General features: G+C 34.7%; 4 protein-coding genes across 5 annotated transcripts in view; 2 read left to right on the top strand and 2 right to left on the bottom strand.

Moving 5' to 3' along the window:
* Positions 1 to 4,128: 4,128 nt before the first annotated feature.
* Positions 4,129 to 5,327, top strand: LOC129749878 (uncharacterized). Its single transcript, XM_055744984.1, has 3 exons — positions 4,129 to 4,339; positions 4,404 to 4,731; positions 4,797 to 5,327. The coding sequence occupies exons 1-3, from the start codon at positions 4,149 to 4,151 to the stop codon at positions 5,223 to 5,225; spliced, it is 948 nt and encodes a 315-aa protein (XP_055600959.1). The 5' UTR covers positions 4,129 to 4,148; the 3' UTR covers positions 5,226 to 5,327.
* A 13,512-nt stretch (positions 5,328 to 18,839) lies between these two features.
* On the top strand, positions 18,840 to 27,461 carry LOC129749879 (protein YIPF6-like). Its single transcript, XM_055744985.1, has 5 exons — positions 18,840 to 19,010; positions 19,073 to 19,207; positions 19,275 to 19,519; positions 19,588 to 19,745; positions 27,022 to 27,461. Exons 1-5 carry the CDS (start codon positions 18,984 to 18,986, stop codon positions 27,138 to 27,140), a joined length of 684 nt encoding a protein of 227 aa, XP_055600960.1. The 5' UTR covers positions 18,840 to 18,983; the 3' UTR covers positions 27,141 to 27,461.
* An 87-nt stretch (positions 27,462 to 27,548) lies between these two features.
* Positions 27,549 to 58,111, bottom strand: LOC129749877 (uncharacterized). Its single transcript, XM_055744983.1, has 5 exons — positions 57,271 to 58,111; positions 40,515 to 41,942; positions 28,428 to 28,755; positions 28,068 to 28,361; positions 27,549 to 28,002 (listed from the first exon to the last, which is right to left on the bottom strand). Exons 1-5 carry the CDS (start codon positions 57,441 to 57,443, stop codon positions 27,736 to 27,738), a joined length of 2,490 nt encoding a protein of 829 aa, XP_055600958.1. The 5' UTR covers positions 57,444 to 58,111; the 3' UTR covers positions 27,549 to 27,735.
* Positions 58,112 to 71,840: 13,729 nt separating this feature from the next.
* Positions 71,841 to 72,089, bottom strand: part of LOC129747651 (dual specificity protein phosphatase 3) — a 24,932-nt gene continuing 24,683 nt past the window's right edge. For both annotated transcript variants that reach the window (XM_055741952.1, XM_055741953.1), the window contains exon 5: positions 71,841 to 72,089. This exon is cut by the window's right edge and continues 1,855 nt beyond it. The gene's annotated coding sequence lies outside the window, so the exon portion shown is untranslated.

The following is a 72,089-nucleotide window of genomic DNA, read 5'->3' as shown; positions in this document are numbered from 1 at the left end:
ATGACAAAAATGACAAAAATGACAAAAATGACAAAAATGACAAAAATGACAAAAATGACAAAAATGACAAAAATGACAAAAATGACAAAAATGACAAAAATGACAAAAATGACAAAAATGACAAAAATGACAAAAATGACAAAAATGACAAAAATGACAAAAATGACAAAAATGACAAAAATGACAAAAATGACAAAAATGACAAAAATGACAAAAATGACAAAAATGACAAAAATGACAAAAATGACAAAAATGACAAAAATGACAAAAATGACAAAAATGACAAAAATGACAAAAGACAAAATGACAAAAATGACAAAAATGACAAAAATGACAAAAATGACAAAAATGACAAAAATGACAAAAATGACAAAAATGACAAAAATGACAAAAATGACAAAAATGACAAAAATGACAAAAATGACAAAAATGACAAAAATGACAAAAATGACAAAAATGACAAAAATGACAAAAATGACAAAAATGACAAAAATGACAAAAATGACAAAAATGACAAAAATGACAAAAATGACAAAAATGACAAAAATGACAAAACTGACAAAAATGACAAAAATGACAAAAATGACAAAAATGACAAAAATGACAAAAATGTCAAAAATGTCAAAAATGTCAAAATTGTCAAAAATGTCTAAAATGACAAAAATGTCAAAAATGTCAAAAATGTCAAAAATGTCAAAAATGTCAAAAATGTCAAAAATGTCAAAAATGTCAAAAATGTCAAAAATGTCAAAAATGTCAAAAATGTCAAAAATGTCAAAAATATCAAAAATGTCAAAAATGTCAAAAATGTCAAAAATGACAAGAATGACAAAAATGTCAAAAATGTTAAAAATGTAAAAAATGTTAAAAATGTCAAAAATATCAAAAATGTCAAAAATGTCAAAAATGTCAAAAATGTCAAAAATGTCAAAAATGTCAAAAATGTCAAAAATGTCAAAAATGTCAAAAATGTCAAAAATGTCAAAAATGTCAAAAATGTAAAAAATGTCAAAAATGTCAAAAATGTCAAAAATGTCAAAAATGTCAAAAATGTCAAAAATGTAAAAAATGTCAAAAATGGCAAAAATGTCAAAAATGTCAAAAATGTCAAAAATGTCAAAAATGTCAAAAATGTCAAAAATGTCAAAAATGTCAAAAATGTCAAAAATGTCAAAAATGTCAAAAATGTCAAAAATTTCAAAAAGTCAAAAATATCAAAAATGTCAAAAATGTCAAAAATGTCAAAAATGTCAAAAATGTCAAAAATGTCAAAAATGTCAAAAATGTCAAAAATGTCAAAAATGTCAAAAATGTCAAAAATGTCAAAAATGTCAAAAATGTCAAAAATGTCAAAAATGTCAAAAATGTCAAAAATGTCAAAAATGTCAAAAATGTCAAAAATGTCAAAAATGTCAAAAATGTCAAAAATGTCAAAAATGTCAAAAATGTCAAAAATGTCAAAAATGTCAAAAATGTCAAAAATGTCAAAAATGTCAAAAATGTCAAAAATGTCAAAAATGTCAAAAATGTCAAAAATGTCAAAAATGTCAAAAATGTCAAAATGTCAAAATGTCAAAAATGTCAAAAATGTCAAAAATGTCAAAAATGTCAAAAATGTCAAAAATGTCAAAAATGTCAAAAATGTCAAAAATGTCAAAAATGTCAAAAATGTCAAAAATGTCAAAAATGTCAAAAATGTCAAAAATGTCAAAAATGTCAAAAATGTCAAAAATGTCAAAAATTTCAAAAATGTCAAAAATGTCAAAAATGACAAAAATGTCAAAAATGTCAAAAATGTCAAAAATGTAAAAAATGTCAAAAATGTCAAAAATGTCAAAAATGTAAAAAATGTCAATAATGTCAAAAATGTCAAAAATGTCAAAAATGTCAAAAATGTCAAAAATGTCAAAAATGTCAAAAATGTCAAAAATGTCAAAAATGTCAAAAATGTCAAAAATGTCAAAAATGTCAAAAATGTCAAAAATGTCAAAAATGTCAAAAATGTCAAAAATGTCAAAAATGTCAAAAATGTCAAAAATGTCAAAAATGTCAAAAATGTCAAAAATGTCAAAAATGTCAAAAATGTCAAAAATGTCAAAAATGTCAAAAATGTCAAAAATGTCAAAAATGTCAAAAATGTCAAAAATGTCAAAAATGTCAAAAATGTCAAAAATGTCAAAAATGTCAAAAATGTCAAAAATGTCAAAAATGTCAAAAATGTCAAAAATGTCAAAAATGTCAAAAATGTCAAAAATGTCAAAAATGTCAAAAATGTCGAAAATGTCAAAAATGTCAAAAATTTCAAAAATTTCAAAAATGACAAAAATGACAAAAATGACAAAAATGACAAAAATGACAAAAATGACAAAAATGACAAAAATGACAAAAATGACAAAAATGACAAAAATGACAAAAATGACAAAAATGACAAAAATGACGAAAATGTCAAAAATGTCAATAATGTCAGAAATGTTAAAAATGTCACAAATGTCAGAAATGTCAAAAATGTCAAAAATGTCAAAAATGTCAAAAATGTCAAAAATGTCAAAAATGTCAAAAATGTCAAAAATGTCAAAAATGTTACAAATGTCAAAAATGTCAAAAATGTCAAGGTCAAAAATGTCAAAAATGTCAAAAAAGTCAAAAAAGGCAAAAATGTCAAAAATGTCAAAAATTTCAAAAATGCCAAAAATGTCAAAAATGTCAGAAGTGTCAAAAATGTCAAAAATGTCAAAAATGTCAAAAATGTCAAAAATGTCAAAAATGTCAGAAATGTCAGAAATGTCAGAAATGTCAAAAATGTCAAAAATGTCAAAAATGTCAAAAAATGTCAAAAATGTCAAAAATGTCAAAAATGTCAAAAATGTCAAAAATGTCAAAAATGTCAAAAATGTCAAAAATGTCAAAAATGTCAAAAATGTCAAAAATGTCAAAAATGTCAAAAATGTCAAAAATGTTTAAAATGTCCAAAATGTCAAAAATATCAAAAATGTCAAAAATATCAAAAATGTCGAAAATGTCAAAAATGTAAAAAATGTAAAAAATGTAAAAAATGTAAAAAATGTAAAAAATGTAAAAAATGTAAAAAATGTAAAAAATGTAAAAAATGTAAAAATGTAAAAAATGTAAAAAATGTAAAAAATTTAAAAAATGTTAAAAATTTAAAAAATGTAAAAAATGTAAAAAATGTAAAAAATGTAAAAAATGTAAAAAATGTAAAAAATGTAAAAAATGTAAAAAATGTAAAAAATGTAAAAAATGTAAAAAATGTAAAAAATGTAAAAAATGTAAAAAATGTAAAAAATGTAAAAAATGTAAAAAATGTAAAAAATGTCAAAAATGTCAAAAATATCAAAAATGTCAAAAATGTCAAAAATGACAAAAGGGAAAAAAATATCAAAAATGTAAAAAATGTCAAAAATGTCAAAAATGTCCAAAATGTCAAAAATGTCAAAAATGTCAAAAATGTCAGAAATGTCAGAAATGTCAAAAATTTCAATAATGTTACAAATGTCACATATGACACAAATGACAAAAAATGACAAAAAATGACAAAAAATGACAAAAAATGACAAAAAATGACAAAAAGGACAAAAATGACAAAAATGACAAAAATGACAAAAATGACAAAAATGGCAAAAATGACAAAAATGACAAAAAAATCACATAAATCACAAAAATGACAAAAATGACCTAAACGGTCAAAACATCCAAAATATCCAAAATGGCCTAAACTACCAATATGACAAATCTCCAAAGAAATTTTTTTCTGTAAGACAACTTCACTTTAATAAGTAAGAACATGTAAAAAATTAAAACAAACTCAAATTACAACGGAGCGTTTTAAAAAATGAAGTCAAGGTCATGAACGTTTTTGATAATCCAAACCTTAGTACCTGCAAGCAATAATTGATAACTGAAAACTCCTCTCATGCCTCCTAATTTTAATTGGCCAGTTCTACCATAAACATTGGCCGAAATCAAAACAATCAAAAGGCAGAGACTTATTTACTAAACTAATAGTAAGACTCTGCTGAAAGAAACGGCAGCGCAAGCGAGATATTGTCCGGCTTTGCAAGCTGAGATTGTGTTCACTAAATGTTCAAACAAAATAAAGTCTTCAATAGAAAAAAAACGCTCGCTCTAGGATGTTGTTTACACTTTTCAGCCACCTAATGATGGCGGTCGCAGTGTCGCCTTTAACGTCTGAAAAATCTCAATCCTTTGCTCATCAGCAGCTTAGACTGTTATTAGACAACAGCAACGCTCTAAGTCACTTGAAAGTCGGCAACGCAAGTGATAAGATGTCGCTAGAGGATTTCGAACAGTACCTTGGAAGGTAGGGAATTTTGTGAGTTGTTGAAGTGAAATCTAACTAAACCTCCTTGAAATGTGTTTTACAGTTACATTGGGAGTGAAGATCGAGTAGCAATTTTGCTCGATTTCGATGGCACCTTGGCTGAGCTGACATCGCATCCGGATCTCAGTGCAATGACACCGGAAATGAGACTAGTTTTGGCTAATTTGGCTGCCAGTAAGAAGGTATTTTTGTCGATCATCTCGGGCCGACATGTAGATGGATTGAAGGCAAAAGTTGGAATCGATAACATCATCTACTCAGGAAACCACGGCCTCGAAGTGCTCTATCAGAACGGATCCAGACACAATCAGGGAATTTCCAAAGAACTGGCAGACAATTTCAGCAAAATGGTCAATCAGCTGACAACCGAGGTAGGAAACGATCGAATAAAAATATAAACATTTATAAGCATTTCATGTACTCTCTCACAATGCAGCTCGCTCACGACGGTGCCTGGGTGGAAAATAAAAATGTTTCTCTTACGTTCCATCATCGAGCGGTCGATCCTAGCTTGGTTCCTGAACTGGATGCCCGGGCCAAGCAAATCATCGAATCCTACGGGTATCGAGCGAATTCAGCCCACGCGGCCGTTGAAGCAAAACCTCCCATCGACTGGAATAAAGGATTTGCTGCAGAGTACATTCTGAGAACAAGCTTCGATCCCGATTGGAAAAATCGAAAGGTGATCTTTGCCGGGGACGATACAACGGATGAGGACGCGATGAAAGCCATCAAAGGATACGGACGCTCTTTCCGGATAACCAAGGATCCCAATCTAAAAACTTACGCAGATTACAAAATTCCATCGGTGACATCAATCTATCATATGCTGAAATGGATTGAAAATAAACTGCTAAAGTCGTGAGTAGACTCGGTCTTATCAAGAATAGTTTAAGTTTTTCTAGGGCATGATGTCATTAGAAATTTCAAAATACGACAATAAAGATAAGGTTTCCATATTTTATAACGAAGAAGTATACAAGTCATTAGCAACATTTGTTTCCCTATTGGTTATTATTAAAAGGCAATTGAAGGATACCAAACAGAAAAGTAATAATCAATAAACATGGTTTGATCTATTATAAAACTGCAATGAGGGATCTTAGTCTTGAATCTTGAATCTGAATCTTGAATCTGAATCTTGAATCTGAATCTTGAATCTGAATCTTGAATCTGAATCTTGAATCTGAATCTTGAATCTGAATCTTGAATCTGAATCTTGAATCTGAATCTTGAATCTGAATCTTGAATCTGAATCTTGAATCTGAATCTTGAATCTGAATCTTGAATCTGAATCTTGAATCTGAATCTTGAATCTGAATCTTGAATCTGAATCTTGAATCTGAATCTTGAATCTGAATCTTGAATCTGAATCTTGAATCTGAATCTTGAATCTGAATCTTGAATCTGAATCTTGAATCTGAATCTTGAATCTGAATCTTGAATCTGAATCTTGAATCTGAACCTTGTCAGAAATTTAAGTTGAAAAGGTATGATTCGAATAATTTGTTAATGTTTGTTTCATTGTTTGTAATCATAGTGTTGATATTTGTCAAATGAAAGCTTAAACTGAGAAAAATAAACACGTTTTGCGTCACGTGAATAATACGTAGAATCGAGAAAAAAAACGCTTACAAACTTTCCTCCTGTATGATGTCTCTCCACATTCAGTGCGTCATTCCGTTCTGAAGCGTAGACGTTGCGGATGAAGAATCCAATCCTGTAGCATTGGCGACACCACCTGAATCGTCGAGTTTCACCAACCGGATACAACAGGTAACCATCCGAAAGAGCAGTCAAGTGTGGATAGGAAAATTTCCCATCCGCAAAACTTCTATCGGGTCAAATTTATCAGTCTCTTGCTAGAGGAAAGCATCGGAGACAACCTTTTCAAAAAGGACAAAATAATTGAGATTATTTAGAGTTTTTATTAACTAATCTTAAGTTCAACTCAAAACGAAAGTCCTTTGGCTTTCATATATTCTACTGGGATGATAAGTTTAATTTAATTGATTAAATTGATTAATTATTGCTATTTCAAACCGGAAGTATATCGCATGGTTCTGATTCCATTTTGATAACGCCTATCAGTCTCTTGCGCTTCTGTGTGCGCTACCTTAACTACCAGCAGCAGCCGCCCGTATGACGCGATTCTTCACTGAGCATTATGTAAATTGATATCAGAAACAAATGACTTCTCCAGCTGCTCGCGCCGGTATTCGCACGTTTTAGTTAAGTTTTAGTTTGGTTAGCTCAAAGAAGGCAAGCACATGGCTGGTGCAGTAAATCAGGCGCAACGGATATTGCACACCTTGGCGGGCAACAGGTCCGAATTGAGATGTCGAAGGCTTCGATGAAATGTTCAAAGAAAATCATGAAACGATTCAAAATTGTGCTGATTGACAAACATAAGGTAATCTACCAGAGAAAGCAAGTAAACAATCCCCCTTGATTTGACCCTTGCAATGACAAAGTACGCATAGGAACGACCCAGGCAGTTCCTAAACTCTCCCACCATCCCCCCGATAAAAATAGCCCTGCCAGCTGCTGGGGTTTTCATAAATTATGCGGGCACTCGAAAATATATCGTCATATTTGGGTGCGGAAAAATTGCTGCTATTTATCACGGAATCGTCCAATTCAGGCCAGGCATCAACCATCGTCTTCGTTCCGAAATGTCGAGTTGGGCCACCAGCAACAGCCTAATCCGATAGATAGTTGATGATTAGTTCATCGTATCGGTTTGACCTTCGGTGGAGGCGTTGCCAAAAGTTGAACCTTATAATCAACGGTTATTTTATGTTATTGCTACCAAATAAAGCTTAGTACATTTAGAAAAGGGACAGTTACGAATGCGTGTATCTCAAAAACCATTCGTGAATTCGGAATATTTTCTGTGATGGAAATAAACTTAATCTAATAATTATTCATGAAAAAATTTAAAAAAAATATTTTATCGTTTTTTTGTAAGAAATATTTCTTCTTCATTCTTTGCCGGCGCACACTTTTGTCAGTCATGATATTGATCAGTTTTTCCCACCTTATGCTTCGTCAAATTTGTGTTTTGGGTGTCACTAAAAAACATTTTTACTGCACAAACGCGTGTACTTTCAAAACCCTTTGTTCGTTCGATAAACTTTCTATTATCGTATTGAAGGTGATAATATGATATTATTATTGGCTATAAATATGATAGATTCAACTGTAGTGGTATAATTGATTCAGCCGTAAATATGATAGATTCTACAAATGTATGATTGATTCTAGGTATTGAACTATAGATATAGTAAATTAAACTATATTGTTATGACTGATTGTGTGATACTTGAACCCAGTGATTTTTAAGTTCTTCTCCGCTTTGCAGCGAAATTAATCCGAGGCGGGCCGCATCGGATTTATTTCGCAGCGAAGCGGAAAATGAACGGTAGTGATTTTTTTTCTTACTACGAATACTATAGTGTTTTTTCGCGTTCATCAGTAAAAAAAAAATCGTGAGTGTGAGAACAGTTCGTGTTCCCTCAGCCGGCAGTTCCTGACGTCGCGCTCTCCGGCAGTTCCTGACGTCGCGCTCTCCGGCGATGGGGTTACATTTTCCTCTACCAGTTCCTGGAAGCGGTCGTGTAGTAGGCCGACAGTTCCTGGAATTGGAAAAGGCACACCTACTCTGGCTGTCCGCGAAATCGATGTTCCTTTACGTGATCCTGCCAGGATCCCACAGGAAACTACCCAAGCAACCGAAAGGCACATATTTACTTGAATACAGGCATTGGAAGTTTTATTTCGGCTGACAAAGAGAATAAACTGCCTTATTCCCTTTAGTAAACTTTATGTACTCATTAATGAACTTGAAAGTTGCAAAAGTGATTAATATGTACGTTGTATGTGACTTGTTTTACCCAATTCCCATGAGTGAACTATATGTACTCATTAACGAACATGAAAGTTGCAAAAGTGATCTTTACGTACGTTATACGGGACTTAAGTCACATAAAGGGCACAAAAGTACTCAATACGGGATTTAGTAAGTCACATAAAATGCACAAAAGTGCTCAAAACGGGATTTGGTAAGTCACAAAAAGTGCATTGATGTGCTTTCAAAATCAAATCATCACTTCAAGTTTTAGTTTCAGTTAGAACAACATCTAGGCGTGGTCTAGTGGTAGCGTGTTCGATTCTCACCACGAAGGTCTGGGTTCGATCCCCCAGCCGGGCAAGTTTTTTTTTTCAACAAGTAATTTTGTAATTGAGTGACCATTCTGGTGGGATAGATGTAGAAAATGTAGAAAAGAAGCAATTGAGCAATTTGTCGAGTTTGGAATCCGGCGCGTGGCATCATGGCGGCACCAGTACAGAACACAGTAAATCAATAAGATCTTAAATTTTGAGCTGCATAGAACGTACTTCATATCAATGATGGGGCTGAGTAAGCGTTTTTGTACATGTTTTATGTGACTTTTGGTTGCTTGGGTAGTATTTGTAAGTCAGTAAGGTCGGTAAAGAGAATGATAGATTGTGTCATGATATTGAATGAATTTTCCCCCCACAAGGTCAATTTTCTTAGGGAGCAGAAGCTCCGACTTCTAAGGACGTCTTCCAGGATCGATTAGTTAAGCAGCACAATTTCCTGAGCAACCATGCAACCAAGATGAAAAAAGAACAACTGCAGAGGAACCAGAACGTGGATACCGGAATTTCCGGTCAACTATTCCAGCATCGTGGTGGCTGAAACGAACTAGATGCAAATTACAGAAATAATAAATTAAAAGAAAATAAAACGTAGCCTTAATATTATTCTGAAGAAAAACATCATCAAATATGATAACTTCCAATATTAACGGAATGGAACGGCTAGTAGGCGGCAAGTAGGATTCCCACTAATCTTTCTAGTGGTCCTACTATTCTTTTCCTTCAAAGGGTATCTCCCCTACCATGAAATAATTGACCCATCATTCACAGCAATTTTTTTTCCTGGAAACAAGAAAAATTTTGCTGGTTTTTATCCCGCTGTCTGATTTGTCTAGCAATTTGAATTGCTGGAAAACAGCAAACATTAATGGTGATTTCCAGCACTTCAGATAGCTGGAAGCCAGCTATTTCTTGTATGTATTGATGTTCAGGAACATATTTTTTAACTCAATATTCTTACATCGGCTCTGGGGTGGCAGCTTTGTACCAAAGTTTTGATTATCCGCCCCCTGATAAATAGTTTTGAGCCAACCAGCATCTTTCATAAAATATATACCTATCCAATAAAAATTCATCCTTGACTTGATATCTGGTTGCTTTGCTAGAATATGAACGAAAACAAACATAATTGTATTGTTCTAGGCAAAATTCGTAAAATAGCATCTCATATTGCCTTAGTGTGCAAACAAAACAAACGGCCTCCAATTTGACAAATTGATTGATTTCCAAGCAAACGAGAACAACTGCTTTAAAGTTCAGCAATTTAAAACCCGATTGCTGATTTTTCAGTAGAAATGACAACAACACTATCGAATGCTGAATAATTCAGCAATAAGAAAACCGGTCGCTGGTTCCAGCAAAAATTTGGATCGCTGAACGTTTCCAGTAATGTAGGGGGAAGTGTTCCTAAATGCGCATGTTGGGTAATATGCGCTTACAGCCGATTGACGATATGGCTGGAGATTCATCATATCTAATCAGTGCAGTTTGAGGGTAATACGCTTTTAACACATGGCATGAAAAAATTTAATTGTTATATAAAGTCGAAAAAATTTAAAAATTCAGACAAGATTTTTGTCAGTTTTGTTATAATATATTGAACTTTAATTATCGTGCCTACAGATTCTGTGAACAAAAAAAATTTTTTTTTCAGGTTGAATTCTGTTGGCTTCTTAATATTTATTGTCAGTTTTTATGTTAAATATTTGATTAATTTTATGAATGTTGTTTTTGTTTTTCTGGGATTTTAACACTCTCGTGTTATTCATCCCCTTAATTAATTTTATGAAGGATTAACCACCGTAATTTATACTTGTAGATTTAATTTATCGGCCTAGCGGTGAAAAGTGATGTCCTTTTTAGTAGGGACATCTAAAGATTATGAAGTGTTTTTATATAGGGGGATAGAAGGTTAGATTAAATGAAAGATGTTGAAAATGAACGGGTAGAATTTATTTAGAAGCATATCATCAGACATCGATAGATGCGTTTCTGAGTTAAAGGGAGTATATCTGAGGGATCACATATCATCTTTTCGTTCGTCCGCACTGCAAGTTTTCCCTTGTGGGGCGGACCACGCTTGGCCTACTAATGTGTGGTGGTAGATGCAACTCTATCTGTATCTACCGCTTCATAGTAGTAGGCCCGTGAGGAACAAAAATTTGATATGTGATGATATGCTTCTAAATAAATTCTGTTTGGTTTCGATTGTTTTGGTTACCCTGAAACGAGCGTCACAAAAGTTTGTGCATAACCCCTTGTACCGTTACCATTGTGAATGATTCTGAATGTTGCCAATTTGTTTGTTTTAGCCGTTAATTTATTGTACTTTGCGCGGGAAAAGTTATAATGTTTTATGACGATGAAATAAAAACCCTCTTTAGTTCGTACTTTTATCGAGGAAAGTTGTTTCTTTTGCCGTAATAAAAATGGTCTGACACAACAAATTCTACCCGCTCATTTTCAACATCTTTCATTTCATCTTACCTTCTATCCACCTATATAAAAACACTTCATAATCTTTAGATGTCCCTACTAAAAAGGACATCACTTTCCACCGCTAGGCCGATAAATTACATCTACAAATATAAATTACGGTGATTAATCCTTCATAAAACGTTCCCAGTAATGTTTTGGCTGGAAAATGAATGAAAATCTGGGTACATATGTTTAAGTTAATGGTGAATAATTTTCTCACCAATTTTGTTATACATTTGTAATTCATGCAAATTTTTAACAATAAAGAAAAACTGATAAATAACTGTGGTAGTGTAGTGTTGGGATTGAAAGAATTTCTGAAATCTGAACTTAAAAAAAAGATTTTATAATATATGAGTTCTGATGGTAGATCGCTCATTGCACAAATTGGAATTTATTTCCTTACCGTGTACTGCCTTAGGTAATGTTTATTAGTTTTTCGTGTAGTGTAAGTGTATTGATGTTCAATAACTCGAAAATTTGTATTGGTGTTCGTATAAACGATTGATATACTTCCACGCATATAGCGAAACATATAGAGATTTGAATTAAGCTTCATAGATGTAGGAGTTAGTCTATAAACTAGTTTCAGAGAAGACAGTTGTGTCCGAGATTAAAGCCTGGGTAAACGAAGGGAAAGGAACCTACTCCAGGTACCACAATAACCTAATCCTTATTTAATCGCAACGTGAACTGCTACCATCAATGTGTATCTCGCATATCATGATCTATCATAGATAAAGCTCATTCCTGCGGACCTCTCGATTCCTCATCAATTGTGATACAACGCGATAATGATTTGTATACGAAAGTTTACTATCGGCATTACTTGTTGTTTTGCACAATGCCGGTCTCTACGTTCGTTATTGTACACAAAACGTGAAATATCGATTGTCCGCTTCAATAGAAAACCGTTTGGAAACAAATTACCCCCGTCCGTCGTCCATCGTTAGTTGTACATTCCTGGTGGCGATAGGAACACTTACCTGGATGTTTCGATTTTTATTTGCCGCCTCATTCCAACAGGGTTTATACACTAGGACTCAACACAAGGATATGGGATTGAAAAAAATGTTGCTTAATTCAAATAAACAAACCGAAGATACCTCGACTTAAACGTCAGGAAGGTGTCGTTCTATTCTTCCTACCTCAAGGTAGCAATTAAAAAAGTATTCAAATAAACTGAATTGCTAATGTACTTACGAATCAGTTTTTATACATTTCTTGATTAGATCGTTTTCTCATGTCAGCATCTAAAAAATGAACTTACCACATGTGCTGTGCCAAACAAGCGCACTAATTCTTCAACCATCGAAGGGTCTCGATTTGAAAAAAACAAACAATTGACCAATCGCATCGACCAATAGGACCCAGGCTGCTCCTTGTAACCGTGTAATGCTCGCGGAAATGCGCATGGACTTGTCTCAGGTTCAAGTACACCAACGAATGTGATAGACGGCGTAATTCTTCTCTAGTTGTCACTTGACTAATGACTCCAGATGTAGCATTCACTTCATAAGATAAATTTTGTTTGTCGATTGCGAAATTGAGGAATTAGGTAACATTTTTTCAAAATTTTTTGAATAAACAAAAGATTTATAAAAATCTGAGATAAAAACAGTGTTTACGCCTTATCGAAAGAAATTAAATTAATTTCAATTTCAATTTTTATTTCTTTTATTTATTTTGGAAATTCTGGCACTTTTTAAATTTTGTAACTCTTGTCATTCTTGTCATTTTTGTCATTTTCATCATTTTCGTCATTTTTGTCATTTTCGCAATTTTTGTCATATTCGTTATTTTCGTCATTTTTGTCATTTTTGTCATTTTTGTCATTTTTGTCATTTTTGTCATTTTTGTCATTTTTGTCATTTTTGTCATTTTTGTCATTTTTGTCATTTTTGTCATTTTTGTCATTTTTGTCATTTTTGTCATTTTTGTCATTTTTGTCATTTTTGTCATTTTTGTCATTTTTGTCATTTTTGTCATTTTTGTCATTTTTGTCATTTTTGTCATTTTTGTCATTTTTGTCATTTTTGTCATTTTTGTCATTTTTGTCATTTTTGTCATTTTTGTCATTTTTGTCATTTTTGTCATTTTTGTCATTTTTGTCATTATGTCATTTTTGTCATTTTGGCAATTTTTGTCATTTTTGTCATTTTTGTCATTTTTGTAATTTTTGTAATTTTTGTCATTTTTGTCATTTTTGTCATTTTTGTCATTTTTGTCATTTTTGTCATTTTTGTCATTTTTGTCATTTTTGTCATTTTTGTCATTTTTGTCATTTTTGTCATTTTTGTCATTTTTGTCATTTTTGTCATTTTTGTCATTTTTGTCATTTTTGTCATTTTTGTCATTTTTGTCATTTTTGTCATTTTTGTCATTTTTGTCATTTTTGTCATTTTTGTCATTTTTGTCATTTTTGTCATTTTTGTCATTTTTGTCATTTTTGTCATTTTTGTCATTTTTGTCATTTTTGTCATTTTTGTCATTTTTGTCATTTTTGTCATTTTTGTCATTTTTGTCATTTTTGTCATTTTTGTCATTTTTGTCATTTTTGTCATTTTTGTCATTTTTGTCATTTTTGTCATTTTTGTCATTTTTGTCATTTTTGTCATTTTTGTCATTTTTGTCATTTTTGTCATTTTTGTCATTTTTGTCATTTTTGTCATTTTTGTCATTTTTGTCATTTTTGTCATTTTTGTCATTTTTGTCATTTTTGTCATTTTTGTCATTTTTGTCATTTTTGTCATTTTTGTCATTTTTGTCATTTTTGTCATTTTTGTCATTTTTGTCATTTTTGTCATTTTTGTCATTTTTGTCATTTTTGTCATTTTTGTCATTTTTGTCATTTTTGTCATTTTTGTCATTTTTGTCATTTTTGTCATTTTTGTCATTTTTGTCATTTTTGTCATTTTTGTCATTTTTGTCATTTTTGTCATTTTTGTCATTTTTGTCATTTTTGTCATTTTTGTCATTTTTGTCATTTTTGTCATTTTTGTCATTTTTGTCATTTTTGTCATTTTTGTCATTTTTGTCATTTTTGTCATTTTTGTCATTTTTGTCATTTTTGTCATTTTTGTCATTTTTGTCATTTTTGTCATTTTTGTCATTTTTGTCATTTTTGTCATTTTTGTCATTTTTGTCATTTTTGTCATTTTTGTCATTTTTGTCATTTTTGTCATTTTTGTCATTTTTGTCATTTTTGTCATTTTTGTCATTTTTGTCATTTTTGTCATTTTTGTCATTTTTGTCATTTTTGTCATTTTTGTCATTTTTGTCATTTTTGTCATTTTTGTCATTTTTGTCATTTTGTCATTTTTGTCATTTTTGTCATTTATGTCATTTTTGTGATTTTTGTGATTTTTGTGATTTTTGTCATTTTTGTGATTTTTGTCATTTTTGTCATTTTTGTCATTTTTGTCATTTTTGTCATTTTTGTCATTTTTGTCATTTTTGTCATTTTTGTCATTTTTGTCATTTTTGTCATTTTTGTCATTTTTGTCATTTTTGTCATTTTTGTCATTTTTGTCATTTTTGTCATTTTTGTCATTTTTGTCATTTTTGTCATTTTTGTCATTTTTGTCATTTTTGTCATTTTTGTCATTTTTGTCATTTTTGTCATTTTTGTCATTTTTGTCATTTTTGTCATTTTTGTCATTTTTGTCATTTTTGTCATTTTTATCATTTTTATCATTTTTTGTCATTTTTGTCATTTTTGTCATTTTTGTCATTTTTGTCATTTTTGTCATTTTTGTCATTTTTGTCATTTTTGTCATTTTTGTCATTTTTGTCATTTTGTCATTTTTGTCATTTTTGTCATTTTTGTCATTTTTGTCATTTTTGTCATTTTTGTCATTTTTGTCATTTTTGTCATTTTTGTCATTTTTGTCATTTTGTCATTTTTGTCATTTTTGTCATTTATGTCATTTTTTGTGATTTTTGTGATTTTTGTGATTTTTGTCATTTTTGTCATTTTTGTCATTTTTGTCATTTTTGTCATTTTTGTCATTTTTGTCATTTTTGTCATTTTTGTCATTTTTGTCATTTTTGTCATTTTTGTCATTTTTGTCATTTTTGTCATTTTTGTCATTTTTGTCATTTTTGTCATTTTTGTCATTTTTGTCATTTTTGTCATTTTTGTCATTTTTGTCATTTTTGTCATTTTTGTCTTTTTTGTCATTTTTGTCATTTTTGTCATTTTTGTCATTTTTGTCATTTTTGTCATTTTTGTCATTTTTGTCATTTTTGTCATTTTTGTCATTTTTGTCATTTTTGTCATTTTTGTCATTTTTGTCATTTTTGTCATTTTTGTCATTTTTGTCATTTTTGTCATTTTTGTCATTTTTGTCATTTTTGTCATTTTTGTCATTTTTGTCATTTTTGTCATTTTTGTCATTTTTGTCATTTTTGTCATTTTTGTCATTTTTGTCATTTTTGTCATTTTTGTCATTTTTGTCATTTTTGTCATTTTTGTCATTTTTGTCATTTTTGTCATTTTTGTCATTTTTGTCATTTTTGTCATTTTTGTCATTTTTGTCATTTTTGTCATTTTTGTCATTTTTGTCATTTTTGTCATTTTTGTCATTTTTGTCATTTTTGTCATTTTTGTCATTTTTGTCATTTTTGTCATTTTTGTCATTTTTGTCATTTTTGTCATTTTTGTCATTTTTGTCATTTTTGTCATTTTTGTCATTTTTGTCATTTTTGTCATTTTTGTCATTTTTGTCATTTTTGTCATTTTTGTCATTTTTGTCATTTTTGTCATTTTTGTCATTTTTGTCATTTTTGTCATTTTTGTCAGTTTTGTCAGTTTTGTCAGTTTTGTCATTTTTGTCATTTTTGTCATTTTTGTCATTTTTATCATTTTTATCATTTTTGTCATTTTTGTCATTTTTGTCATTTTTGTCATTTTTGTCATTTTTGTCATTTTTGTCATTTTTGTCATTTTTGTCATTTTTGTCATTTTTGTCATTTTTGTCATTTTTGTCATTTTTGTCATTTTTGTCATTTTTGTCATTTTTGTCATTTTTGTCATTTTTGTCATTTTTGTCATTTTTGTCATTTTTGTCATTTTTGTCATTTTTGTCATTTTTGTCATTTTTGTCATTTTTGTCATTTTTGTCATTTTTGTCATTTTTGTCATTTTTGTCATTTTTGTCATTTTTGTCATTTTTGTCATTTTTGTCATTTTTGTCATTTTTGTCATTTTTGTCATTTTTGTCATTTTTGTCATTTTGTCATTTTTGTCATTTTTGTCATTTTTGTCATTTTTGTCATTTTTGTCATTTTTGTCATTTTTGTCATTTTTGTCATTTTTGTCATTTTTGTCATTTTTGTCATTTTTGTCATTTTTGTCATTTTTGTCATTTTTGTCATTTTTGTCATTTTTGTCATTTTTGTCATTTTGTCATTTTTGTCATTTTTGTCATTTTTGTCATTTTTGTCATTTTTGTCATTTTTGTCATTTTTGTCATTTTTGTCATTTTTGTCATTTTTGTCATTTTTGTCATTTTTGTCATTTTTGTCATTTTGTCATTTTTGTCATTTTTGTCATTTTTGTCATTTTTGTCATTTTTGTCATTTTTGTCATTTTTGTCATTTTTGTCATTTTTGTCATTTTTGTCATTTTTGTCATTTTTGTCATTTTTGTCATTTTTGTCATTTTTGTCATTTTTGTCATTTTTGTCATTTTTGTCATTTTTGTCATTTTTGTCATTTTTGTCATTTTTGTCATTTTTGTCATTTTTGTCATTTTTGTCATTTTTGTCATTTTTGTCATTTTTGTCATTTTTGTCATTTTTGTCATTTTTGTCATTTTTGTCAATTTTGTCAATTTTGTCATTTTTGTCATTTTTGTCATTTTTGTCATTTTTGTCATTTTTGTCATTTTTGTCATTTTTGTCATTTTTGTCATTTTTGTCATTTTTGTCATTTTTGTCATTTTTGTCATTTTTGTCATTTTTGTCATTTTTGTCATTTTTGTCATTTTTGTCATTTTTGTCATTTTTGTCATTTTTGTCATTTTTGTCATTTTTGTCTTTTTTGTCATTTTTGTCATTTTTGTCATTTTTGTCATTTTTGTCATTTTTGTCATTTTTGTCATTTTTGTCATTTTTGTCATTTTTGTCATTTTTGTCTTTTTTGTCATTTTTGTCATTTTTGTCATTTTTGTCATTTTTGTCATTTTTGTCATTTTTGTCATTTTTGTCATTTTTGTCATTTTTGTCATTTTTGTCATTTTTGTCATTTTTGTCATTTTTGTCATTTTTGTCATTTTTGTCATTTTTGTCATTTTTATCATTTTTGTCATTTTTGTCATTTTTGTCATTTTTGTCATTTTTGTCATTTTTGTCATTTTTGTCATTTTTGTCATTTTTGTCATTTTTGTCATTTTTGTCATTTTTGTCATTTTTGTCATTTTTGTCTTTTTTGTCATTTTTGTCATTTTTGTCATTTTTGTCATTTTTGTCATTTTTGTCATTTTTGTCATTTTTGTCATTTTTGTCATTTTTATCATTTTTGTCATTTTTGTCATTTTTGTCATTTTTGTCATTTTTGTCATTTTTGTCATTTTTGTCATTTTTGTCATTTTTGTCATTTTTGTCATTTTTGTCATTTTTGTCATTTTTGTCATTTTTGTCATTTTTGTCATTTTTGTCATTTTTGTCATTTTTGTCATTTTTGTCATTTTTGTCATTTTTGTCATTTTTGTCATTTTTGTCATTTTTGTCATTTTTGTCATTTTTGTCATTTTTGTCATTTTTGTCATTTTTGTCATTTTTGTCATTTTTGTCATTTTTGTCATTTTTGTCATTTTTGTCATTTTAGTCATTTTTGTCATTTTTGTCATTTTTGTCATTTTTGTCTGTCATTTTTGTCATTTTTGTCATTTTTGTCATTTTTGTCATTTTTGTCATTTTTGTCATTTTTGTCATTTTTGTCATTTTTGTCATTTTTGTCATTTTTGTCATTTTTGTCTTTTTTGTCATTTTTGTCATTTTTGTCATTTTTGTCAGTTTTGTCATTTTTGTCATTTTTGTCATTTTTGTCATTTTTATCATTTTTGTCATTTTTGTCATTTTTGTCATTTTTGTCATTTTTGTCATTTTTGTCATTTTTGTCATTTTTGTCATTTTTGTCATTTTTGTCATTTTTGTCATTTTTGTCATTTTTGTCATTTTTGTCATTTTTGTCATTTTTGTCATTTTTGTCATTTTTGTCATTTTTGTCATTTTTGTCATTTTTGTCATTTTTGTCATTTTTGTCATTTTTGTCATTTTTGTCATTTTTGTCATTTTTGTCATTTTTGTCATTTTTGTCATTTTTGTCATTTTTGTCATTTTTGTCATTTTTGTCATTTTTGTCATTTTTGTCATTTTTGTCATTTTTGTCATTTTTGTCATATTTGTCATTTTTGTCATTTTTGTCATTTTTGTCATTTTTGTTATTGTTATCAGTTTTAATGTTTTGTATTGTTAGTATTTTTTGTATTTGTTATCATTCTTGTCGTTTTTGTCATTTTGGTTTTTTTTTTAAATTTTTGTATTGTTTGCATTTTTTGTAATTGTTATCATTTTTGTTATTTTGTTATGGTTATTGCCAATTTAGTTAATTTTGTCAAATATTGTATAAGATTTTTCTATTGAAATGCTACCTTTTTATCTTATATATCTTATTTTCTAGAAATTTTTTAAACTACTTGTCTGGTCGCTCTATACATTATTTCATTCACCCGTTTCGATAGAATTAATCTTCATCGGCTAAAATGGATGAATATGATGAACGGAATGAACTTATCATTCGATCGATGTTCATCTGACTGTTGATGTGTCAAACATAAATAAAGGCCTCTACTGTAAAGAACAAAATTTTGGTTGGCAAATTTCCGAGGAAAACTAATGGAAAATTTGTTGAATTGATAGCAAAACTCCTGTTTTAGAGTGATTACCTGCTAAACATGTCTTCTAGCGACGCAAAACTGGAGGTAAGCTTTGAAAAATATCTAGGATGTTCGTGTTTGTTGATGTTTTAATTTGCCCTATTCAGCTTTACGATGACTACGCTTCGGCAACCGAATCGATGGAAGGACAAATGGCAGTCCCGTCGGCTGCCAACCGGAATACCACTGACCCTGGGGCGCCCAACTTCAGCACCCTGGACGAACCTATCAAGGACACATTTGTAATATGCAGATGACATTTTAGGTTGAGTTTTGCGAACAATAACAATCTGCTTTCAAATCTTCCAGCTCCGGGATGTCAAAGCAGTTGGAGTAAAGTTCTACCACGTAATGATACCGAAGGAGAAAAATACTCTACTTCGAGATTGGGACCTCTGGGGTCCGTTGATTCTGTGCACATTCATGGGAACCATCATACAGGGTACGGCCAACGATAAGGGCGACGGAGGGCCGGAGTTCGCCCAGTTTTTCGTGATCGTTTGGTTCGGTGCCATGATCGTAACCTTGAACTCGAAGCTTCTGGGAGGGAATATGTAAGTTTTTTTTTTTAAATATCTTTGCAAAGATTGAACCGCTAATTTAAACTCTTATTTATCTGTAGATCGTTCTTTCAGTCGGTCTGCGTGCTTGGCTATTGCCTCACACCCTGCGCCGTAGCTCTGATGGTGTGTAGGATAATTCTGGTGGCCGAACAAACGGCTTTCCTGTTTTTCCTGCGGCTGCTCGTTGCTGCTACCGGATTCGGTTGGGCTACCTATGGTAAGTCTTCGTTGCTATACAAATTAATCAAGCTGATAAATTGAGATCATAAGAAGTCAGAAAATGATCTGGATTTTAATTTTTTTTTGTCGGAGTTCAACTAGGATGCGTCGATCTAGACCAACTTCGAATTTTGAAAGAAGTGATATAATCTGCTAGAATTTTCAAAATCCAATTAGGTATGAATATCGATATTCGCTAGTCATAGGCTACCTAGCTACGTTTTGTCGAATGATTTTTTATTATCATTTTATTCTTTAGGATGGGAAAAGATTGTCCTCTTTTCCATTTTCAAGGATCTCCGTAAAAACAGTCCGAGTGAATTTTGTCCTATATTTTGGGTCTATCATGCTAGCAGCCATCCTGCCGAAATCTATTTTTTTATATATATTGGATTTTAATTATTCATTAGTATTTTGTATTGTCAATACTGAATCAGAATTCTAATTATTTATTCTTGCTTCCTGAAAAAAATCTTCGATTTCATCCTTTGATACTGAATTTTTGTTGAACTTTTGGTACTCAAATAATATTATGTATATGTATTTAAGCTCTATAATCTGATAGATTGTTACTGATTCTGATCAATTAATCATTCTCTAAAATTTCTTATTCTATTTGGAACTCGGTTTGGAATTCCGGTTCTTTTTTTATACATTTTTTATTTTGGTTGACATTTTTAACTCTTTATTTTTTATTCTTTATAACATGTTTTGATTTTCATATTTTTGTTCATTTCTTAGTTTTGAAATTATTTAATTTTTATTTGTTTATTGTTTTATATAAATCTTTACTACAGCAAATTTAGAACTTTTATCTAATATTTTTTTTTTTTTATTTCATATTTGAGGGATAACTTTTTATACACTGAACTGATTATAGGTTATTCATAAATTCTCAAATTCAAGTGTCATTTTTGGTGTGGATAACAGCACAAGGCAACAAAATTTATATTTTTCCCAAGTGCTAAAAAATTAAGAGCTGATTTTGACTGATTTGGGAGCCTTGAATACAATTACGCAATTATGTGATTTTGTTTTCAACATTTTCTTGAATCATTCATTAAAACATCGGCACAAAAATGCTGTTTTCTATTATTATTATTATTAAGATTAAAGACATTTTACCATTAATATGGCTTTCATGTCTAAACAGTTTAAGTTTACAATTCATAGCTTATCCGTAAGTTTACATAATTTAATGAATTTTATAACATTATCTTCTTTGTCTGACCTACTCAAAAGAATGTCAAAAATAGAACCTGCTTCCATTCCACATGCAAGGCGGGCCTCGTCATATCCTCGACAATCAACCAGTATGTGTTGAACCGTTAATCGAACTCCGCAAAAGGTGCAATTTGGTGGTGTTGATCGTTCCATTAAGAAGCTGTGGGTCAACCTTGTATGACCAATTCGTAGTCGTGTTAATAATCGTTGTTCGGATGCACATTTTCTGTCAGTATGAGCATAGACGTCTGGTTTCACACGTCGCAAAAGGTTGTTTGATTGATTCCACTTTGCTTGCCATGCTTCTTTTATCCAGGTTTTTATCGAACGGATAGCGTCTGCTGCTGGAACAGGTATAGTTACTGGGGTTTTTTTCCTTCCTTCGTTTGCCCAGTAGTCAGCTTTCTCGTTTCCTGGAATGCTACAGTGACCGGGAACCCAAGCAACAGTCGCGTTGTTTTCGACCAAGGCCTTTTCTGCATCTAATATCCAAGGGTGTCTTGTGTGTCCTTTCGTCAGGGCGTCGATACAACTTGCCGAGTCCGTAAAAATAATAGTGCGTGGTTGAGAATTCTCAGCTGCAATTTTAAGAGCATACGCCTCTGCAGAAAAGATACTGCATGATTTTGGAAGCGAGCAACATAGTTCTACCTCCCAGCCAACAACAGCTGATCCGATGTCGTCACCAAGTTTGGATCCATCAGTGTACTTATGGTGGTAATTTCTATATTTCGTTTCTATCATTTCGTTGAAATACGTAACCACTTGAAGGCTTGGATTACCTGCTTTAACTTTCCGTCGCATATAGTTGTCTATGCAAGGCGCTTTCAGGTACCATTGGCGGTCAGATAGCCTTAATGGTGTGCATATATTAGGAATGGTTAAATTCGTTAGGCTTTTCAGTAGTTCATTTGAGCGTTTGATTAATAAACAATCGTTACTTCTCACCCCTTTTTCCAGCATCCGGACTGTCGTTACAGAAAGGCGCTCTATCATTTTATGTCTAAAGGTAAGCCGACCTGCCTCTGCCATGATTGAGTCAACAGGGCTTGTGCGGAAAGCACCGGAGGCTAGACGAATCATCTGGTTATACACCGGGCTCAAGATCCTCTCCATGTCATCAAGGCGCAAACTTGTTAAAACTATTCCGAAAAACAATTTGGAAACAACGATAGATTCCCCGACATTGATAAGCGTATTACGGTTGCTTCTTTTTAGACGACTACCTAGTATTTTTAGGACGTTGAGTCTTTTAATACAGCTCTCTTTTACAGCAGAGAAGTGTTGCAAAAAATTCATGTTCTGATCAAAAATAATTCCCAATAATTTCATTTTACGAACACGTGGAATGGTGATGCCATTTATTTTAATAGCGCGGCCGCGTTTACGGTGAGGAATATCGCATAAGTGCATTAAATTGCATTTTTTTGGAGCTATACAGAAACCAACATTTGAAGCCCAGCCATTCACTGCTTTGACGGCATTTCTTAGTTGTCTTCGTACTTCACCAGAGTTTTTTCCCTTTGCCACGAGAAGCACATCGTCTGCGTACAAAAGTATTTGTACATTTGTTGGGATAACTGAAAAGATAGGTTGCATTGCAATTAGAAACAAGCTTACCGATAAGATTGAGCCTTGTGGGACACCATTTTGGGCCGTTCTTAAGTTTGAGGTTGTACCGTTAGAAGCAACACGAAATGTTCGGTCGCTCATGAAACTTGTTAACATATTTAGCATCCGCCCAGAAATCTTCCATTTTTTCAGTGTTCTAATAATCGTGTGTCTACAGGTAGTGTCATAAGCTTTTGAAATGTCAAGAGCTATCATTTCAACGTGTTCATCTGGTTCGTGCGAAACTAAAGGTTCGAGTTGTGAAAGGTAAGTGTCTATCCCACTGTCAGTTCTGAAAGCATGTTGTTTCCTATCTAGGCGGTTGCATTTTTCAAGTTCTGCTACTAGACGGCGATTTATCAGCCGTTCGAAAAGTTTACCTAAGCAGCTAAGAAGCGTGATAGGGCGATATCCTTCTGGTTTGCTGAGTATTCCATCAGCTTTAGGGATGGGGATGACTATACCTTCTTTCCATTCAGATGGGAATACACCACTTTGCCAAACTTCATTGAACATGTTTAGCAAGCAACATTTCGAAGATGCTGGTAAATGTTGCAATAACGGGTACCCTATGTTGTCAGGTCCTGTTGACTTCCCACATCTGCGTTTTAGTGCGAATAGAAGCTCGTCAGTTGTGAAATCTATGTTATATCGTGACGAAGAGTTGATTGAAATGTTCTGATTATTCATGTTTGCTGTTTTATTCCTTTTTCTGATAAATGAGTCTGAATAATTTGAATCAGAGAACCTTCTTTCATACTCGTCTGCTAGGGCGTTTGTTACAAGTGAACCATCGTTGGATGGACCATTGGGTAAATGTAAAACAATTGTTTTAGCTGATTTTTTCCCTTGTAGTCGGTTTATGCTGTTCCAAATGTTTGCCATTGGTGTATCAGGGTTAATATCTTGAACAAACTGTTCCCAACTTTTTTGTTTTGCCTCAAAAATTGCTTTCCGACTAGCTGACCGAGCCTGTTGAAATGATTTTAAAGCAAATTTTTTTCTAGGATCGTTTTCGTCTAGCTTCCGCAGAGCTCTCAGTAATTTCCTTCTGAGTTTGATGGCCCGAGCAACGGTTTGATTCCACCAAGGCACGCTTTTTTTACTAACTAAACCACTGGTTCTAGGGACACTTGTTGAGGCTACTTCGATTAATTTTTCGGAGAATTCGGAGACGCTGAGAGGGTAGTCTGGATTGAGATTTTCGCTAGCAAGCTGCTCAAATTTAACCCAATCGGCCCGGTCGTAAATCCATCGTCTGTTACATTTTATAATATTAGAAGAACCAATCAAATCCACAAAAGTAGGAAAATGATCACTGTTAGCCAGGTCTGTATGAACATTCCATACGAATTTTGATGATATAGATGCGGAGCAAAGGGTTACATCTAATGCTTGAGATTTTCCAGTGGCAGGATCAATCCGGGTGTGAGAGCCGCTGTTCAATACAATCATATTATTGTTAACAGCAAGTTGAAGTATTGCATTTCCGCGCCTGCGACCATGGTTTGATGATCTTGGAATCACACTGCCCCAAGCTGTGTGATAGGCATTGAGGTCGCCGAGAAGGATCACAGGTGTAGGTAATTCATCCAGAAGTTCTTCAAGACTATCTACAGCATTATCAAAAGTTGGTGGGAGGTAAACGGACACCGCCGTCAATTCGAATGGTGTGTAGATTCGAATAGCTACAGCTTGAATGTCAGTTTGTAAGTGCAGTCTTTCGAAAGGTACACCCTCTTTTACTGCCAAACCCACTCCTTGCCTGCCATGGGTAGAGCATGGTCCAAGTAGCAAATTGTAGTTGTTTCCAATAATATTCGGGGCCGTAGAATCTTCGAACAGATTTGTTTCTTGTAGGCAAACTAGGGATGGTTGAAATTCGGCCAATAGGATTTGAAGTTCGGTGCGGTGTGTACGAAGACCGCTTATATTCCACTGCATGGCAAAGGTGCTAGATGATGTCTGTGGTACTGGCGTTCCATAATCTGTTAAATTGGAAGAAGAAACAGCGAGCGGAAACACAGGAGATATACTTGAGGTACTTGCCTGAGAGTGGTTCAGGCTCCCTATGTCAACATCTGCCAAGAAAGCCGAAGCCTCACTCGACAGTGCTGACAAAGGGACAGACCTGATGGCTGGAACTCTGCTACTTTTTAAAATCGGGATATCATTTCGGTGATGGTTTCGTGATTCGGTTCCGTTTTTCGATGTGGTTACTCTGGTAGTGGAAGTCCTACACGTTTGTTTGGAAGATTGGGAAGCATACAAGTTCACAGCAAAATTGTTTGATATACTTGCCTGGGGTTGAGTCAGGCTCCCAGTGTCAGCAGCTGCCCGAAGCTCATCGGTTCTAACCGGGACATTTCGTGGCAGGGCTGACACAGGGAAGGGCCTGGTTGCTGGAACTCTGCAATCGCTTATATTATCATTGTTTTCTTGCCATTCGGCTCCGGAGTGTGTTAGCGTATCCAAGAATATTTGTCCTGTTTCGTTGCGTTGGTCGTTATTCATTTTTTTCTTAAGTTCGTTATTATCCATTGTATAATCGATAGAATGTCCAGGGCCATTGCAGATGTCGATACCGGATAGGAGGATATGAAACTAGCTTATGTCAAAATCATCATCGTCTAGGTCAGTGTTACTTTCCCTAAGGACTTTGGTGGTTTGATTCTGTCTTTTGACGTTAGCTTGAGATGTTGGGGAGGTATACATAGTACGCTTCCTACTTGTACTTCGGTGCATTCCTGTACGAGATTGTTTGGGAGATGACTGGTGAGATGTTGCGCCTTGATCGGATGTTCTCCTGGACTGATTTTTTCCGGAGTCTACGCGTGATAACCTTGGTTTTGGGGTAACGAAGTGGTCAAGATTTATCACAGATGATTCCTGTGTAAGAGGTATGCTTTCATGGTGTTTTTTCAAAGATTCGAGTTCCTTTTTCATCGACAGGTAGTCTGCCATCTGTTCTCGTATCTTTTTGAGCTCGTCACGTAGGAGCTGGATTTCTCGGTCTTTATCCAAACTTTGGTCCAAACGTTGCTGTAGTTTACTGGCGTATGTTGGTTTTGCAGTGGCTTTTTCAACTTCTGATTTCGCTTCGTTATATGAGAGTCCTCTATCTACTCTGAGCCGGATCACCGCTTCTTCCTTGCGGAAAACTGGACAGACCTTACTGACCGGCGAATGGGCGCCAGAGCAGTGATTGCAGAAAGATGGATTTGGACAATTCTGATGTTCAACTATTTGGTGTTTCTGAGAGCAGTTCATACATACCGCCGAAATGGTGCAACGCTTGCTAGAGTGTCCATAAGCTGCGCAGTTGCGGCATATCAAAACGCTGGGATAATATGGCCGAACATTTACTCTTAACATGCCAAATCGTATGTGTTCCGGACGTTCGGTTCCACGAAAAGTGAGGATGAGCAGAGGGGTGTTCGTAGATTTACCATCGGCTAATTTCTTAGTGATCCTCCGGACAGTAGTGACACCTTCAGGTTTGAGTTCTTCAAGTAGGTCTGATTCTGCGAGATCAACTGTATCGTAATCAAAGACAACTCCTTGCACGAAATTCAAAGTTGGGTGATCTAGTACTTCTACCTCTGTTTTGCATTCATCAGTTAGATGGGTCATCTTTAGCAACTCTCGATAGGCTAGTGGAGATTGGGTTCGTAACACGTATCGAGAACCTCGAGCTTCTCTATTTGCGGATACCAACATTCTGTTGTTGTAACCAATTGCAGCCTCGATGGAGCGAGCGATCAGGAAAGGATTTGCAGGGAGGTCAGGTTGATCATTTTCTTTATCCGGTATTGGCTTAGCACGTAATAGAAGGACTCTCGTGATCCCATCACTTTTAGCATTTGTCATGAAAGGTGGTAGTCTACTTCCTGAGGCATATGGCGCATCGCCAGGCGATTTACTCGCCATGGCGGGGTTATAGTCAGTGGACCTAGTCCACTCTATTCGATACACAAGACCGACCGATGAAAAACGCTATATATCTCCTCGAACAAATGAGGTCTTCAGATCACTTTCTATGCAAAGCAAACAATAGCTTGACCTTGTAGGTTGAAACAAAGGAAACGAACGCACTTCAAGATAAACACGTCTATCTAGCTTGACGGAAACTATAAGACTGCTGTTTTCTATGTAATTAAAGATTACGGTTATTTTCGGAATTTTCAAGTTCGGAATTTACCAAATATTATAAAGGAAGAATGTAATTTTGCCATTTCGATGATTTTTTATGTGAATTTAATTTCTAAATTTTCCGTTACTAATGAGTTTTCTTTTTGAAGATATTATTTACGGAAATAATTAGGTACTCCATGCCGGCTTATTATCATTACTTCCTTTGTAACAAAGTAATGAATGTTTTTGATTTTTTAATTATCAATCATTGAATTGAACCACTCTGGAATTGTTTCCCATTGCAGCATCCATCATTTTCCTCGGCGACAGTCAGCCCTCGAACCGGAAAGCGTTGGCCGTTTATCCGATATTTTTGTTCTACTTCATAATATCCTGGCTCGTGGTGTCGCACAGTAATGTGTAAGTGAACCAAAGTTCGAAGAACAAAACATCATCGGCAGGTTGTCTGCAGATTAGGATCACATTTTTTTTTTGAAAGAAAATCAAAGATCGCGAAATCCGTTTTAAGTAAATTATCTCTTCGACTAGGTACGTGAATGATGTGACTGTGACTGTGTATATAATTAGGTATAGTAAAATGAATGAACTGGTAATTTTCCTATTTGTTTGTGACTTTTGATTGCTAGAATAGCATCAGAAAAAACGATAGTCATATTCCATTTTTATTGTCGGGTAAGCTCTGATATAAAAAATAAAGCGCTGCGCAACTTTTGTTTGCTTGTAATATTTATCGTTTTTTGTTATTTGGATGACAGCCGGGACTTTCTGTTCGATTCAATTACATTTGGTAACACTTATGATAAACTTTATTCATAAATTTTTTAAAATATCAACTATAATCGCTCACTAAATGTAACATTTAGAAACACTATAACACCATCAGCAAAATCAGATTTCACTAGCATGGAAGGGTATTGCATTTAAAATAGGACATTGCACAAACATCACTACTGACAATAACAAACACAGACTCAGTTGCACGTTTCCTGCACCAAATGTTAATCTCGCTCGTCGGAACTGTTGGCAGCACTGTTGGCGGGACTTGTATTCGGTACCAAATCGAATGCCAGCTGCATCTTGACGCCGTCCTTCTTGCGGTTCTTGTAGGTCAGGCTGTTGGAGCGAGGCTTGCGGCGCATAAAGTGGCGTTCGACCCACTTCAGCATGGTCAGCACCGAATCCGTTGATGGGAGACGTCGCTCGGCCGATGTTCGTACGATTTGCGAGCTGGTAACCCGGAACGTCGCTGCCATTCCCTTGAGGGCCTAGAGATTGGAATTTTTGCTGTTAAGTAACAATCTTAAAGAAGAAAGAATCCTCTTGATATTACCATCATTGCGTCCTCATCAGTAACGTCGTCACCAGCGTAGATGATCTTGATACGTTCGCTCCAATCAACGCCGAAAGCTGTACGCAGGATGTAGATCGAGGCCCGACCTTTGTTCCACTGAACCGGGGGCTTTGCTTCAACGGCACAGTGAGCTTCGGCCGTCCGGAAACCATGGTGATTGATCAGATGTCGTGCCTTCTCCACCAGCTCACCTCGCATCTCGGTCGGTGTTTCCCGGTAGTGGAACGTTAGCAACGCTCCCTTATTCTCAACCCATGCGCCATCGTGACAAACCTTTTTCAACAAATATATTTATACTTTGGAAATCATTATGCCTTTAAAAATAAAACATCAACTAACCTCTTCCTGGAGCGCCTTCAACAGCTCGGTTACTTTGCCCTCGTATTCCATCGGCATGGGATGGATAAATTTGCTACCGTCAGGGTGCAGAATTTCCAGCCCGTGATTGCCGGCGTAGGTTATCCCTTCGATTCCGACCATCTTCTTGACGTTTTCCACGTTGCGACCCGAAATCACGGCAATGTACACGTCCGAGTGATTGGACAGCCGCTGCAGCACGTTTTTCGTTTCCGGTGGCAGTGTTGCCAGGTCCGGATGAGGCGCAATCGGGGCCAGGGTACCATCGTAGTCCAGCAGCAGGGCCAGTTTGTGGTTGTAGCCGACGTAGCTATTTATTGGAAAGTTGTTAATAAGAGGTTTTTAATCGAGTTTTAACTTTAAAATTAAGTCTTAATCTAAAAGCATTTGGTTTCTTCAATGACTAGATACAGCGAGCGGCAGAAAACTAGAAAAAAAAAAATTGATTTACAGTGTTTTACCATCTATGGACCCTTCGGTTTTAACATCAGATGGAAACATTGTTCCCGTAGCTTTTCAGTTTTGATGTGATGTGTTTTTGTAGAAACTTATAGGGTAAATGATCTTGAGCGGAACCAATTGGCTCAATTCGACGCAACTCGGAACAGTTGATCAAGCGTTATGGCTTTGGGTTATATCCCAACAAATATTTTTTCAGTTCAGCGGATAGATCTTGGTTTCTGCTTTCTAATGATGATTTTTAGAATATTTTAGAGTGAATCCTTATAACTCTAGAGCTGTTTTACTGAAGTAAGAATTCTGATCTTGAGCGGAACCACGCTGATCTTGAGCGGAACCAAAATATGATCTTGAGCGGAACCATTTTCTTCTGTCAACATCTTTAATAGCTCTTATTCCTAATACTTGTGTAACTGTGAAAACTTCAATTAAATTTCATCTTTGAAGATTTTAAAGTTCAAAAATTAATCTTTTTACGTGAAAAAAAGAAACTTAGCGTTTCAAAGGTGTTCTCAAAATATCCGTTCAATTTATTTCTTGCTTGAAAAAAGTCCAATTTTCCCTTTGATGCACTGTATCCTATTTTGAAAGAATCGTTTCTCTAAACTCAAATTTTAGTTTTTTTAATCACAAAAATTGAATTCGTTAGTAAATTTGATTGATTTTTTGAATGTGCGTGTTTTGGATCATACTGCCCCGAACAACTTTTGAAGGTAACGACAAAATTAGTAATAAAAAAGAAGATACTTTAACTTACAGATTTGGCAAAAAAACGGTACATTGCTCTAAATCAATGTTTTTGAGAAAAAACTCTTATTTTTTTTAATCCTTATTCTCTTAATTCCTTTAACTTTATTGGAAATTCATGATAATTTGTGTCGTTTTTATATTTTAGTTGGGAAAAATCAGTTTACGTTGAAAATCTTTTCATACTTTTTTAATTCAAAGTAAGAAACTTTAATTTTTTATTGACCAAAACAAAATTATGATTATGGAAATCCATTCGCAATTAAAAAATTCTGTGAAATCTGTAAATATTTCAAAATATCGTGTTCTGTGACACAGATTCTGTGATAAAAATTTCCTCAAAATTTTGTGAAATAACAGATTTCACTGTTATTTCGGCAACCTTGCTGTAAGCAACTTATTCATAGAATAAAGTTTAAAATAAATTCCAGTTTCTCATGAATCACGTTGACATTTATTTATATTCAAAATTTATTGAAACATTAATTATTTATCTCAATTGATAAAACAATTATTTCTTAAACCAATTTCCAGTTCGAGCTCAAGTGTAAAGTCAAACACAAGGAAATCGGAAAGGTTTTCAATACCAGGCCACCAATTGAATCGTGAAGTATTATAAAATAGCTAACCCGGTGTGCTTTGCTACACTTTGTAAAACTAAAATGATGTGTGTAAAAAAACAATTTGAATTTTTTTTATTAGATAGTATATCGTTTTCAATTGGAATGTGAACATCTGAAACAATCTCTTTAAAAGAAAGCTACTTCATAAAGTACGAATAAGAATGGCAATGAAGATTGATTCTTATTCTGAAATAATGATTTAACTTTATTGGCTTCATTAGTTCTCGAATTATGCCAAAAATTATTTATAAAAGCCTTTCTCCTCCTTCTCGTCGTCCCTCTGAAAGAAAGATTCAAAAACACATTTCTTGAACCCCAAAAAATTTAACTTTTTGTGTGCCTAGTTTGGTACGCTGTGACGCCAATTAATTAGTTTTTGTTCTATTCGAACTGAATTTTACATTTTAATAGAATAAGAAATATACAAATGTGCTGCATACATTCAGGGGTATAAACTGCGTGTGAGACATTAGGCATAAGGCAGCGCACCTAGCGGTTTATTTCGGAAGCTAGTAGTTCCGCTCAAGATCGAAGATGGTTCCACTCAAGATCATATTTTACTTTTAAAAACTACGCTATTAATTGATATTCTGATGGAAAACTTGCTACAAAAACCCGAATAATGCTTTTTTATGAGTTTTTCTACCATTTTAATCATTGAGAATTAGTTTACAACGGACAAGGATGACATAAATTGACGTTCAAAGTCAGCGTAGATTGATGAAAATTGCAGCAGAAATGCGTATGTTTTTAAATCTTCTAATAACATTATTTGAGTTAATAAATTTTAGCAAAAATGTCAATGCTTGTATGAAAAGATCTTGAAAAAGTGTTTTTTCAACAGTTTGGTAAGATTCATAAACAATCATTGCCTAGAACTTAGAAAAAGTAAATGGTTCCGCTCAAGATCAGATTTTGACTAGTTCCGCTCAAGATCATTTACCCTACCGTATTTGTTTTCACCACCCGAAAGTGTTGCACCATCCATGCTGAAAACGAGCATGAATCGAGTGTTGCACCCACCTTTGTTGGTGTACGTGAAATCGGCAGTGTCAACAGAAAACATCAAGCTGTCAAAAATCCATTACAGCTGGTATTTGTTTTCGTTTGACTTCGAAAATTGAAATGAAATTTACTTTAGTTGATCATTATCTTTAAATAATATGAAAATTTTAGCATGAATTTATTATGTTGAATTGTGAATTCAGATTTATTTTGCTTGGTAGATTCGCCTGTGGCTCTGATGATAACTGCAATATCGGCTGATTCTGGGTGGTCTATGTTTACTGCTGCTAGACTGCACACTGAACAAAATCGGGCTATAAAATTTATTGGATTGATACAATAGCTTTAATTGTAGCAAGAATGATACAACATATTGGAAAATCCAATAAACTTAATAATAAAATCCGATAGATTGTACAGTGATTTTTTGGCTATAATGTATCTGGTAAGCACTATCAAAATATTAAATAAATTTTATACGTTTATTCTGCAATACAGCCCCAAATGAAATATATCTGAAAATATAATAAATTTCATAAATATGATTTGGTATAGTTTTAATATTATTGATGTGTTCACAGTATTAATTTTAATGGGTCGAAATCTCGGAGGTGAACTTTGTTTTCACTTTTCCTGCAGCTGTTCGAGGAAAAAATGTATGGATGAGAATCTGCTAAGTAGTGCCAAGGATGCTGTCAACGGTAGCGATAAAGGTAGGTGAACGACTTTTTGTATGGCGAGAAATTTGAATCCATTTTTCTACATTCTCGCGCACAGATCCGGAGGAAGAATCCGTCAAGCAGTTTGCGGAGGCATTCCAGAATTCCATCCATTGAAGCAGCAGTGAAAATCGGGCAGGTTTGAATCGACCGGAAAGGTAGCAGCAGCGAAAAAAAAAATATTGCGGTTACTGGGAAAATTTCTAATCGCGCGACGGTAGCCTTCCGTGCGGTAGGCTAGCCGGAGCAGTAAACACAGTTAAAAAAATCACTCTTACTCACTAATTTCATTGAAAAGTTAAGAAGTAAATTCTTGAATCAATCTTCAAATCATTATTTTGCAAGAGAGGACAAAACATGAAGTCATCGGAATGAAACATTATTATTCTCAGTATTCATGGAGATTGAATTAATTACGAGCGTTAAATTCCCAGACAAAACAAAAAACAATCTACATTATTGAAACACATTTTTCCATAGCCTGAGAATTAACGAATTTGGCATGACGAAGATTTTTGATGCGATAAATGCGTCTTTGATACTTTATATGCAAGGAATATTTAAAAAAGGTAGTGCCAAAGCAGCCCTCCTCTAGTATTGGTACAGGCTGAGACGTCACAATCACGCAAAATTTGTTAATTTACTAAGAAACTTATCTTTTTCGTTGATAATTCGAAGAATCTGCTGAAAACTTTCCACTTTGATAACATGTTATTGTAGAAGGATTCTTGCTCTTCAAGATCGGTACAAAAAAAGTTGCATTTTTCGAAAAAAAATTCTATAAATAGACCATCGAAGTTAGAAAAAATGGTGCATTTTCTCCATTGAAATTTGCAAAACTTTAAAATTATTTCAAAGTCTTATATGAAAATGTTCAAATCAGAACAGTTTAAGCTCCTCATTGCATTAGAGTGACCAAAACACATATTTTTATACAAAACAACAATCAGTTATTGGCATTTCAGTGAACTGATTCAACAATCGTTTATTGATGTTAATTGTTTCATATAAGAATTGAACATGGTAAACCAGTTGAATTAAAATCATGACAATCAGTTGAACACCCAATATCTACTAGCTTGACCTTTTAAAACCTGATTTTTTCTTCATTTTTGCACGTTTTATCTTAAAGGCGACGTTGCATTCATTAATAAAATAAGAAAAAAAAACATAATGCAATCTTAAACGGACCAAAACACTTCATAACATAGTGAAATAGAGGCCTTTCAACATAATCGAAATGAAATTGTAATTCATTTTCGTTCTAAAATGTGTTTTCTTTGAAATTCCTACCATTCTCATATAAATTTTCGATACAATCGTTTTTGTGACGTCACAAAAAAATCCAATATGGCTCTCGGCACTACCTTATTTAAATAATCCTTGCTTTATATGCTGGTCGAATTCAATTATATTGTCGTAAAATGTAACAAATCGTATATGAGAAGTTAAAAAAGGAGTTGTGTACGGTGAATAATATATTATAGGAAATAATACCATTCGCATCGCAAAAAATTGGACTGCGCACTCATAACTGCAAAATTTGTGCAATCTGTCGAATCAGTATAAAATTTGACGGTTTTCTACACGCTAACCGCTTTTCAGTTTAACTTTATACGGATAACTCCGACTGCAAAACATAGCACGAAATCCAACATTCAATGAATGATCGCTACCGTGTCGTCGAACTCTAAACTTATTTAAACAACTACAGGTTTTCATTTTTTTTTCGTGAATTTGTCCGCTGATTGACCCCATCGCAAACAGGTTTTTTTTTATTATTCATTTTTCCATGATTTTGACCACTGATTGACCAAGCTCAAGGCAAACACAATTTTTTGTTTTATAATCAATAGATAATCCGATAATAATATTTGGTATACATGTTTGTTTGACTACTTTTCATTAAAACATCTTTCAATGTTTTCCGTTTGTTCATCCGATTTAATTTCAGTCGATAAATAATCCATATGTAGAACAATGCTCGTTTTTTTCTTGAATACTGTAATTTTTTTTACAGTGGTACCCTACGGGAGCCCAAATCAGCTATCGCAGAAATAGAAAAAAAGAGTGGATCAGCAATACTTTTTTGGGCTTCGAATTTCCATGTTCCTTAAAATTCTGCTCAACCGGCAGCCGCAGTTTGAACCAGAGCGTTGCAACGGCCGTGTGGTCACTTCTATGGCCAAAACCGATCAGTTCAATTGCAAAAAATTCCTATCATATCATCCGGAAGGTGCTAATGGAACCGGGAAGGCAAGACACGAAGAATGAAATAAAATTTTGAAAGAAATGGAACTGTGCAGCGACCAACAGAAAACATCCGGGCATAGGGTTCCATTCCCACGCCAATATTAGGACCAAACAATATTGTTCCGGAAGAATCATATCTTAAAGGTATATTTGGATTAGTATATTATGTTGTTGTTGTTGTTGGGTTTTAATTTTATTGGATTGAGTGTCAAAGTCATATCGCCAAATTGGCATATTATACATAAACTAATAGACTATTTCATTTTTTTTTATTTCAGGTGTAACATTTTGTCGGTGGCTCCTGATTTTGGAACAGACTGAAATATGATAAAATGCAACAAAAAATAGGTCGATATTTCCTTACCAATAGCACGGAAGACAGATGGACGGGTATAAAAGAGATATGGTGATACCCAATTTTTTGCAAAAATCCACCAGCTGCAATAAACTGCGACATATTTTTTTAAAACCATTCACTTACGGGGAATGCCATTTAAAAGATGTATAATGCTGTGCTTAAGAAAACTAAAAATACCCCGTACCCTATAGAGTCGCATAGTTGAACTTTGTCTGTGGTTAAACGGATTTACGAAAAAACGTATTTATTAGCAATTAACTCATGTACATTAAGTTAACTGTCGTATTATTATAACTAATATCAGGTCATGATGGCGAAGAAAACAAAAACGCCAACTTTAGCAAATCAGATTCAATCATACGATTTAGCTGGAATGTTCTGCCCTTTTCATTCTATTGAATGACAAATGGAAAGGTACGTACGCAAAATGTTTCATTGTTTATCCTTATTTTCAAAATCATTCTTATTGCTTTATCGACAGAAAGAATCTATCATCAAGGGGATCCTACTTGCGTAGAGAGCTTCAAACTCGTTTCACCCAGACCATAAAAATTCAAACTTATCTCGAAGGGCTGATAATATCACATCAACAATGTTAGAGGTGGAAGAGGCAATACTTTTCTCAGTATTCTACATATTAAACATTACAAATTAGCGGAATATAAAGGCTTCTACCTAACAAGATTCAGAAAGAGGTAATTTTATTTTAATTTTTTTTTAATTTACATTTTTTGAATTATTCATATATATTTAAGGGCGTGTTTGAAATACAGAGAATTTAAAATGCTCGCTGATCGTTTACACAGTTCCTTTAAATCAATTGAACTCTCTGGACTGGATACTCAAATTATGTTCGCAAGGATTTCGTGGAGCCTCAGGTAAGAATAGACAATATTCGTCTTCGAAAATATTATCAGAAATTTTTGTTATTAAGTAATATTTTTTTTCACTTTTTTTAAGGTAACGAATATCTGCACCCCTGCACGCCGGTACGATGCTAGTCTGCACCAAGTGGCAATTTTATTCACTAATGATGGATTAGTAGCAGGTTCCTGCATGTTAACAAGGAACGTCGACTACTTTCCAGTCAAAAAGGCAGACGACCGCCTAACATGAATAAAATGTAAATAAAATGAATTTAAACTAATATCACGATTTATTATTTACATAATATGAGAAAGAAAACATTTAATTCACTGCATTAATCTGTAATTGAAATCAAATCGAAAAACTTTAACATTCATTGAAATTTCTAATAAATATAATCGGAACACAAATCTATACATTCCATTTTGTGCGAACATTCGTAAAAAGTATTGGATTTTCCTTTAGTGCAAAATCACTAGAAAATCCAATAAAGCTTATAGCCCGATTTCGGTCAGTGCAGTTACCCCAGCTTGAATGTTCCGGTATTTTGAACGTTTTTTCCTCGCAAATACCTCGAGTACCTATTTCCGTTTTCAGATGACAAAAGAAAAATTCTTGGAAGTCAAATTAGCGAACTCCGATCGTGGAAGTCGGGGGAGAAAATTTTGCTAACAGACCGAAACGAACGAAATTCAAGCTCCCAATGCGGGTGTAGTCTCGAACTACCGTTTTTGAAGGGCAACGGGTGGGAATCCGGGACTTGGCGCAACCGAGCATCGTCACCCTAAGGCACAGCTCGAAGCAGAGTAGCTTCGATGCAGCTGAACGCTTCTTGCTGTGGAGACCAACTTATAGGACCCTCCGAACAAGAAAACTTTTCGGTTTGGGCGATTCCACCAGATCTTTGGGTTGGCCTTTTTGCACTCGGATTTGCTGCTCTTTTTCGGCATCGCCTGGAACCGATTGCAGCAAACCTTCTGGGCACATTTCTTCTTGGGAGCGTTGTTTGCTTTGGAACGTGCCATCCAGGTGAAATTCTCCGCCTCTGTTGGAAACGGCACTGGTATTGAATCCGGAACAAGTTTCCGTTCTTCGGGATAATAAAGAGAAAAAAACAGTTCGAACGCAATTTTGCGGTATAGAAATAAACCAACCAGCTGATATTTGTTTACATCGGGAAGCACGTGCTGTCAAAATTCATGATAGTATTGGTGAGAGCGCAAGCAACACCGAATATTTTCAGAGTGTTCCACCGTCCACTTTATGGTGCACTACCAGTGCACTACTCTTCATGAAAACGAGCATGAAACAGCAAAAAGTGCACTACCGGTAGTGCCCCGGTGCACCACCACTTGAAAACAAATTCTCTATTAGTAGTCTAGGATAATTGGATATCCTTTGTTAACCATGACATGACAAGAAAGACATCAAAACCCGGATCAGAAAACCCCGATTTGCATTTTCGAGCCTCCGGAACAACTGGCGCTTACGTCAGATATTTCTACGAACGAAAATTCGAATCTTCAACTCAAACGTCAAATCCGTATTGCTGTATGCGAAACTTGGTGCACATATGCGATAACGACGCTAAAACCACAGACTAATACAGACATGACTCTCCATAGAAAATTCTAGCCAATTCTAGTGGTCCATCGAATCGGATAGGTTTTGGATTTTGGTAAACTAATTGATTAGAATTTGATTTTTGTTACAGCGTTTCTGGTTAAGAATTGGAAATTGCAATATTTGATTGCAAAAGAAAAACATTGGCATTGGGCCGATAATGATAGAAGCCTTTGATATTGGGTCAAAGCATAAAAACGAAAATCTATCCTAATTCGACATTGGGTCGGATGGAATTGATATTGGGTCAATTCTTTTGGTTATAAATTTGGAAAATTCGACATTGGGTCGGATGGAATTGATATTGGGTCAATTCTTTTGGTTGTACATTTGAAAAAAAAAAAAAAATGCGACATTGGGTCGGATGGAATTGATATTGGGTCAATTCTTTTGGTGGTGGATTTGGTTTGGTTTGAGCGCTTCTAGTGTAGCGATGATCTTGCTGTTTCCGGTCAGCCTGGAATAAAATCTCTTTGGTTTCATGAAGTGAAAACTTGCACTTACATACACGTGTATAATGTGTTTGTTAGCCTAGCAACAAATATGCAAAATGATAGCAAAATGGACCGAACGCGTGATATGGAATTGACGAGAAAAGCAATAACGGGTTAAGGTGATAGTTGGCGTGGGAGTGGATTGAAGTAATACTGCCCTCAACTTTTGATAAATAGGATCCTTTTTAGCAGTGAGAAAAGGGATTTCGCTTCCATCCGAAATTTATGCTGATGGCATTTTTCTGTACAAACTGTTAAGAAAAATGCAGGTATCAAAGCAAGCTCCGCCGTTGCCTAGCAACTTATACACTATTACAGGCAAAGATCATTCGCAGTTCACAATTTATTGTCATGGTCGAAAAGGAAAACAAAACAACATTTAAGGTGTAGACCTTTTAAAGAAAAGTTTTCCGAACAGTTGGTGGCATCTGAAAAACAAGAAATTGTTCGTATACGTTATTGCTGAGGGTATTTGGAATTATTTTATTTCAGCAGTTTGTATAACGACGTTTTCCACAGCTCAGGCAGTCCAAACGTGTCGATTCAACACTGTGTCGTTAAACTTTACTTTTTTATCCATTTTCAGCACGCGTATTCACAAAAGAGCCATTATTGGCAGTAGAACGTCGATGACTAAGTGAAAATAATTTTTGTGGCCGAAGCAGGAGTTGAAAACTATCCTCACAGTCCCTGATTGGTAGTGCAGATGAAATGTTTCGGGTTTTAGACATTCATTGGAGCAATATGCATGAGTCTTAGACAAATTTAATGGGTATGAAAAGTGTAGTAACTTGGTGGCGACCGATTGGAGTGTCTTTGATCCAATGTTCCGAAAAATACTCATTTTCACTGAGCCATGCTTGACTGCATTCGGAGGCAAAAAAAAATCGTTGCAGTCAAATTTTCTTTCTCCTACCAAAGCATACAAACAATTATGCATGACAACGACGCTTCTATATTTGAAATACTCCTGAAAAAACAAGCTATGGCAGGGAAGGACGCAGACTATCATTATTTCGTCTGTCGGCTTCGCTCTCTGACCAAATCACCACCCACCGTACCTACTCGGAGAGCAAACAAACACGTTTTGCTGGATGCGCTGCTTGTGGTTCTAGAAATTCAGGAATGATTTTACGTTTATAATTTTTATATTTTTGTGAAATCTCACAGCGTGATTTGTTGCACCTCACTAGAATATAGATTAAATTCCCTTTTCAATGGATATATTTTCGATTGCTTCAAACGGCGAGAAAGCACTGAAAATCCGGGTACAACCTGACGGTGGACCACAAAAACAGATAAAATTTTAATTAGTGAAAAAATCGCGGAAAGTAGTCAACTTTGAAAAATTCCAGTAAATTCAATTTTTGTTGCATCGAAAATCTAAAGACAGCAAAATGTTAGAATTTTAATAAAGTTTGTAGTCATATTTTTTAAAAAACTCTACCATCGCTCAAACAGTATTTACTAGCAATCGAATGAAAAGTAGGTTTTTCAGACCACTTTTTTTTACTTTTTGTGACCATTTCATTAAAAAAAAATTAAAAAAATATTTCTTTGTTCCATGATGTAGACATTAACTTCAGCTTTCATATGTATCAGACAAATATTTTTTTGGACGTGTAATATATGAACTACAGCAGTTTTCCTGAGGCATGTTTTTTCGGATTTTTTTTCTTTCATGCTGAATAACGAGAAAATTCGAAGCTTTAGCTATATATAATGTTCTAAACATATTTTACTGACGTTACAAGGTTTCTATTGATATAACTTTTATATGAAGTTCATAATAATTCAAACGACTTAAATGGATTTTACTTTTGGAGTGTCAAAATGACACTCTAAGTCGGAAAAGGGAGTTTTTTTGTCCAGGCTTCCAGGGTTCGTCCATAAATAAAGTAAAGATGCAAAATTAAAGAACTTTTGAATTCATTTAGGGTCCCCGAAGAAATTTTTGTTTTTTGAAGCTTCTGAAAAAAGTTACAAGCATTCAAACTTGAAATAGTGTCAAAATGACACTCTAATGCGGATGAGGGTTAATAAGCGCACAAGACATATGGTTGTACAGAAGTCCTAAGAAGGTTATATCATATATCTTTGATATCACTCCCGATTGCAGCAATCCACTGTTACTTTAATCAATAGTGCAGGTGAGACTGATAGCATACAGTAACGCGAGGGTAGTTACCACAATAGAGAAATTACTGGTCGCAGTGGGTTCTCCCCTACAAGGAAAAAAAAGGTTTAATCTCAACCTTTCCGATCGTATCATTCGACGACTGCCTGGTGAAACTGGACTTTTAAAGCTACTGTCCCTGGAAAATGGAAATACCCTCACAAGAAGACGGCCTCATTCTTCTAAGAAGATACAACATCCTTCCAAGAAGAAGACAACATTCTCCCAAGAAGTTTGCAACACTGAAAAAAGATTGATTCTTCCTCCCCAGAAGACAGTTACGGAGTACAAAGCGACACCTTCATCATCAACTGGTCCAGGACCTGCTGTTCTCCATGGAATGAGAAATTCAACTCAAATCAACGGTACAAAGACTACCGATGATTATATTGACATTTTGTGTGAGAACCTGGAAAAATTCCTGCTGGAAATGCTTCTAGAGGCACATAAAAAAACCATTTATTAGCTCTTTTCCAAAGCCCTTGAATCCTACCGAGGCTTTGTTGACAATTTCGATCTACAAGATGGGCAAAACTTCCGTTGAGAAGAAGCAAACTATTTTTCTGTGTTGTAAAAGGCTTTGGAAGATTCAAACTCTGACTCCCTGCAGAATTTGGATGAAATTACGATAAAGCATAGCCATTTGATCATCGAGCTCAAAAGAGGGCATATTGATTATAAGTTTTGGGTTTAGAGTATTGTCAATACTGGTCACTGTATGTAAAAAAGTGTTCATCATACTTACTTCAGCAGGTACTCGTCGAAATCGTCCACTGCTACCGGTTGCATCGTTGTGGTACCGATTTCGTCCTCCTCTAGCGAGTCCATCGCCTTCAGGAACTGCCTCATCCAGCTGTTAACATCCTGTTGCATTTCACGTCGCCGCATGCGAGCCATCCGCAGTGATCGCTCATCTTCCGGCATGGTCAGGGCCCGGTGTATGACCTCGGCAGCGGACTCGATTTCGTACGGATTGCAGAGCAGTGCTTCGTGCATCGTTTCTCCGGCCCCAGCAAAGGGAGATACGATCAGAACACCAGCCGGTTCGTTTATTTGGCAGGCAACGAATTCCTTCGCGACTAGATTCATTCCATCTCGCAGGGGAGTAACCAGACATACGGATGCTTCCCGATAGAAGGCAGCCAGCTCTTCCTGACCAACACAACCGAAGATGTAGCGTATTGGAGACCAATTGGCGGTGGTAAACCTGCCGTTGATGCGCCCTACTAATTGATCCATTTCCTCTTTGAGTTCTTGATACTCCTTCACATCAGTTCGTGAAGGTACGGAGATCTGAAGCATGCTTACATTCTCTCGATGCTCCGGATGTTTCTCCAGAAGAACTTCGAATGCCTTAAGACGATTGACCAGTCCTTTGGTGTAATCCAGTCGATCTACACCGAGGATGATTTTCTGATTTGTTTTAATAACGCGCTTGGCTTTTTTCGCCAAGTCAACAAAACGGTCGAACGGAATTCCAATCGGTAGTGGTCTAACACGCACCGAACGCCCTCCATGTTCGACTAACAAGTTCTTGCGATCTGAACGACATCCGAGATTCCTCTGGCAGCAATCTACAAAATTTACACAATAGTCTCGAATGTGGAATCCTACCATGTCACAAGCTAGCATCCCCTGTAGGATTTCATCTGACCACGGGAATAAACGGAAAATATCCCATGGCGGGAAGGGTATGTGCAGGAAAAATGCTATGTGGCAGGGCAAATTTCTTTCGTCGGCAGCTTCCCGAACCCAGTTTGCGGCCAGCATCAGATGGTAGTCATGAATCCAAACAATCGGAATACCAGGATTTTTATTCTGCTTTATACATCTCTCCAAGGCATGGATAGTTTTGGCTGCGAACTCCTTATTCACCGCATAGTATGCTCGCCAGTTACTAGCGCAAAATGAAGCTCTTCCTGGCATCGAGTGGAACAAGGGCCAGAAAGTTCCATTGCAGCACCCGTTATAGTAGTCGTCGAACAATTTCGGCTCCACATTAACCGAAACGACCTGCTCGGACTTCAGCCCAGCCGTTGGGGTCATGTCAGATGGGTCGGACTCTGGAATGGCATTTTCCTCCTCATCGGTCAGCGTCAATCCAGACCAACCGACCCAGAGGCCTTTGCCTTTGATGACGACTGGAGCCACGGCCGTTACCAGACCACCGGCGCTGGAATGAAACGAACTTTTATTCAACGGAGTCAAAATCATCAGACGGAGATAAGCTACAGGGACACATACTTAAACAAACATGCAAGTGGCACCTCAAAATCAAAGTTTAATAACAACGGGTTTTAATTACTACATTTGAGTACCCTATTCATTTTCGGTTGCTATATATGTACTCTGTAGACAGAATAGAGGGCGTGTGTGTCTTATCTTACTTCATGTAGCTACATCGAGGAAACAGCTAACCCAAGTAACTGTATGCAAATGCATTGGAAAGTGATTTGACATCTACCAAAAAAATCGATGCATAGCCCAAAAAATCAATTTAAGAACACGCCGTAACTGTGGAGGGTTGAAAAATGAAAACAATGCTGTTTTTTTAGAGAAATGTTGATAGCTCTGAAGTATATTTGAGAAAATACGTTAAAAGATTGTGAAAAAGAGGCTTTAGCTTCCTATAGAGGGACTATTGAAAAAATAAAAATATATTTAGAACATACCTATGTTACAAAATTTGTAACATTTTAATTAGGATCGACACAAACGTCACAATTCAGATGCCGATTCATCGATCAAACTGTAACGAAACGCTACTAAAAGCTTATCTATCGTTCCTCCAACGGTGTATAATTTAGCATTGGCCCAGTGACCTATCAAACATAACATTCAACAACAAATTCGTCTTCATGGTCATGAAACACAAACAAAAACAATACTCACTATCAACCAAGAAATGCCACCTTTCACCCGCTAGAGGCTGTTTTCAGTTGGAATCCTTCGCTGGCACATAATATGATTTTTCACGTCAATAATAACATCTGATGTTGTGATTGTAGCACAATATTTCCAAACAACGTCATCGTTTGACGCTTTACTGCTTTAAAGCAGTGATATCATAGTCCAGGATGGCCACCATTTTATCACGTGAACATCAGCCCGCGGAAGCTGCGGAGAATATGCTTATCTCTATGACTAAATCAGTTTACAAATAAAACTAATTCCTGGGCCAGGGAAACACTATTATTGGACACAAAACTGTGCAAAAAACGATGTTTACTTCTACCTTTTATTAAAAGATTCCAATTTCCACTTGTTTTTGTTTGGATGCGCTGGAATTGAAACACTAGTTTTTAACAAAGTTGACATTCTTTTCATAACAAAAAAATGTCGTTTGGGTGGCCAAGACTTTTACAAAATAGTCTAATTTTGAACCAAGCGGATCGCAGAAATTGATTTTTTTCTTGAAAATTTCGCATCACGGATCCTCTTTATGAAAATTGAAGCTAGAAAGAATGTGTGCAAGGATTATTATTATTCGAAAACCTCATCACCCGCAGGCCAAATGGATTTTGACTTTTAAAGACCCCCGAATTTATGCAAACGTTTTTTTCTTTCGATGTACATAAAAAGCCCACAGGGGGATCCATTATGCAAGATTTTCATAAAGAAATTCAATTCCTGCTGTCCGCTAGTACTTCCGCTAGCATAATCCGTTTCGAAATAAGGCAATTTTGGTGAAAATCTGAAGATGAATCTACGAGTATCTAAACCTAGCTTTCCACCTAATGACTGCTAGATAGAACATATTTTGTTCCAATATTGACTGCTTTAAAACGGTCTACTTCAAACGCAATTCGTAATGAACCACAGGTCGTGTATTGAAAGTCGTCGCAAAGCAGATCTTTGGCCCAGTTTTATTCCAATAATCCAGAGCCAATAATTCGTACAAGAGGCCCTCAGAACCAAAGAGGTACAAGTGCATAAAACTTTTAAGAAAACGCGCTTCAAAGTTTTCATTATACTCTTTTTTGTTTAATTTTCAGGAATGTTATAGTTTTCGTTGGATTTTAAAAATAATAATTCAAAAACCTCAAAATTACACCAGGTTTTTTTGCACTTACGCCCCTTTTTTTCAATCACCTCACATATCTAACAATTGTCACAGTTATCGGCCAAATATCCTTCCACTGATCCTTACACTGAAGTAGACATGCCGACGGAGAAAAATCTGCTAAATTTGTCAAAATTACGAATTGTTTGGTTTTCCAAGGATGAAGTTTTAATTTAGAGAAACCGTTTCTTTCAGATAAAATCATTTTTCTTTGGTTAAAAAAAGTTTTACTTTTTGCAATAGGAATTACAAATTGAATCAATTATTTTAGTGTTTTGTTGGGGACTGGCATTCTTGATTCTTTTCTCAATAAAGGATTTTTTTTAAATCAAAGCTCAAACTTATTAAATTCATAAAATTAATTCTTTTATTGTAAAAAAAATTTTTTTTTGAATCAAAACCTTGATTCTTAGATTCAAATAAAACAGGCTAAGAAAAATGCTCATTGAGGAAAAAATCCCTGCGTAATTTAAAGTAACTTCCCCAATCGGTAGGACTTGTCTTAAGTGGCTGGTATTTACTTATATTTATGTAAACCAAAATTACAAAACCTTAGAATCGAAGCAGTTTGGATTGGAAATTTCTAAGCTATATTTTTAAGTCTGCTTGATCCCTTTTGGATTCCAATGTTCAATCATTTTAGGTCATCGACCAATTATACAGCGCCTTTACTCGCGCTCTTGAAAATAAAAAAAGGATCACTTATTTTGTGAAAAAAAGACCTTTAAATATAATAAGATTTTCACTATTGCCGGGGTACGGTTCCCGCCTGAACTCCACGAAATACAAATTCAACACCATAGAAGCGCTAACAATTCTCTTTCCGGATGCTACTTATGATCATACTGAGTTCAAGCCTTTTAATCGTATTTCGGTTATGTTCCTGAAAATATTCTTGTATTTATGCCAAAAATATAAAATTTTTCGAAAAGTACCACGAGCGAAAAAACGCGTCTATTTTCCGTCAATGTCGTTTATAAAGAAGTTATACAAAAGTGGACTCAAACATTAACCCTGCGGGCTTGTCTTATGTTACACGAATCAATTGAGACTCGCTAAATATGCTTTTTAAACAAGATTTTAATTTTAACGACATTTGCTTGAATATATTGGATAGTTGAGTTTTATTTTTCGTAAATTTACTGCACTTTTCAAATGCATGGGGATCCATGGAATTAGATTAGACCAAGTATCTACTTCAAAAAAGTTTAGGCAGCTACTTGTTTCTATGTTACCCATATTCGAGTTCGGATAGCACTTTAATTTGATGTGATCAAAATAAAGAATTATTTTTACAGATCCTTCATTTTGCCCTAAAGGTCCGTAAAGTTTATGAAACAAAAAACTATAATTTTCGAAAATTTAGCGAAAAGCGTTGATTTTTGCGTGTATTCAAAATTTTCAAGCTGAATTATTATAAACAACTTATAAGAAATTTTTAAATAACTTCCACTCGTTCACACTTAAATACTTCGTAACGACTCATGTCTAACAAACAAATAATCTGAAGGTACTCAAAAGATGAAATGCGAGGTAAAGACGTCACTAAATAAAAAAAACATAATTTCGAATTCTACCCTCCTGGACCTCTGTACTTTGCACTATGGGGTTTGAACTTTATCGGATTGTTTTTTTTTTAACTCGTATATAATTTAATATTTGACTAAGATATCCCCAGTTTTTCAACTCATTATCTTGGATACTAAACGCTCCACAGACATCAGATTTCAAAAATTGAATAAATTATATATGATTTATATAATCCATATAATTCTATGGATTTTGTAAGCTATATGTAAGCTTATATCAAGAGCTTTCATTTGAATCGTTCCAAATTTTTATACAGTAATGTATGAAAAAAAATGAGTAAATAAACAATTTATTCAAAAGTAAAAACCTTTAAAACCTTGTTTAAAAAAATTACCGCTTTGTCCCAAACTATTTTTACTTTCAAGATCAAGTTTTAGGTCCTAAAAATACAATTAAAAAGTTTCAAGGCACCTTAACCCTCATCCGCACTAGGTTTCGATACCCTTATAAGACTTAGGAGTGTCAATTTGACACTCCAAGCTAAAATCGTTATAATTCTTTTCATATCTAACCGATTACAACGAAACTTGTATCACTAGAAAAATTGTAGTGTCAGTAAAATAAGTTTTCCCGTTTTTCAACGGGAAAGAAAAAAAATGCGATAAAACATGTCTCAGAAAAATTATTGCAGCTCATGCATTACATACTCAAAAAAATATCTATCTTATGTATATGAAAGCTTAAGTTATGATCTACAAAATGAAGTCAAAAAAGTGGTCTGAAAAACCTGCTTTTAATTCAATTGCAAATAAAGACTGTTTGAGGGGTGGTAAAGTTTAAAAAAAGAATATGACTACAAAATTTATTCTTATTCTAACATTTTGTTGTATTAAGATTTTTGATACCACGGAAAACGCTTATTTAACCATAGCGAACAGCTATAATATGTGAATTACATCATTGTTTCGTGTTCAGATACTAAAATTGTCTATTGCCTAATTGTCTGAAATTTGAAAAAGTAGATTAAAACGTTTAAAAATGCAATTTAAAATTTTTGCCGAAAGCTGAAAACCAGTCATCGTAGGGGCATAATGAGAACCCCCCTCCCCTGGGGCAGTATGAGCATCATTAATCGGGGCACGATGAGCGTTTTCTGTCGGGGAATCTAGCAGCGAATTCAACTCGATGAAGTCAACTGAATAATAGAGCTACAGCTTGACGATTTGGCCTATTGGTAAGGTGTCGGAGAGGTAATCAGTAGACTCGAGTTCGATTCCTGGTGGATTTGTTTTTTTTTTTTTTCATTTACCATTCATGATCGATGCATTTTGCACTAAACGATTACGCGTAGATACATTCAACAAAGCAATAACGTAATAATCTAGGTCTGTTTGTAGAATTCAAACAATTCACACACGCTCATACATTATGTTTCTGGTGCTTTCCCGATCAGGAGGGAAAAACTAAATTATATCAAGATAAGATATTTTGATACTAATATTTTTCCTATCTAAATGAGTTATTATTCAGTACCTGTAGGATGTTAAAATATCTCAAATTATATCAAAAAATCTATGCGATCATAGCTAAATTATATCAATTTCAGATATGCTCCTTACAAGATTATATCTCGTTCAGATAGCATAGTTTGATATTGGGCAGAACAAAACCTATCAAAATTATAACTTATCAAGATATGAGTGCTTCGAGAAAATTTTCTAGTGGAATGTCAATAAACCACATTATTTGCTAAAACCATGCATGCATGCTCCATTTTTGGTTTCCCAAAATTTGGATTCAATTTTATTAATCTGTTGGGCGAAAATCATAAACGTACGGTTTGGGCCGTTGACTTCGATGTCCGTGTTTCAGAAAAAGTTGTACGTATATCAAAATAAGATATAATCTTTTTTTAGGACAACCCGAAAAAAATCTTGATCATTAAAAATGAGCTCAACCCCATTCAAGTCTGTCAATCAGAATAAGATATAATTCAGATTGGAGAAACTTAAAATCGAAAATTTGAAGTGCTTAATTATAACTGAATCAAATGTAAATATCTTGGTGAGATACGCTTGAGTTATTATTTTGATATGCTCTCCTGATCGGGTTGTTTGGCAGTTGATGCTACTAGCCGTATAATGTAACAATTAAAAAAATCAATCATGAAAAAAAAAAAATCACCACGAACAGGAATCGAACTCGAGTCTTTTGATCACCTCTCCGACACCTTACCAATAGGCCAAATCGTCAAGCTGTAGCTCTATTATTCAGTTGACTTCATTTTTTTTTTTGGGATTTTAAAGTTGACTTCATCGAGTTGCGTTCGCTACTAGATTCCATGGCAGAATTCGCTCATCGTGCCACGATTGATAGTGCTCTGTTCGCCCCGAGTCAACAAATTTAAGTGTTAAGTTTTAAGTGAAAAATCACAAAATTTATTTATGGTGAAAATTGAGAGGTGCTCAAAAATTATAATATTTTCGTCACTTGAGAACCTAGCTGGTTTTTTTTTTTTTTTTTTTTTTCGATTATAGTCGTTTTACCATCTTTATGGCATTCGCGACTTTATCAACGTTGCAGTTGGCGGATCGCTATTGAAAAACTTATCCGGTACAACTGTGTTCGATGTTTACTCTTGGGCTCGAACTCGCGGACATCGGCTTAGGAGACAACAGATTTGCCAACTGAGCTATATCACAAGCCCAGGTTATTTTGTTATATTTTTGTAAAGATGATAAGGATATTTCTTTTTCGGTGAAAAATTAATACTATAGGTAGTACGAAACAAATCCTCATAAAATTTGTTTAAGAAAATACGTACTTTTGTATAAAAGAGGAGTGCTTATTATGCCCTGGGTGCTCGTTATGCCCTTATCTCCCCTACTTACTTGACCTACCTAATTTTATATTTTTGAAAATGAAAAATTAAATCACTTTTTTTACCTCAAATAACTTTCGATCAAACCAAAAGAATAGAAAGCCAGATATAGGGTTGATATGCATTGAATAACATGTTTTTTTTTTCGGGGAGTTTTTTCGGCTTGCAGTCTTGTTTTTAGCAAAAACGACGTATTGATTTACGCTTCCAACGTTTCGATCCTTATTGGATCTTCTTCAGGGACTAAAATAGTATTTATTTAGTTAGTTCTGCTGATTATAATTTATGCTTTCTTACCGAAAAGATGCCGTTTTCTTGTGAGTGTCGACTCGGCTGGTCGTGTATATAGCTGTCTTTTGATCTGTTTTCCGAATAATTTAATTTAATTCGTGTTTTTAGATGTAAGGTGTAGTGTATCGACTTACTGCGTACAGATGTTTGCGGATAAAAATCCGTTTGTCTAGTGATTTTGGGATTAATTTTCCACAGCATCGAACTTTTAGCACAGTCTTCACTTTTCACTTATTTTGTTTTGATCAAAAATCAATTGTTGTGTATGTGTGTTGGTGGTGTAGTTTTTTTTTTGTGTGTATTTTTTTGATTATCTGGCAGTTCGCTTATTTTTCCGAGTAGTTGGAAAATGTTGGCGTATGAAGAGTGGATGTTTTCAGTGTCTTTCTTAATGTTTACTGTGTTTTTAGTTGTTTTAATGTGGCAGCTTTCCAATATCTTCAATTTTCCCTGGTTGTTTCCCCTGTCGATAATCCTGGCTCCTTCGATGTCGAAAAGGTGGTGCGTGGTGATTTCGTGATCCAGAAGTGCAGTTTGTTGGCTCAGCTTTGCAATTGGGTAGTCTGCTTTAGTGTATCCAAGTTCCCATAGACGTTTTAATTCGTTTGTTTGACATCGATGTTGGGACATTCGCTGCTTCAGTTTCACGCTAGTAAGTCCTATGTAGCATGCCTTACATTCTTCCCCCATGTTTTCATCGCTTGTTTCCGGTTTTTCTTCTCCATTACAATTGATTTTGTAGATTACATTGGTGTTTTCCCCATATGGTGTTTTATCTTTGACTAAAGGAAAAATCGATCCAATTGTTTTCATCTGTTTGCTGGCGATTTTTATGTTTCCATAGTCGTTTCGCAAAGTTTTTGTTATCTGCATCGTAAGATTGTCGATATTTGTAAGAGAGCGAAATTTTACTTGCTGTGTATTATCGTTTTCTGTCATAGCTGTTCTCGACGGTGATTTTTCGTTTAGTCTGTTCAATATTCTGTTTATTAGTGTTTTAGGGTAATCGTTTAAACTCAGTTGTTTACTGATAATATGTTTAGCCTGGTTTGCTTCAGAGTGTGAAGAAAACTGTGTGACTCGTTTAGCAAAAGATAAAGCTACATTTACCTTTTGGTGAAGTGGGTGGAATGAATGGAAATTAAGAAACCGTCCCGAAGCAATATGTTTCATATACCAATCCGTTGTGATGTTTCCATTGGCATTCCTGTAAAGCATCATGTCCAAAAACGGTAATCGACCGTTGGACTCTAATTCTACCGTAAATTGGATATTTGGATGTTGTTTATTGAATGTTTCATTAATAGATTCAACTTCATTCTTAGGTAGAACCAGAAACAAATCGTCCACATATTTCTTAATGTGTGTAGATGTGCATGAGCTTTCAGTTATGGCAGGGGTGAGCAACCTTTTGAACCAACGGGCCAATTTAAATTTGAAATCTTGTCGGCGGGCCGCACTTAATTTTTTTTATAGTTAGCAGAGCTTCGCGTCGTTTATTATAACTCACGTGTTTATCATCAGAATTTCAACACGACTTTTCAAATATCCGATATTGAAAAGGTTCATCACTAATTCTTTGTCATTTTGTAAATTCCCTCAATTTTATAATAAGTATTCTTGGCGAACATTCGTTCTTACAACATTCTTGTTGAAATCGATGAATTTTTGGGATTTTTTCACAATTGTCCTTGTGGCTTAGGTCCTCAAAGCTAAGATTTTTTTCCTTAAATGGTGAACACCCCTTTTTTAAATTGAATTGGAGCAAGATGCCGAAATCACATAAAAATGCTAAATTTCACATATTTTTTTAGCAACTATCTTCGAAACTACATTCCTAATTCTAGTCCAGATTTTTATAATTTTTGATCTTATTCAGATATCATTGGGATAACTTTGATGCCAGCTAATTAAAAAAAAATTAAATTAATGATCCCGCGCCGATCCTCCGGTGCATAGGGCCGTGGTAAAAGACCTCCACTGTTGACGATCCGGAGCCAGCGTCTTCACCTGGTCCCAGTCAAGATTCTCGTCGACAGTTCGGATTTCAGCGGCTAGGCTTCGCCGCCACGGATTTCTGGGTCTGCCTCTTCTTCGTTGCCCTTCTGGATTCCAATCTAGAGCCTCTCTGCCAATCTCGTTTTCATCTCTTCGCAGCGTGTGCCCAATCCATCTCCACTTACGTTCCCGAATCTCGATTTCTAGCGCCTTTTGATGACACCGGCGATGTAGTTCCTCATTCGAGATCCAGTTGCCAGGCCACCAAGCGCGGATGATATTCCGCAGGCAGCGGTTTACAAATACTTGCAGTTTTCGCGTCGTTACCGCATATGTGCACCAAGTTTCGCACCCGTACAGCAATACGGATTTGACGTTTGAGTTGAAGATTCGGATTTTTGTTCGTAGAAAGATCTGGCGTGACCGCCAGATGTTTCGGAGACTCGCAAACGCAAATCGGGCCTTTCTGATCCGTGTTTCGATGTCTTTTCTGGTACCACCATCAGGCGTAATCTGGCTACCAAGATACTGGAAGCACTCCACTTTCTCAATTTGTTGCCCAGCTACCATGAAACTGGAGGGATTTCCTGTGTTGATCTCCATCGACTTGGTCTTTCCGACATTGACTTTGAGACCTGCTGCCTTGGAACTTTCGGTGAGGTCGTCGAGTTTGCTCTGCATATCTGGTTGTGTTTGGGCGAGCAAAACAATATCGTCAGCCAGGTCAAGGTCGTTCAGTTGTTCCATTGTTGAAGGATTCCTCGGCAATCCTCGGTTCGGTGCACAGTCAATCGATCCAATCAGAATCTCATCCATTACGATTAGAAAAGTAGCGGTGATAGAATACATCCTTGTCTCACTCCAGCAGTTACCGGGATTGGTTCGGACAAGACACCGTCGTGCAAGACCTTGCACGAAAATGCCTCATACTGTGCTTCGATGAGATGGACTAGTTTCTCTGGGACCCCTCGTCGCCTTAGAGCCGCCCAGATGTTTTCATGGTTGAGTCGGTCGAATGCTTTTTCGAAATCAACGAACACCAGCAGAAGAGAGTCCTGGAATTCGTTGATTTGTTCCAGTATGATTCGTAGCGTTGTGATGTGGTCCACACATGATCGTCCGGATCGGAATCCAGCTTGTTGCCGTCGGAGTGTAGCGTCTATTTTCTCCTGGATCCTGTTCAGAATCACTTTGCAGAGTACTTTGAGGGTTGTACAGATCAACGTTATGCCTCGCCAGTTACCGCACTCTGTCAGGTCTCCTTTCTTCGGGACCTTTACGAGGATACCCTGCATCCAGTCGGCCGGGAATGTTGCAGTATCCCAGATGTCAGCGAAAAGACGGTGCAACATTTGTGCTGATAGGGCAGGGTCGGCTTTCAGCATTCAGCAGGGATGCAATCGATCCCAGGTGCTTTGTTGGATTTCATGTTTTTGATTGCCGCTTCTATTTCAGCCAGCGAAGGCGCTTCCGAGTTGACGCCATTTATGCGACTTACTGTTGGCGCTTCGAGCTGCAGATTCTGTTGGCCATCGCTATTCGTGACTCGGAAGAGTTGTTCGAAGTGCTCAGTCCATCGTTTGAACTGATCTGTTCGATCGGTCAATAACTGACCAGCTAATTCATGTTGATAAAAAATCGAAAAACTTTCACTCAGGCTTTATTTATAATCTTTCGTAGTTTTCGTCAATATAGAGAAATAAAAATTATTTCACAAGGTTTTGGTTTAATTTTTTTTGCCAGTATTTGAATGATAACAGAACAAGCCTTTTCACCGAATTGGATAGAATAATTTGGAAAAAAATATCTGCAGAGCCTATTTTTAATCATACAACTTTATTTTTGCTTGAAACGAAAATAATGACTTCACTAACGGGCTTCGAAATTCCTTTGATCATTTGTAGCTTCCGATTTTTAGCTGCTCTTCCTCACTTTAATGGATTTTGCTTTTTAAAGTGGTCGGAGTTAAATAATAAGGAAAAATGTATCCCGAATAAAAGAAACTCCAACATTACATTATGCCAATAAACAATTTGTATTTATGCCTTGAACAGAACATAATAAATGCTAAAAATGCTAGAAAAAAGGTTAACAATCTGAATGATTGCTGGGAAAATGCAGATAAGTGCATATTTGATTTAAGTCATGTAAAATTTCCCAACAATCCATTGTAGAAAAATGTTAAGGCATGAAAATATGTAAAAGCTTCGCGGGCCGCACAAAAGGGTCTCGCGGGCCACATGCGGCCCGCGGGCCGCGGGTTGCTCATCCCTGAGTTATGGCATTATCCAATAAATCCTCTAACACAAGTGCACTGACTGAGTTGCTCATTGGATTTCCCATTGCACAACCCGATTGTTGTTTGTAGTAGATTTTGTCGAAGCTAAAATAGCTACTTTCGAAGCAAAATTCTACTATCTCCCAGAAAATATCCAGACAGATTGGCGTGTGTTGTGAGATGCGGTCCCAGTGTTTTATAACACTCTTCCGAACGAGTTCGATAGGTATCGAAGTAAATAACGATACCACATCAAACGAAACCATGATGTGTTCTGGTGGTACTGATATTGTGTGGATATATTTACAAAATTCGAATGAGTTTTTAATTTCATATTTCGAGTCGATCGATTTTTGTATGATCGAGCCAATTAATTTGGATAGCTCGTACGATGGTGTTGTCATACATGAGTCATACATGAATAACATGAGAGATATTGCAGTTTGAAATGTAAAGTTTTAGAAGATCTTTTTTAATTATTTTTATTTTATCAGGGACACCAAGGTTTTTACGCGTTATGTTATGAAAACCGCATTTTGCATACACACATTTTCCGGGAATTGGAATATTTTAGCTCAAATAACGTGTCAATTCGCGAAAACCATGTGAGACCGTCTCTAGAAAAATTTAGCAAAATCAATCCCTGTGAAAAACCTTAGCGTATCAGTGTTACATTTTTTCATGATTTATAGAAAACCTTATGAAAAATATCATTGAGATGATGATGCATCACACTGAAGGCCACACAATTTGACCTTTAATTTACCCGGTGACTTCAATTGTCTAGTATACAGTAGGGGAGAATTAGGATACTTGATCCCTGGGAATACTTGATTCCTCAGCTATATCTTGAAACTGGAATGTCTTACATAGATTAAATATTCTAGAAAGATTTGCTAAATAGAACAACACAACAAACCTGTTATCTCAAATAGTATAACAATTTTTTTTTGGGTTATTGCTCTTTGAGACTTGAAGATCTTTTTTAATCATTTTGAAATGTTCCCCACACGAAAATATTATAATAAAAATATTTATTCCAATAAGTCAATCGTTAGAGTATAATATGAACTTCTTAATACCATATTTTCAAAGCAAAAGTAAACTCTTAATTTTTTTAAGAAAAAGTTTTCCCAAATGTATGTTATGAGTTCAGTTGATCCATCGATTCCAAAAAGATATATTTTCCTTCTGAATGGATGTTGATCAGTGCTAAGCACTAAATTATTGATATATCCAATGACTTATATTTATCAAAAAAATTTCCTGATAACAAGGACTCAAAAAAGTGCTTTTATCTAAAAATAAGAAAATGACGCCTTTGAGAATGCAATGATTAAAGGGTAGTAGAAAAACTTTTAACATTCTTTTGGTCTGACACTTATAAACTGTGAAATGGAAACTTATATGGCTAGAAAAGTCAAAGGAACTTTTCGCTTTAGATTTTGCATGATTTTTGCCAGAGCTAAGGATTGAAGGATCATGTCTGTTTTAATAAAGGATCAAGTCTCCTTAAACTTTCAAAATATCACAATTATTTTAGTCCCACGAAAACGCTTTTAGCTCATCTACGGGTTCATGTATCGATCGAACTTATGGAGCATATAAACTTGAAATTACACACTGTCAGAAAATGCAAAAGACGGCGGTCTGCAATTTTCTTTCCAAAACTTGATGAAAATTAAAAAAAAACAAAAGGGATCAAGTATCCCCATCCTTCCTTATCATTCTCACTAACTTCAGCGAAATTCTCCTTCGTAGAAGCGTATTATGATTTCTGTAACAAAGTTCTGCTTCTTCATTATATTTTCTTTTTGTGGTAAAGCTTACGCAAGAATTGGGATTTTTAATAAGGGTTACCATATCCCGCAATGCTTAAAAGAGTACAATGAAAAAAAATCCAAAAGGGTAAGGAAAACTCTATAAAAAAACAGAGTTATATAAAGTCATTCAAATACTGCCAATTTGTTGAGAGCAATAGGAATGACTAAGCATTCCAGATTACCTGCTTTAAAAAAATGAGAAAAAGCCCGGTCCGGCCCGGTTGCCCAGGTATCGAGAAATCGGATTTATCTAAAATCTAAGCAAAACCCAAACCAAAACTAAATTTTTCTTCACATAATGTATGGTTTTTTGAACTTGTTTCATTGAAATAGACGTGCAACATTTTTTGGAAACGTAAAGTTTGACTTGAACATCGCTGATGTGACTCAAAAAATAATATTTTTTCATGTGTACATTTTTCACTTTTTCTCTTGAATTTGCATGGGAAAAGCATGAATTTTGGTCAGATAATCTCGGATATAGATCGGGTTTTTAATTGAATATTTTAAAATCCAATGTCTGGATTTTGCCAGGTTTTTGGGTAAAAAAGAAGAAAAATTTCCAGAAAAATTTCTGGAAAGATTAAGTTTTACGTAAAGCTTAGTTCTTTTAGAAATTGGACATTTTCTTTTGCTTATAGCTTGTTTACTAGTTATCTGATATTCAAAATTTTGACAGCATTTTGCTGCCTGTAAAAAGTACTATTCGACCTTTTGTTTTTTTTTTTCATAATTTTATATTCACGTGTTTTTGAGATATTCACGATGTAAGAGAAAAAGAAAAAAAATAGTTTTGCACAGTTTTCATCAAATTCCATTATCATTATATTGATAGCTGACAAAACCGTTGATTATTCAAAGAAATACTGTGTGTGAGAGGTGGAAAAGAATGCAAACTGTCAAAAATGTCCACAAAGTTCAAATCAAGCATTGGAGTGAAACACATGATCGGCAACTACGGTTAAGAGTCATCAGGGAAGTCAAGTCTCATACCAACATTTTTAATTTTTAATAAGCGAAAAACTAAGTGTAGATCGCTGAAATTTCCAAAAAAAAATTCTCCGATAAACTGAAAGTGTTGCCAAGTGATGAGTCATTCAAACCTAACCTCAAACAACAATGTTTTGGCTAGTTCCAGAGCTCGTAAGCTGTAAAGCCGATACCGAGGCCATGAGACAGATGATTTTAAATGAACGACAAAACTTATGAAATACCCTATTTCAAACAAATTCCAGCATTTGAATCCTTTTCCATGTCTGCTCGTGGCAAGGTCCCGAGCATATTAAAGTATATATTTGCTGGTTGTTTTGTAAAAAAAAATTGGATGATTTGCAAAAATTCTGCTCCTATGAAAAAACAAAAAATTTCAAAACAAAAACTATAGTTTTCGTTGTTTTTTAAAGCCTAAAAAAGTAATCTTGTATGTACCCTTCGCAATCTACGATCATTACTAACGGATTATACTTTCAGTTCAATCTCATGATGGTATTACTTCGTTATTGTCAGATTTTGCCAGCAGAAATTCCATCAAAAACGCCTTAAAGTGGCTACAAAATTATCAAGTTTAGGCAATTTCGAAACAGCTGTACCCACTAAATTGGCCTCAGTTTCTTTGAAAAAAAAAGTATTGGGCCGAAAAGTAGCAAAAATTGAAGGAGGAGGATGTAGCAACCAAAAATACAGAATAAACGGAGTATAAGTTTGAAAATCCGATCACTATCATAACTGAAAAAAGGGTTCGTCGGCCGACGGGAGGTACCAAGATTAAAGTAGACATTTTTCTTACAAAAAAAGATATTTTTTTTTCAAATTTTTTCATGAGTTATCATAAGATTAGCTTCATTTCCTTCAAAGAAAGTATTTAGATCAAACGAATAGTTTTTGAGATACACGCATTTGTAACTGTCCCATTTCTAAAAGAACTAAGCTTTATATGATAATTATCAATTTTCTCATAGTTTTTTTTTTAAAATACTATAAAGAAAAAGGTCAGTGACCGTATATTCCTATTTGGATTATTCGAAGGAAAAAAGTGTTTGATACTTTGCTGACAAACCACACCAAACCCGATGAAATTGAGCCTATTGCTTTTGTGCTCTTTGCTAAATGCTTGGGGGTTTATTGCATACTCAAAGGAGTTTATTGCGCTCACTGTGAATTACGATTGAAAGAAGCCTTCATAAATATGGGATTTTTAGGTAAGGTATTGAAAATTATTGAAAGTTGTATTTCTATCGTTTTTCTTGTATAAGATGTGGTGAACACACTTCATATACTGAAACAAAAAAGTTCATTTTTCTGATTAAAGTGCTTTCATGAAAAGAGTACATTTTGTAAAATTTCACAAAAAGAAGAGTACGCCCATTTTTTTTACCGAAAAAGAGTACATGCACTCTCAAAAGAGTACATATGGTAACCCTAATTTAGATTATACCACAGGACGTTTTATTCATTGATATTGAATTCCACGTCTCAGATAGACTTTAGTATAAGTTATACGTTTTAATTAACTTTTAGTGTACACCTACTTACAACTTGCATGTTAGATCGATTCAGCGACTAGGTCTTGAAAACCTTGATATTATCCACTGTGTCTAGCACCAACTACCATCACCAAAAGAAGATGAGGACACTTACCTGGCATGACGGCTCAGCTGTCCACTTCTGGGGTCCCGTTTCAATACGAACGGCAACCGATTGGACACCACGATCAGGCTGCTCTTCGTTTGTGCCTCTTGTGGACAGGTGATCGTTATCTCGCACATCCGCTTCGCCTCCTCCAACTGTTTCGCTTTAAATACGGTAGACATTTTGGGGGGAAACTGTTACTTTTTTGTACCTCTCAAACAGTAGGGCAACTCAGTTATCGCACTAGTCAGTTCTTGTTGGGGAACATAGTTTTCACAATCGGTACGAGGAGAAATAAAAGTTCTGTTTTCGCGCACACCAGTTTTGCACCAAATATGTATAATCACTGCGCAAAGTCCCCTCAAGGGTCAAAAGTTTACAAAGTTGATAAGAGCAGAAACCCAACGAAAAGGACACACGGGAACAGGACCACCGACCAAGAGGATTCGGGATGCTTCCTCCAGGGCAGATGAGATTCAACTGACTTCCGACTGCGAACCGCGACTACTGATAAAGGACCTTTACTTGTCTTTCTGATTTGCCTGGATTGATCCGGAGCTGTTCGTTCAACAACATCAACAACCGTCCCCGGATTGGATTCTGGCTGGGCTCGTGCACTGATTACAGAAAGTTGAACGACGAGGACGACTCACCGCGCATTAACAGTCAACATCATTCTTTTGCGCTGCTGGCTTCAGAACACCGAATTGTGCGAGTCTCACCTCAGTGTCAAAAGCGTCATCATCGCCAGGCAGGCAGACAGGAGGAGTCGAACAGCCGGTTGATCTTCTGCTGGAATCTATCGTTCAAACAGGATTGTATATATTTACGAAACAATATTCGTTTTTTCCCTTATTTCGATCCTCTTGTGCCAATGAAAACATAGGATTTAAGTCGCGCTCCCCGACGACGCGCCGTGAATTGAATGCAGCGATTGCCGTTCGAGGCAGGGGAAGATTCAAAGTCATGTTTAATAGGGCTTATCTATGGCTAGTGGCGCGCTGATAAGGGCCTTTTATTAATTCAGATTTTGTGCTAGTGTTGGAGAGCGCATTGGAGAGGACAGTACTGCGGACCACTCAAATCACCGCCCTATGGAGCCTTTCCGGTACGTGCGACTAACGCGAAGCCGGTGTCTTTACTACTTGATTTATCATAGTGCAAATAGAGTATCACGCCCGTAATTTATAGGCAAACAAATCTAGCTTTCATCGATAGTGTGGGGATGGATTCAACCAATTAAAAGATCAAATGCGGTTGAAAAGCCCGTCTGTGGACTACACCTGTTTATCAAATGATTTTTTTTTATGAATGAATACAATATGAATTCTTAATCCGAAATAAAACAATGATTTGGTTTCTCAAAAGATGGATGTGAGGATTGAATCTCAACATATTTTTCAATAAGCATCAATATTTAAGTTGAATCAGCTGTAATGTGAGGTTCATTCAACATTACAGGAATTCTCTGCTGCTCTTAAATGGTTGTACTACATTTACCCGAAAACCATTGCCCAGAATGAAAAATCCCCAGAATTTTAATCGCCAGAAAGAACCATTCCCCAGAATTTTTTTCCCCAGACGAACCATTCCCCAGAAAAATTTTCGCCAGAATGTACCATTTCCCAGAAATTTTTTCACCAGAATGAACCATTTACCAGAAATTTTTTCGCCAGAAGAACCATTTCCCAGAAAATTGAAAATATTTATCGTTACTAGAAATTAATAATAAAAAAAGGAATTGTTACAAAAAATGGGGTTTCATAACTTAATTCTTTTGCGGCAAAGCCGCAACCAACGAGGACGAAGGGGCTGAGGGGGCACAAAGCCGCCGATGCTCCCAAATCCGAGGTGGCCGCCAACCCGCCGTCGGAAGCGGCGATCTCATTACATTGGTCTAGGTCTGCCGGGGCTTCCTAGGTCTGCGTGAAAGCTAGGGGTTATCCCTTAGCCCCGTCCGCCACGCAACAGCGTGAAGGACAAATCGTCTTTCAAGTTCGAAAGCGTAGCGTGATGAGTCGGATACCAAAACGGGTTTTTAAAGGACCATGGTAAGCATTGAATCAATTAAAGTACCATAAAACATAAACAAAGCACAATATTGATTTTAAAATAAATTTAGTTGGAAAATTTCAAAGTTGTAGTTTCATTTAAAAATATTTTTTTGAAAAAATGAATTTCGAATCTACAAGAATTCATTGGAAAAAAAAAACAAATAAAAATACAAGAGGAAAAAATCTGGGATTTGTGCCATTCTGGGAAATGTTCCATTCTGGGGAAAAAAATTCTGGGGAAAAAATTCTGAGAAATGATCCATTCTGGGAAAAAAAATTCTGGTAAATGGTGCATTCTGGGGTTTGATTTCGGATATTTGTCATTCTGGGAAAAATTCATTCTGGGCAATGGTTTTCGGATAAATGGGATACAATCCTCTTAAACATAAGAGAGTCTACTAAATAGACCGAAGCCGCCTGATGGAATAAAGTTGAACATATTTATATTTTATATTTTGTGCATTCAACATTAAATTCGATGAAAAATTTAAAGTAGATAATATCCACCGAGTTTTGAACCTCGAGCAGGCGGTTGCGACCCTTAAAAGTTTTCAGTGTTGGGGGTGAGCATGAGGATATTGAAGCAGATCGAATACCAAAAACCCGGTGGATGCGGTGATGCGTTAGTGAAATGCGGCTCGTTACGGAAACTGAGACAAGAAATAATCGAATTGGAACTTTGGCAACGACTTTTAGCATGAAAACACGGACTCGAATTGGAACTTGGAATGTTTTGACCCTTGCCCAGCCAGGTAAGCTGGCTCAACTTGCTAGAGAAGCAAGCCGCATCAAGCTAGAGATATTGGGACTGAGCGAAGTCCGTTAGAGAACACAAGACACAGTCCGGGCAACTAGGTACTGCTTTACTCTTGCATACGAGGAGAACACGCTACTCGGGAACGAGGAATTGGTTTCCTATTAAGCCCGTAGGTCCATGCGGCCCTCATAAAATTGCAACCGATGAACGAAAGAACAATCGTAGATTCGTAGCCAGATTCAGAACACGATTTAAAAACCTTACAATGCACAATGCATTACACATTGATACGAATGGGCAAAATGTGGAACTCTTTTCCTAGGGCCTTTGTCTTTCATTTTAGCTCTGAAAAGTCTTCAGAACATTTGCTTCTTCAAACATGTTTCGTAGCTTGAAAGCATCAGCAATTATTAAAAGTTTACTATAGAAAAATTGATGATTCTAACTTTTTTGTTTCATTTTCAGGGCTAGAAGTTGGTCACTTTTTAATAACTTTGTCACTTTTTTCAGACTGATCACTCAGATTTACTTATTTTGAAATTTTGTCACTTAAGTCACATTTTTCAATAATTACTTTACAACTGAGCTAATATTAAAACAATACCAAATATTAAAATAATACTCACCACATTTAAGTGCTAAAAGCTTCCTAAAATATGTATATGTCATATACTAAATCATCATGAAAACGAGTGCTGTATCGGAAAATGGCAAAGGGTATTAGTACTTTTAAAAATGGCATGGCAGGTAACATTTGCCATGCTATTAAAGTTTTTGGCTGTATTGAATGTGAGGTAAACTTGTGAAAAGCGACTCAATCGAATCGAAAAAATCTTGTTATTTCTTCAACGCTTGCATATTTATAGACAATATCCTTTAAAAGATAGCTTGGTATCAGTTGATGATTTCAAAACCCATTTCAGTTTTATCTCCACCTTTTGCAGATTGGATCATGAATTTTCTACAGTATTCTGAGGAACTTCTGAAATGTTTGAAAAAAAAATTAGGCGCTTATGTTAAGGATTATGAGGTATTCTAAAACTTCATAAAACCTTTTAATTTTTTAATGATTTTTTGAGTTAGTTTTTAATTTACAAATCATATTCTACGTAGAAGTTTATTCTAGTGAAATTTCTGCGCTTTTTGTGTGATTACCTTGAAATTTTCGTTAATTTTTTACTAAGCTTCTGTCTTTTGTCAATATTCGGTGAACATACTGTAAAACTATTTTCAATCTTGTATCAATGTGTTATCACTTTTTTATGAGGATCTTCCAATTGTTTTGTCATGACTTTCTTTATTCATCTGTAATTATTTTTCAATATTGTGCCAAACTTAACCTCGAGTCTTTAAAGTTTTCGTCACACATGTGCTAGGTGGTTTGTAATTTCAGTACATTTTTAGATTTTTCAATTTAATTTGAGTTTCCTTCAACTGTGTAGTGGGTTTGAAAAAATTCTGATTTGGGTCTAGGGTAAACTTGGAAAATTTGTAGGTTTATTTTTTCAAAGAAAATCGATAAACTCCAAGTTTCCATCGGGCTCAGTTGTAGCCCTTCGGGTACGATATTTTAATTCTCTCCCACTGGTGTTTCAGAACTTTAGGATTCTGTAGTCGCTATTCCTAAATCATCAAAACTCATTTAGGTAAAATGTTCCTTTTTGTTCAGCATATGCCGTTCTATCAGTTAGGTCAAAAGCCTTTTAAAAAATTTATTCTCAATAAGCAAAATTGTCTTGGAATCGTTCTACAGGAATTTTTGAAATCACTGTTGAGTTACATTTAGACTTGGTTTGGTCACTATTTTTTACCCTAATTTTCCACTACTTTTTTGCCTCATGATTGCTTCTAGCCCTGCATTTTAACATTCTACAACGTTTCCTAGCTAACTTATTGCAACTTAGATTTTTATTTTTTATCAAATTCACGAGCGTTTATTGCAAAAACATGCAAGTGGATTTTCTAAGCAATTAAATCACATGGAAGCTTCAACCAAGAACAACAAATTGGCGTTTCAAAATTTGGTGAGATAATGTAAAAAAGTCCATACTAGTATGTGGCCAAAATTAATTAGAATCGATCAACGCGATCAAAAATTATAGCGGATTGAATATATCAACTGTGAGAAAATGGCATTCTGTCAAACAATTAACACACATTAACATTTTACTATATTTTTACGCCATACAAAAATTAAAACTATTGATTTTGATTTCGTATTTTTTGACAAAAACTTCTTCAAGGGAAAAGGATATTTTTCATCGCACCAATTTTGACTCCTTTCATAATTCATATTCTTTATTTAAAAAGGTTCAGTAAGTTTATTAGTGTACAAAGAAAATCCAAAAAACAAAGTGTATGAGAAAATCAACCTACAAAATTGGCTGTTTCTGCTGCAAAAAAAAATCTTGTAAATTCTTAGGTAACTGCCCATTTGTCAAAAAAGTGTATTTTCTTTTATTTAATATTCATGATTTTTTGTATTTTTTTTTATTTACTTTTTCTTTTTTTGTTATTTTTTCTTTGTTTTTTATTATTTAATTGTATTGTTGCATGTTTTTGTATTCTTTAATCATTTTTCGAATATCGAATATCATTTTTCGCTTCTTTGTGATATAAATATTTTTAATTTTTTTTTTAAATTTGTTTTAATTTTTGTAATTTTTGTTTTGTATTTTTATACATGTTTATTGTTTCTGACAATGATATTTTTTATTTTTTATTCATAAGTAACAACCAATGTACCTTATTTTTAAAGATTTGTAGATGTTCTGCTCTCTTTTGTTGTTTTTTTTGTCGTTTTTGTCATTTAAAATTTTTTTTTGTGTTTGTGAGAATTTTATAATTTTTAAAAATTATTTTTTCTTTTGTCATTTTTGTCGCTGATTTCACTTTTGTTTATTTTATCATGTTCATCAATTTATTGCTTGTTTTTTCTTTTGGACTTTTTTGTTTTTTTTTTCTGGAATGAGATTATTTGATGTGATATGGTGTTTTCATTGTTCTCGTATTTGGTTATAGTTGTGAAAGCTTACAATTTTTTTAAGTTTTTTTTTTCATTTCCTTGTTTTTGTTATTTTTTCTAGTTTTTATTTTCTTTATAATTTTCGTTAATTTGGCCTACTCAGTCATTCTTGCCACTTTTTTCGATATTGAATTTTTTTTCGTATTTTAATTTTTTTTGTTTCGATTATAGTCGTTTTAACATTTTTATGTCATTTTAAATCATGGTTTTTAAAGTCATTTATGTCATCTTTCTCATCTCGTTTGATATTTTTTTGTTTGAGTCGATAATTTATGTTTCATTTTTATGTTTTGTTCATTTTATTCAGTTTTATTTACTAATGATTTTTTGTCATTTCTATTATTTTACCCTTTTTTTCGCTTTTTGGCAATTTTTCCGTTTCAACATTCATTATTTATTAGGTGAATAATATTATGTTTTTCTTTTTTGTCATCACTGTCATTTTTTGATATTTTTGGGTTTTGTAGTTATTAATGTTTCATTAAAAAAAATATTCTTTACGATTTTTCACATGTAATTTTAATCTATTTCGTAGTATTTGTCCATATGATTGATTATGTCAAAGTTTCATCTTTGTTATAGTTGTAATGGATGTTATTTTCGTTATTCATGTAAATTTTATATTTTTTTTGTTATTTTATCTGTTTTGTATTTTATTTTATTTTGTTTTGTTTGTTTTAATCTTCATGAGTTGTATCACTACTATAAATTTTTTTTTGGATTTGTTCTTTCTGCTGCTTCACAAACCGGGAAAACCTGAAACAATTTTATAATTTCATAAGCTCATCGAACGGGAACAACTTTTGAATTTCAAATGGATAAATCGCCAAAAACGCTGTTTTTGTTATTTTTGTCTATTTTTTTTGTTTTTCAACTTATTCGTTTTTATAATTTTATTCATTTATCCTTTTATTGTTCCAATCGTTTTTTTTATATTTTTTTTAACAGTATTGTCGAGGTCGAGGTCGAGGTCGAGGTTATTATTTGTCAAGGTCGTTGATTTTGGGATTCCAGAAACTGCATTTTGTCTGAATTTTGTTTTTTGAAGAAAAAGCTCTGTTTGCAATCTTCCAAATGATAAGATTCTAAAATCAGCAGAAAAGCAGTGTTCAAACCGTATCGACAGTTAACACAGAATGGAAACTCAATGTAGTAGCAAAAATTTTCGTTTGAATTCACAGTTTTGAAATAAGAAAAAAATCAAGTTTACAGCTCGTTCAATAATAACAATGTGAATCGTATGAAAATAGATGTTCAAAAATGTTCCCGTTTGCATTACACGAATGTGAACCGAATTCAACCTCCAAATCAATCCTTATCAGAGCAAGTGTGAAATGTTTCTAACGCCCTCCGGAAAGTTCTATTTTGTTTAATTTGGGAAGGCCAGTCGGTTGTTGACATCTTAGAGTCCTTGACGGTTAAATGATTTTCCGTTTACAATATGTTTAGCGATTTCGGTGTTTCTACTCGAACTTTGTGATTTGGTGTCCGTTACTCACCCGATTCATCGATTGGCTGCTGTAGAACTCTCATTTTGGGAGCTTTATTGTAGTGATTTTGAAATTCTTCTTTTATAAATTAATTATAATATTGTTAAAATCACATTTCTGAACAAACAACTGACGCTTGCACGAAACTTAACGAAACTATTGAAAAAAAAAAACAACAACTGACAAAAACAATACAGTTGTCAAATGGCGGGTGTCGTCATGTCGCTTACAGTCAATTGATTGTTCTCGGGTGGATGATGTTGTAAGCGTCTGATTGGAAGTCAAACCCGGAACATGAATCTTTGGACTCTAGCTAGACTATTGAGTACCGATCCGAGAGTTTGGTCTCGTAAGTAGAAAGATCATTCCAAACAACACAACAAACGGTCACTCGTAATCAAACCCGACTGAATGCATGACCGACTGACGCGTTTTTTTTTGCTGATAAGCACAACGATGATGATCACTTTCGTAGAGTGATCTCCGTTGCAACATAACACTGGAAAATGTCGTTTTGGAAGTTTTTTTTTTAGAAAAAATGATCGATTATCCAATTGAACTTTCAAATGGTAGAAAGTTTTAAGGAAAAAACTCTTCATTAATTGTGAATATTCGTTTCTTTGTTGGAATTCATTCCAAATATTTTGATTAACAACGAATGAGCTGAATAATTGCAGTGGTGAGTGCATAACAACTTGGAATTGTCTTGCTGTGATCAGCCAGCGCCTCTACTCTATTTGTTTTCAAATGTCTCAAACAAATACGCTCGAATGCACGCGATTATGAACGACTGAATCCGTGATCTAATACGAGTCTCAGGATTACAGAACGTCGCAACACGTGCTCCTGAAAAGCATGATGGGCTCCGGTTTGATTTAGCTATTGTATAATTTTGCACTCTATTGAATTTATGGTTGAAACACACATGGATGATGCAAAATTTGTAACAAATTCATTATGTTACTGTCTGGGCTAGGTAAACGTTGAATCTCAATTCAATGAAAAGAGATATACCATCAATTGGGGCAACATGCAACACTTTTCAACTTCAATGAATGGCTTCTAAAATCTTAAAGCTTACTGATAATCATACCTCTTGTACATCAAAAGTTTTAAGGTTGATGGGACACCAAATTGACATAGTCAGAAAAATTATTGGTTTTATCAGTTATTTTCAAATTAACAAAAACATGCGATTTTCACCCTGCTAAGAAAAAGGGGTAAGTTGCAATGAACTATGTTATTATTGAAAATTAAAATGAAAACGTTTGAAAATTTATAGTTTTTGAAACATTTTTTATGTCATAACGCATAAAGCATCAATTGCAGAAATTTTTTGTTTTGTTCGAATTAAATTTTAACTTTTTTTTATATCAAAAATGTTTTTAAGAAAAAAGTGTGAATCTGCTGCATACATTTAGGGGTAAAAAATACTACAAAATATTCTATAAGCTTAAATCATGTAAATAAATCTTAGGATGGATGCACTTTTAATGTTAACAAACGCATAATGCTTAGTTCTGATTTGCATTTTGTTGCATTTGCCCCAGACAGGTAAGTGAATTATAAAAATATTAATTTAAAAAAAATTGGTGATTGCCCGAAAAATATTTTTACACCAACAGTGTTGGTATAGCATAATGAAAGCAATATAAAGTTTGAAGGTGATATCATTTAGCCAATGCGTCATACTGGGTAAAGTTTTTTACGGCATCGAAAAATGTAAAAGATTGTTCATCTATTGCTCGATTTTTGAATTTTTTTATGAGAATCAAAAACTTTAAAAAACACTTTCACGATGTTAAAAACTATGTCATCGTCAATTTGTTATTATTCACTGATCACTTTTTTTTACAGTGTATTGAAATAAAAATTAAATGATTGTTGTGGTATTCAAATGTTGAATATAACCCTGCTTTTGCATGATGCCCCGTTTGACAGTAATTATCAAGGGATTTTTTTTAATTCATAGATATTTATTTCATGACAAATATTCAGTAAAAACTTTAATGAACTTTCGTTCCTCTAAAAGGTTTAAATAATAGTTAACAAAGATAAGACTTAAGTGTTATCATGCTTAAATTAACCGCTCTAAATTAGTTTTGAAAAAATGTTTTACACGAGACTTAAATAAAGGTACATTATTGCTATTTCTGATATCTGTACTAAGACGGTTGTACATATTTGGACCTGTTGTGAGGAGTCTCCTTTCTCCAACTCTAGTGGATGCATTTTCAACAAAGAGCCTATCGACAAACTGGGCGTATGATTATGCGAAACGTGTTGTACATCGAAGTTATGATGGATATTCTTGATCTTAACTATCCGGTGCATAATCAATGAAGTTTGCAAGTATCGCATGAAACTTATTGGCAAAATATTATGTAATGGCATTTTATACAATTCTAAAGTGGGATAAATGTAGGGAAGTTTAAATATTTATTTTATACATCTATTCTGCTGGACCTTCAATGTAGATAAATTTGATATGTTTGTGTGACCCCAGGCCCTTATTGCAAATGTGTAAAGATATATAATAATAATATATATATATAATAATATATATATAATATATATAATATGTGATGAAATATTTTTCATAATTTAGGCTTTAAGAAAACCCGTTTTTGAAAGAAATCGGCCGATAGGAACCAAAGTTATTGATGAAAAACTGGTTTTTCATGTTTCTCCCGAACAAAATGTCTCAGAATCCCATACAAACTTCAGGCTCGTTGAGCGACCCCTTCCCGTGATCCGATCTGGCCCAAATTTGGCGTGAGATCTTGTACTAGGACTAGAATCAATTTTAGTCTGCAGCGCATAACTTTTTCAAAAGTCGGGTCATTTGGGGCAGTCTAATGTACACCCAAATATTTAAAGCTAGAAACTTCTTCTTCGTTTAGCTTATGGATCAGAGGAGAATGCGGTGGTATTTTAGTTTTGATTCCTCGGATAATTATGAATTTTGTTTTAGCGGTGTTCAATGTTAAAAGGTTATTTTGGAGATAGTTATCTACAATATCGAGGTCGTTCTTCAATTGATTAATTGTTGTTTCTACATCCTTATTGGAGTATTCTAGAACTGTGTCATCAGCGAAGAGTTTCGGGATACCACACAGAGGAAGCTTTGGCAAGTCATTCACATAAATGAGAAAGAGTAATGGCCCTAAATTGCTACCTTGGGGCACACCAACAGTTAAAGGTAGTTGAGAGCTTAAGGTGTATTTAATCCGGACAACTTGTTGTCGATTTTGAAGATAGCTTCGCATGAAATCGTTAACTACGCCTCGTATGCCATACGCTTCTAATTTTTTCAACATCAGATTATGATCTTTTATGTCGAAGGCCTTCGAAAGATCTAGAAACAAGGCAGCCGGTATCTCCTTCTTCCTGTCCATGTTGTGTGAAACACTGTTCCCTAGTTCCAGAACAGCAATCTCTGTCGAGCCGCCTTTACGAAATCCATGTTGCTGTTCGTAGATAAATCTTTCACCCTCAAGAAATTCCATCAACCTTGATGCAATCAGTTTCTCGAAAACTTTACTTAAGGCGGACAGCACAGAAATCGGTCGATAGCTGTAAGGGGATTTGGGATCTCCAGACTTGAATACAGGGCGAACTTCAGCAAGCTTCAAACATTCGGGGTACTGCCCATCGACACGCTTTCGCTGAAGGACGAGGTAAGAAAAGGGGCTAGTTCCTTATGGTAAGTTTGCAGCGCTGAAATCAGGAAGGAATCCACACCAGGAGCTTTTCTACATAGGATCCAGTTTGGATCGTCGTGACTTCCTGGACTGTGGTTGGCTGAAGATATATAGAATTTCTAATTCGCTTAATTGTGCCGTTCTCGTTGATATTCCCGGTTGATTGGTGTTGGTTTGCAAGATGTTTTCCAATTGAGGTGAAGAAATCGTTGAAAGCATTAGCCACGACTAATGTATCATCCACAGAATCACCCTTTATATCCGGTACTAGGTCATCATGTTTTAAGTTCTTTCCAATTAATTCATTTATTTGTTTCCAAATTAATTTCGCGTTGAAGGTATTCATCAGTTGTTCGTAGTATTCTATCTTCGTCTTCCGTTTTAAGCTCTGCAGTTTTTTGTTAACATGCTTAAGTTGTTCAGATGTATTGTGATCGCTAGGGTTTCTTTTACATTTACTCAAGATCTTGTCTCTGGATTTCGACAGTTGCCATACTTCTAACGTCATCCAGGGGCAAAGTTTTTTCATTTTAACCGTAGCTGTGGAAAATTTGGTGTGTTTTTCGACAAGTTGCTGAAAACGTTCAGATATCGTTCGTAGTTTAGCATTGGGATCTAGATTTCGTGAATCGAAATATCTAAGAAAGTCCATGAAGTCTCGATTCAGATCCATCCAACTCGTATGCCGCCGTGATAAACGTGTTATTTTTGACCCAGATTTTATAGAGCAATATGTTGTGAGAACTGGCCTGTGATCACTAATGTCCCACTCAATAGTGTAGTTATTGATTACATTAAGATCACTTAGACGCACAACGCTGTGATCCAACAGGTTATTGCTAGATGGTCTAGTGATTATGTTGTTTGAAACAGTTAGACCAAAGCAATTCAGAAGACTTTAATACTGCAGAACTGAAACATCGTTGGTTCTATTGATTGGAACATTAAAGTCACCCAAGATAAAGATTGGTTTTCTGAGGTCCGCTTCTAAAAGGAGTCGTTCTAATTGGTCAACGAAAGTAGAAAAGTTGTAGTCTGGTGGCCGATAGTTACCATAAACTGTAATCGGTTCTCCGTTCGAAATTATCTCAACTCCTATCGAGTGATAGCCTTCATCTAGAATGTTTCATTTTGTGTTGTTATACTTTACTCCATCTCTAATGTTTATCGCTAGCCCACCACCTTGGCTACGTCTTGATGAAAAGATAGCCTGATATCCAGGCAAATTGTAGAATGCAACATTTTTCCTTGATCCAGGTTTTGCTAATTACATTTTTTTTTTTTTTTTGGTGGGATTTTAAACCAATTGGTTTATTCATCCCCAAGCTAATTACAATGATATCAATGTTTGTCTTTAAACTTTCGAGAAAGATTTTTAATGAATCAAATTTCTCTAGGTTATTCATCCCACGAATATTAATCTGCAGCAACTTAGTTCCCTTGTTGGATTGACTTTGAGGAATAAGATCGGTTGCAACGCAGAAGGTATTTTTACATTTGTGTGTAAATGGTTCATCGGTCATATTAACTTAAATCCAGGACCCAATTTTGCATTTAAAAAACCTGAACACCCCTCATTTTGAAGGTGTGTGTGTAGAATGTTGCTCCTATTTTGATTTTGGAATTTACTCTTCAGTTGTCAAAATTCTGTCCAAGGAAGAAGAGCAGCGTATGAAAATTTTGCTCGCGCATCGCGAAAATCCGAGCTACTCGCACGCAAAGCTGGCAAAATCCCTAAAAGTTTCCAAATGAACCGTTACAAATGTAATTAAAGTGTTTAGGGAACGTTTGTCGACAGCCAGGAAGTCTGGATCGGTTGGAAATCGAAAACCGGAAGCCGCTGAGACGACAAAGAGAGTTGCCGGTAGTTTCAAGCGAAACCCTAACCTCTCTCTCCGAGATGCCGCAAATAAGCTGGGTGTATTGTCTACACCGTGCATCGAGCCAAAAAAATGAGCCTAACTATCGACTTACAAGAAGATAGTGACTCCAAATCGCGATGATAAACAAAATACGACGGCCAAAGCGCGATCCCGGAGGCTGTACACGACGATGCTGACGAAGTTTGACTGCGTGGTAATGGACGACGAAAGGAGTTTTATACGGCAAAAGGAAGGGGAAAGGTAGCAGATATTTTCAAGCACATGAAACTGTCAAAGTTCGCGAAGAAATATCTGGTTTGGCAAGCCATCTGTACCTGTGGCTCGAAAAGCAGCATTTTCATAGCTTCCGGGACTGTCAACCAAGAAATTTACGTGAAAGAGTGTTTGAATAAACGTCTGCTGCCTTTCCTGAAGAAACACGGTTGTTTCGTACTGTTTTGGCCGGATTTGGCATCTTGCCATTACGGTAAAAAGGCCATGGAGTGGTACGCCGCCAACAATGTGCAAGTGGACAAGAACCCTCCCAACACGCCAGAGCTCCGCCCAATTGAGAAATACTGGGCTATTGTCAAGCGGAACCTACAGAAGACCAAAAACACTGCTGAGGACGAGCAGCAGTTCAAGGCAAACTGGCTTTCTGTGGCGAAGAAGGTGGACAAGGTGATTTTAATTTTTTCAACATAATGAAATATAATTTAGTACCTACTCATAGGATGTTAAAGAACGGAATGTTACCGGCTTACTTAATGGGCGGTCTGCAGTACGGCAACGATGTACATAGCTACAATACGAGAAGAGCCCATGATTTCAGATTACCGAATACGAGAAAGGAAATGACAAAACGATCAGTTTTCTACAACGGGCTAAAAATGTTTAACAGCCTGCCGCAGAATATCAAAGACAGTTCAAACATAAACATTTTCAAGAAACTGGCAATACAACACGTTAAACAGACAATTTGAAAGAATGACTAATTCTTAAAAGGATAATATGCTTGTGATGAAGATCTGGAGAAATACCAGATATAAAATTGTACGGTGATGGACATACGCGGAAGTTAGACAAACAAGTCGTACAGAATTAGATAAAATAATGCAAACAAAATTATCCATATAGGATAAACTGTCCCTCCCACTTCTAAAGAAGCGTATGGGGTAGAGGAAGAACCCAATTGGGCCTGTGGGACCATCACAAAAAAACTCAAAGTGGTCAACAAGAGGATGAAAGGCTGAAAAAGTGGGTTTTTGTATAGAAGAAGCCGTTTCAGATGTTGTACAAAATCTTTCGCGTAAAGTTGAGCCTAAGTTTATTGTCTGAAAGTTTGAAAAGAATCGATCAAGTTAGTCAAATATGTTGTTTGAGTTTTAACGAAAGATTTGAAAAAAAATCCTCAAAACTCATTTCTAAATTTTCTACTTTTTTTGTAGAATCTTAGGGATGCATATTTGTTGAGTAAAAAACTCATCTGTTTTTTTTTCAATTCGATATCCTGGTTTTTATTTCAAGATTTATGAAGTTTGTTCTGGTTCTTAACACCCTCGACGTGAATCGTTCCACTACATTTCAATTGAGCAACTCTTGTTCTAGAGCTCTTGAAAATTGGAACATTCCAGCGGCAAGCAGAGTCTTTTCCCAATATCTCTATAACGAAACGCAGAGCAGAAAATTTTCTCAACTATTGTTAATTTATTGAATATAACTTTTTTTCTGCATAGACTCTATTCGATCTAATATCTCAGTTTTGTTTTATTCTTCTTGCTTTCATGGGGATTTCTTCATCCTCGTGTTTTTCTTCTGATTCCGCATCCTGGTATGTGTAAATACTCGAACCCATAAATTTTGCCGTCAGCATCTCTAGCAACTATGTAACTGTATGTTCCCATTCGTTTCCGAAACGCAGATTCACTTTTCATTT

This window comes from Uranotaenia lowii, chromosome 2, assembly GCF_029784155.1.
Source record: "Uranotaenia lowii strain MFRU-FL chromosome 2, ASM2978415v1, whole genome shotgun sequence".
NCBI classification, from domain to species: domain Eukaryota; kingdom Metazoa; phylum Arthropoda; class Insecta; order Diptera; family Culicidae; genus Uranotaenia; species Uranotaenia lowii.
This window is presented reverse-complemented; position numbering and strand designations above follow the sequence as displayed.

Excerpts from the sequence above, each read along its gene's own strand:
- LOC129749879 (XM_055744985.1), top strand. The coding sequence starts at position 18,984 with ATGTCTTCTAGCGACGCAAAACTGGAG. Across the intron at positions 19,011-19,072 it reads CTAGCGACGCAAAACTGGAG|CTTTACGATGACTACGCTTC; the intron begins GTAAGCTTTGAA and ends TGCCCTATTCAG. Across the intron at positions 19,520-19,587 it reads AAGCTTCTGGGAGGGAATAT|ATCGTTCTTTCAGTCGGTCT; the intron begins GTAAGTTTTTTT and ends ATTTATCTGTAG.
- LOC129749877 (XM_055744983.1), bottom strand. The coding sequence starts at position 57,443 with ATGTCTACCGTATTTAAAGCGAAACAGTTGGAGGAGGCGAAGCGGATG. Across the intron at positions 28,756-40,514 it reads TTCGACGAGTACCTGCTGAA|CTACGTCGGCTACAACCACA; the intron begins GTAAGTATGATG and ends TCCAATAAATAG. Across the intron at positions 28,003-28,067 it reads CTGATGAGGACGCAATGATG|GCCCTCAAGGGAATGGCAGC; the intron begins GTAATATCAAGA and ends TCCAATCTCTAG.
- LOC129749878 (XM_055744984.1), top strand. The coding sequence starts at position 4,149 with ATGTTGTTTACACTTTTCAGCCACCTAATGATGGCGGTCGCAGTGTCG. Across the intron at positions 4,340-4,403 it reads TTCGAACAGTACCTTGGAAG|TTACATTGGGAGTGAAGATC; the intron begins GTAGGGAATTTT and ends TGTGTTTTACAG. Across the intron at positions 4,732-4,796 it reads TCAATCAGCTGACAACCGAG|CTCGCTCACGACGGTGCCTG; the intron begins GTAGGAAACGAT and ends CTCACAATGCAG.